This window comes from Pinus tabuliformis, chromosome J (assembly GCF_031772625.1).
Source record: "Pinus tabuliformis cultivar Carrire ecotype Pingquan chromosome J, CPIR1, whole genome shotgun sequence".
Taxonomy (NCBI): Eukaryota; Viridiplantae; Streptophyta; class Pinopsida; order Pinales; family Pinaceae; genus Pinus; species Pinus tabuliformis.
This window is the reverse complement of record NC_142295.1, coordinates 489,147,204-489,219,292: the sequence shown is the minus strand read 5'-3', so window position 1 is coordinate 489,219,292 and position 72,089 is coordinate 489,147,204. Positions and strand designations below refer to the sequence as shown.

At 35.4% G+C, this 72,089-nt stretch overlaps 1 protein-coding gene across 11 annotated transcripts; it reads right to left on the bottom strand.

Annotated features, from left to right (window-relative positions):
• Positions 1–22,802: 22,802 nt before the first annotated feature.
• LOC149227923 (uncharacterized) lies at positions 22,803–68,563 on the bottom strand. Of its 11 annotated transcripts, XR_016247827.1 has the most exons (12): positions 68,151–68,557; positions 67,584–67,655; positions 67,382–67,453; positions 67,183–67,254; positions 66,929–67,000; positions 66,631–66,702; positions 66,445–66,513; positions 65,640–65,711; positions 65,457–65,528; positions 32,186–32,272; positions 31,163–31,264; positions 30,784–31,060 (listed from the first exon to the last, which is right to left on the bottom strand). XR_016247827.1 is itself a non-coding variant. In XM_089377988.1 (10 exons), exons 1-10 carry the CDS (start codon positions 68,306–68,308, stop codon positions 22,836–22,838), a joined length of 777 nt encoding a protein of 258 aa, XP_089234114.1. In that variant the 5' UTR covers positions 68,309–68,563; the 3' UTR covers positions 22,803–22,835. The 11 variants fall into 11 exon arrangements, 5 of the variants coding, with proteins under 5 accessions (XP_089234114.1, XP_089234116.1, XP_089234115.1 ...); XR_016247828.1 differs by lacking the exon at positions 31,163–31,264 and having other exon boundaries at positions 30,786–31,060; XM_089377988.1 differs by lacking the exons at positions 30,784–31,060; positions 31,163–31,264; positions 32,186–32,272 and adding an exon at positions 22,803–22,881 and having other exon boundaries at positions 68,151–68,563.
• Positions 68,564–72,089: the final 3,526 nt, after the last annotated feature.

Sequence of the window (72,089 nt, the reverse complement as noted above, 5' to 3'; positions counted from 1 at the left end):
CAGAAAAGCAGTTATAGCAAAAATGCCACGATGGCCTATTTGGAGCAGCAAAACCCTAGAATCTAAAGCTCTCATACCAAATGTTATGGAACCAACTCACAAAAAGAAAGAAAAGATAGTTGAACGCCTTAGAATTCAGCCTCTTCGAGGGGGAAACCTCCTTTACATTACACAAATGAACAATTATTGGATGATTCAAATGACAAAACCTCCTTTCTATATATAAGAGTCTAAGGAGTCACAATATAACCCAGCCAACCTAACAATAATAATGTAAGGCCACAAAAATAACAATGGAGGGATTCTATGGGGCATAGTAATAACAATATGGGGACAATAAGGGCACAACAATATTAATAAGGGATACAACTACAATAGTAATGGGGTAATCACTAGTATTATAGGGACCTAACATTTTCAGTTTTCAATATATTAAGATCTGCACGCGGGTTTCCTTAAGTGAAGTAGCGTATACATTTTGGAAAATGAATGATGAGGGTTGGAATTAATTATGTGTGTTGATGCATCATTCTAGTTTCAATTCTATGTACTAGTTACAATGATCTGACTATTCCAGTTGATTGGTTAAGTTTTGATTATGTATCATTTGTTTGGATTTCAGTGATTGGTTGATTTTATGTGTCAGAAAATGATGATTGTATTACAGTGATGATTGAGCCTAAGTGTTGATATTGGATTGAGTGTGAAAATTTATGAAATGTGTTCCATGGATGTCTCTGAGGGTTGGAGCCTTCAGTGAGGAAGTCAAAGCTTCCTGCTAGTAGTAGCCGATGTGTTATGAAACCAGCTCACAAAAACATAGAACAGATAGATCAATGCCTTAGAAGTGAGCCTCTTCGAGGGGGCAACCTCCTTTACATTACACAAATGAATGATTCTTTGATGATTCAAATGAAAAAACCTCCTTTCTATATATAGGAGTCTAAGGAGTCACAATATAACCTAGCCGACCTAACAATAATAATATAAAGGCACAAAAATAACAATAGATGGATTCTATGGGCATAGTAGTAACAATATGGGGACAATAGGAGCACAACAATATTAATAAGGGATACAACTACAATAGTAATGGGGTAATCACTAGTATTATAGGGGCCTAACATGCCCCTCTCCTTCAAAAAATTATTGTCCTCTCAGTAGTTTTGGATGCTTCTGCATAAAATTCTCATCCTCCCATGTGGAATCTTCAGCGGATAAGTTGTTCCAATTGATGAGATACTCCAAAATTGATCGATTTTGTAGCTGTTGAGTTCTTGTTTCTGTGACTGCTTTCGGTTTCAATATAATTTTTCATTCCTCGTCATGTTCTGGCAATATTGTTTGAACTGGGATCTTGTCGCCTATAACCTTATTTAAACATGAAACATGGAAAACTAGGTGCACTCGAGAAGCTGCAGGAAGCTCCAACTTGTATGCCATAGTACCAATCTTTTGCAACACCTTGTATGTACCATAATACTTTGGTGATAATTTATTATTCTTCTTAGCTTGCTTGAGGGACATTTGTTTATATGGTTGTAGCCGTAGGAATACCCAATCACCTACATCAAAACTTCTTTCGCTGTGATGTTGATATGCCTATCATTTCATTCTATTATGTGCCAACACGAGGTTATCCTTTAAGAGTTGGAGGACTTGTTGTTGATGCTCGATGTGATGTTCCACTACTTGAACCTTAATATTTTCTCTTAAATATGATGTGATGGATGGTGGCTGATATCCATAAAGTGCCATAAATGGGGTCATTTTTGTTGCTGTATGGAAGGAAGTGTTATACCACCATTCAGCCAGAGGCAACCATTTGACCCATTCTGTTTGTTTATCAGATACAAAGTAATGAAGATATCCTTCCAAACATTTGTTTACTATCTCAGTTTGCCCATCAAATTGAGGATGATAAGATGAGATATGAGCTAAATGAATACTTAGACAAGAAAATAATTATGTCCAAAAATTTCCAGTAAAAATGGGATCCCTATCACTTACAATAATCTTTGGGTTTCCATGTAGCTTTTTAATTGTTTCCATAAATGCAATAGAAACTGTACTGGATTTAAATGGATGTGATAGTGCACAAAAGTGTGCATACTTGGTAAGTCTGTTAACTACCACCATGATGACACTCTTTCCCTTAGACTTGGGTAAACCTGTGATAAAATCCATTGAAACCTCCTCCCAATGTTGGTTTGGAATTGATAAAGGTTGTAATAGACCTGGGGTCTTAATTGTTTCAACTTTATATTTTTGGAAAACCAAACATTTTGCCACAAAATTTTGAATATCCGATTTAAGGCCATCCCAAAAAAATTCCTTCTTAACCTTGTGGTAAGTGTTTAAAAATCCTAAGTGCCCTCCTAAGGGAGAAGTGTGCAATTCCATAAGAATATTTTGCTTGAGTTCGGAATTATTACAAAGGTATAAGGGATCTTTGTACCATAACGAATCATTTTGCCAACTAAATGTATCAGATGTACTGGAATATTATTGTAACTTTCGAATAAGTGCCCACACTGTTGGAAATAATACTGAGAGGGGGGGGTGAATCAGTATTATCAGATCAATCAAACTTTTCTATTTCATACTCAGAAACATATACGCTACTTCAATTAAGTGAACCCGCGTGTACACGCTACTGTGTCTAATGAAACCCGCGTATATCAAGAGATCTTATAATTCAGTTATCTTAATCTTCAGTAAATGCATCAGATCATTATTAAGCATATTAACAGTAAACAGGTGCAGAATAACAGAACAGAACATCACACAAGAGCCACACACATGAACACCATGATATAAGGTGGAAACCCAATGTGGGTGAAAACCACCTGCTGCAATTCGTCTCTTTCTTCTTTAATAAGAAACTTCTTTTACAATGCACTGGTGCAGTCATTTACCAGCACGCAGGCTGCAACCTGCAGAGGGCTACAACCCTCATAGCTTTTGTACTAGCCGATCCATTTACTAGTACGTAGGTGCCAACCCTACAGAAGGCTACAACCTTCACTCGTTTTCCAGCTGCTCCTGGAAGGGAGCTACAACCCCCCTTGGCTCTTGTACTGGCTGATATGTTTACCAGTACGTAGGTGCCGGCCTACGATCTTCCCGGGACCATGTTTCATACATTTTCATACTAGATCCATAAGACAATCATCATTGTAGTACAACCTGCATCATCAATCACTGAAACACCCAATTCTGAATCACTGTAACCCTGTCAACAACAACCAGACAACATAACAACAACCAGATCCAACTCCATCTTCAAATATCATACTTCACATTGTATACGCTACTTGGATGAACCCAACCTGCGTGTATACGCTCTTTTACCAAAGCCAACCCGCGTACAGATCTGCAAATTCTAACTTATAGCTCTGCAGCTATATCAGACATCAAAACATACCCAGATCATAATAATAAACATGCGTCAGTAGATCTGATCTATCCACAGTCAAACCATATGAAGATAATCATTCCAAGCCTTGAGATCTCGTTCCATCATTCATCATCCTCCACATGGGTGAAACCTTGGTTCAGATCACCAACCCATAACCAGCACTTGGATCACACACTTCCTCAGATCTTCATCACTCATACACTCTCTCACTCTTGCACACTTTGGCCTAGTGATCTTTTCCTTATATAGCCTTAGGCCTTGCTCAATGCCAAGGGCCAAAACCATAGTAACACAATACCATCAACTTCAATACTAGGGATCGACACGCCCGTCGAGACACAATGGTCCGAAACCATAGGCACAACTTCCAAGGACTAACCGCCATGGACCAAAGGTACGTTTCCACATACACGCGCTTTTGCTGAAGCCAACCTGCGTGTACACGCTGATTCGCCTTGCTGAACCTGCGTATATCTCTTTCTTGTCCTGCTGTACTGAGATCTGTCCATTAGTTAAGTTGTCATCACCTGTACCAGTCTCTGAGCACCTGTACCAACCTCTGAGTGAGTTGCCATCAAGGACAACACTTGAATCATAATGCCAACAATCTCCCCCTTTGGACTTGATGGCAACCACCACACCAAGTCACTCTCCCCCTTTGACATCAAGGGCAAAGGGTGGACCAAGATATTCTCTTCCTTGGTATACCTTCTACTGTCCATACTGCTGTCCATACTCCCCCTGAGTACATGCTGAAATCTCCAAATGTGCTCCCCCTTTGTGTATGCCAAAGTGTACCAATCTATCCATCCTGCTCTTGCTGAATTGTGCTGTTCATGCTCCCCTTGACTGTAGGCAAGATCTGTAAAAGATGTTCTACAAAAAGAACAAAGACTTATACATCATAGAAGACCTTCCTATCACCAAAAGACTCAACATACATTCATCACCCAACCTAGTGGGGATATCCCAATATTGACTCATTCACCTAACCATGTGAAGATACATGATAATACATGAACATTTCATCATTCATCCCAGGCATAGTGGGGAAACCAACATAGGCCGTTACATGACCTTGACATCATAAAAGAGATACATGACATAGTGATGAAATATCTAGACCAAGACTTATGAAAGCCACCAACAGCATCATGATCAGCCTGCAATACCATTCCTAAACAGTAAGATGTATCATTTAGCTTCATAGACTTTATCAACACCTTCTAACCATAATGCCAACAATGCATTATTCGAAGAATATTCTCCCCCTGAGTGTGAGCCAACCATGTCTGAACCATTTCCTGAGTCTGTTCTGCTCCCCCTGAGCCTGAGCCAACCATGACTGAACCTGGGTCTGTTCTGCTGCCCTTTCTCCATATACGCGACTTTGCAGCCTGTAACTCGCGTATATACGCGACTTGTCTTCATGAAACTTGCGTATGAGAATCAGAACACTGAAGTTCTATACCTTCAGCTCCCCCTGAGTCTGTTATGTCTGTGCTGTGCTGAGTACCCTGTGCTGTGCCACATCTTTCTGACTGAACTTCCTTCTTCTTCCATATCTTCACGCATGTTGATGATTTCTTCTTATCATGAGCTTTGTTCCTGCAATCTCTTACTTTATGTCCAAACTTGTTACATGCATAGCATCTTACATGTTTCATATTCCTCTTGTAGCAATCAGCAGCTTTGTGGCCAAACATATTGCAAGAAAAGCAATATCCATTAAAGTATCTTGAATGTGATGATCTTTCTGCATGATGGTCTTGAAACCGTCTTCTTCTACATATGGCTGCAACATGTCCAAGATTATGACACACATAACATTCAACATTATTCAGTGGAGGAAATAATCGTCTATCACGTCCATAGTTAGGAGTAGAGAATCTTCCTTGAGGAATTTCTTTCCTTGGTTGTTCCTTTTTGGGCATTTCAGATTTCTCATTAGAGTTTCTTGCCTCACCTTGTGAACTAGATTCACCTTCAACATATTCATGAAAACCAAGACCAGTCTTGATAGCAGGAGATCTTTGACTACTAAGAATATCATCCAAGACTTTAGAGCTATCTTGAAATCGTAAAAGCTTATCCTTTTCTTCTAATTTGCTTTTCAAGATATTTACCTCAACTTGATGTTGTTCTTCTTTTTCAAGACATTGCTTCTTCAAGGTCTCTCCAACTTTCCTTTCTTCATCCAACTGATGCCTTAGTTTGAGGATCTCGTTTTCTTGCTCTTTATTCAGTGCTAGCAGCATTTCTCGAACTTTGAAGGCACATTCCAACTGTTCTTCTAATCTGATGATTTCTTCTTTGAGGGCATTCTCCCTTTTGCTAGGTAGATCTTGTTGATCTATGATTTGATCTGACGCTTCATTTGCTTGTCCATCTTCAATCTGAGGTGCTTCTGGATCTGAATACTTGCTTCCACACAACGACAGGTTGTCATTGTTCTTTTGAGCTGTCTTCTTCTTCTGACGTGCTTTCTTCCCCATTGTTCTACGAATCTCCTTCAAGCGATCAAGCTTCTCTGAAGGACCTGCTCTGATACCAATTGTTGGAAATAATACTGAGAGGGGGGGGTGAATCAGTATTATCAGATCAATCAAACTTTTCTATTTCATACTCAGAAACATATACGCTACTTCAATTAAGTGAACCCGCGTGTACACGCTACTGTGTCTAATGAAACCCGCGTATATCAAGAGATCTTATAATTCAGTTATCTTAATCTTCAGTAAATGCATCAGATCATTATTAAGCATATTAACAGTAAACAGGTGCAGAATAACAGAACAGAACATCACACAAGAGCCACACACATGAACACCATGATATAAGGTGGAAACCCAATGTGGGTGAAAACCACCTGCTGCAATTCGTCTCTTTCTTCTTTAATAAGAAACTTCTTTTACAATGCACTGGTGCAGTCATTTACCAGCACGCAGGCTGCAACCTGCAGAGGGCTACAACCCTCATAGCTTTTGTACTAGCCGATCCATTTACTAGTACGTAGGTGCCAACCCTACAGAAGGCTACAACCTTCACTCGTTTTCCAGCTGCTCCTGGAAGGGAGCTACAACCCCCCTTGGCTCTTGTACTGGCTGATATGTTTACCAGTACGTAGGTGCCGGCCTACGATCTTCCCGGGACCATGTTTCATACATTTTCATACTAGATCCATAAGACAATCATCATTGTAGTACAACCTGCATCATCAATCACTGAAACACCCAATTCTGAATCACTGTAACCCTGTCAACAACAACCAGACAACATAACAACAACCAGATCCAACTCCATCTTCAAATATCATACTTCACATTGTATACGCTACTTGGATGAACCCAACCTGCGTGTATACGCTCTTTTACCAAAGCCAACCCGCGTACAGATCTGCAAATTCTAACTTATAGCTCTGCAGCTATATCAGACATCAAAACATACCCAGATCATAATAATAAACATGCGTCAGTAGATCTGATCTATCCACAGTCAAACCATATGAAGATAATCATTCCAAGCCTTGAGATCTCGTTCCATCATTCATCATCCTCCACATGGGTGAAACCTTGGTTCAGATCACCAACCCATAACCAGCACTTGGATCACACACTTCCTCAGATCTTCATCACTCATACACTCTCTCACTCTTGCACACTTTGGCCTAGTGATCTTTTCCTTATATAGCCTTAGGCCTTGCTCAATGCCAAGAGCCAAAACCATAGTAACACAATACCATCAACTTCAATACTAGGGATCGACACGCCCGTCGAGACACAATGGTCCGAAACCATAGGCACAACTTCCAAGGACTAACCGCCATGGACCAAAGGTACGTTTCCACATACACGCGCTTTTGCTGAAGCCAACCTGCGTGTACACGCTGATTCGCCTTGCTGAACCTGCGTATATCTCTTTCTTGTCCTGCTGTACTGAGATCTGTCCATTAGTTAAGTTGTCATCACCTGTACCAGTCTCTGAGCACCTGTACCAACCTCTGAGTGAGTTGCCATCAAGGACAACACTTGAATCATAATGCCAACACACACTTCTTCATCATTCTTCCATTCCTCCCTTGCCTCGTTTATCCAATCTGGTTGGATAATAGAAATGGTGCACAAAAATGCTTCCACGTCCTCATCCTTTCTTGAGAGTGTATCTGCCACCACATTTTTCTTCCCTTTTTTGTAGATGATTTCAAAGTCATAACCCAAATCTTTGTGACCCAATTTTGTTGCTCTTCAAAGGATAATCCTTGTTCTAAAAAGTATTTAAGGCTATCATGATCCGTTTTTACCTTGAAGTGTATGTAGTATTGCCAACATTTACTTCTCATAAATAGCTTTGTGTAAAAACTTTCCCTTGATTGGATGACTTTCAAAAGCAATGGGTCTTTCATCTTGCATTAAAATAGCACCAATTCCATTTCATGAAGCATCACATTCCACAATAAAGGTTTTTGTGAAGTCTGGTGTAGCTAAGACTAGTGCTTGGCACATTGTCTCTTTAAGATGTTAAAAGGCCTTTGCTGCTTTTGGAGTCCATGAAAATGAATCCTTCTTCAGTAATGTCATTAGAGGTGTTGCTATTCTCCATAATTCTTAACAAACTTGCAATAATACCCTGTCAACCCAAGAAATCCTCGCAGATGCTATATGGATGTGGGGATTTTCCATTCCTTAATGCCTTTAATTTTACTAGGGTCTACCTTAACTCCTTCATGAGATACAATATGACCTAGATATTCCACCTCTTGTGCTCCAAAGAAACATTTGGATCTTTTTGCATATAATTGTTCCTCCTCCAATAGTTGTAGCACCCTGTCAACATGTTCAACATGATCCTTCCAATACTTGTTGTAGATTAGTATATCATCAAAAAATACTAACATAAATTTTCTAAGGGTTTGAAAATGGAATTCATCAAACCTTGAAATGTAGAGGGTGCATTGGTAAGGCCAAAAGTCATGACCAAAAATTCATAATGACCCTCATGAGTTCTAAATGTTGTTTTCAGAATGTGTTCAACCTTCATTATGATTTGATGATATCTTGAATGAAGATCCAACTTGGTGAAGTAAATTGATCCATGCAATTCATCTAGTAATTCATCAATGATAGGAATGGGAAACTTATCTTTAATAGTGAGCTTGTTGAGCTCCCTATAATCTGGACACATGCACCATGATCCATCCTTCTTGTGCACCAATACTGCTAGAGCAGGGAAAAAACTATGACTAGGTTGAATTATACCAGCCTCTAGCATTTCTGCAACCATACGTTCAATTTTATTCTTTTGGGCATAGGGATATCTGTACGGCCTGATGGAGGAACACTTCCTGGAATCAGATGAATAGTATGATCATGATCATGAATAGATGGGAGACCCTTGGGAGTCTCAAATACTTTGGAATGATTGTCCAAGACTTTTGGAGATCTAGAGAAATAGATGATTTCGATGTGGAAACATCTAGTGAACATAATTATGCAATTACACCTCTTTGTTCCTTTTTTAGAAGATTTTTCATACCATTAGAGCTGATTATCTTTCCTCGTTTCCCTGCAATACCCTTAATTCAACTTCCTTTTCTTCCGCATAAAATTTCATGACAAGTTCTTGAAAATTAAAAGCTATTGTACCCAAGGATTGTAGCCATTGGACTCCTAGTACAACATCAATGCCTCCTTTGGAATGGAAAGCATTGGGTTAGTCAATACATATTCTCCCATGGATAGCTTGATATTATGGCACTTTCTAGAGCAATTTATTGTTCCTCCATTTGCAACCATCACTTGACACTTTGGTGCTGGATATAGGAAGTAATTCAATTTTTTTGCTACCTTACAAAAAATAAAATTGTGGGTACTTCCTGAATCAATCAACACTATTACCTTTTTCTTATTGATTTGTCCTTCTATCTTGATGGTTTGAGGAGTGGTAATTCGAGCCAATGCATTACAAGATATGGTTAGATTCGTTTCTTCTTTATCTAGGATTTGTTCCTGGAGCATATCCTCTTCATTTGACCTTTCTTGCTCCTTTTCTTCTTCCTCTTCACAATCTATGTAGAATAATTTCTTCTCAAAACACTTATGACCTTTAGTGTATTTTCTATCACAACTGTAACAAAGCGCTTTTTCTCTTTTTTCTTCCAATTGTTGTGGTGTCAACCTTATAGGTTGTGTAAGACTAGGGGTAACAATACTTCCATCTTTATAGTTGTGAGTGGTATGCTTCCTGGTTGCCATAATTTTGCTTTCCATTTTTCTTGCTAACGTGAATGCCTTCTCTAATGAATCAGGTTCACAAAGGCAAACATCATGTTGGATATTATCCTTTAAAGTCCCTATGAACACATCAATCCTATGCTCCTCTGGAATATTTTTACCCTTATGTTAAATTTTTGGAACTCCTCAATGTGCTCCATTATTGAACCCTTTTGTTCGAGACTTATCAATTGGCTAAAAAAAGTGTTGCTTTTTGTATCCTCATAATGTGTTGTCATTTCTTCCGTAAAAATTTCCCAAGTGATAATTTGTTTACGAGAGCAAAGCCATTGATACCATACAAACTGATTTGGTTCCAAATATAAAGTTGCAATACGTACCTTTTGTTTGTTTTGCACATTACTGAGATCGAAAAATTGTTCCATCTGTAATTTCCATGTTGAGGGATCCTTGCCATCAAACTTCTTCATATCAATTTTTGGAATATGGTGGGTCTTCGATCCAGCATTAGAGTCTATGAAATCATGATTAACATTTCTTTTGTTCACATCATGAGTTTCCTTTACTACCCTTTCACCATTAGTAAGTATTTCTTGTAGAAAATTTGTCAAATCTGTCTTCAATTATATCTTCAAATGGTCAATCTTAACTTCCATGCCATTCGTATTAGCTTCCACCCCCTTTATCTTAGATTCCACACCATTTATCTTAGCTTCTGTTAGCTTTTGTGACAGTGAAATTTGTTGCACTTGGTCTTGTAATTTTGATATATCATGTAGCATTTCTTCCTCTTCTTCAGGAGTCATGCTAGAGCTTTCAGGTTGCTTACTAGGTGTTTGCATTTTCTTTCCTCGGGGCATCATCTACTGATAATAATTCTCTACTGTGCCCTTTGAATTCCTTCAAAATGATTTTTCAAACCAAGCTTAATAAAAAAATTTAAAAAAATTCTACACACATTTTTTCATTTTGTAGGAGTTCGATATTGCCTCTGATGATTTTCCCCAAGTCACTTGTTTGGAATGTAATTCAGGAGTCTGCAAAAATACCAACTTCCTCACATCATATCTCCGCAAATATAGCGCGAAAAGATTTGAAATTCAGATCTAAGCTTCAATGTGATCTCGCAAATGGGTTTTTTTTTAGCTTCTGAAACGCCACAGAAAAAAAGTTATAGCGAAAATGCCACGATGACCTATTTGGAGCAGCGAAGCCCTAGAATCCAAAGCTCTGATACCAAATGTTATGAAACCAGCTCATAAAAGATAGAAAAGATAGATCAACACCTTAGACTTCATCCTCTTCGAGGGGGAAACCTCCTTTAGATTACTCAAATGAATGATTCTTTAATGATTCAAATGAAAAAACCTCCTTTCTATATATAGGAGTCTAAGGAGTCACAATATAACACAGCCGACCTAACAATAATAATATTAAGGCACAAAAATAACAATAGAGGGATTATATGGGGCACAATAATAACAATATGGAGACAATAGGGGCACAACAATATTAATAAGGGATACATCTAGAATAGTAATGGGGTAATCACTAGTATTATAGGGACCTAACACGGTGATGAGATAAGGGGGTTGGAGCTCCATTCTAGTAGGAGATGGAGAACGAGTGAATTTTTTAGTCATCATCAGGTGGGTGCTTGCATACTGGTATGGTTCTGCACTAGTAAAAGAATGTAAAAAGTTTTTTATATTAATAGGTTTTGAAGACTTAAACGACAGCAGTGATGGTTTTCTCCCACATTAGGTTTCCACCTTAAATCCTAGTGTTCATGTGTATTTACTTATGTGTGATAATTTATTCTATTCTTACTGCTCCTAGTTACTACTTATCAAGTACCTCATGGATCACTTACATTTTTGTTCAAAGTTTAATAGATAAAGAATTAGTTGTTTTACAAGTTTACTGAGCATAAGCAAGTTTCTTTTACAACAGACACGTATATATTCTAGTTGGGTTCAGTCAAGTCATGTATACATTTCAAAAAAGAAAATTATTATCAAGAGCTTTTAAAATATTGATATATCATGTAGCATTTCTTCCTCTTCTTCAGGAGTCATGCTAGAGCTTTCAGGTTGCTTACTAGGTGTTTGCATTTTCTTTCCTCGGGGCATCATCTACTGATAATAATTCTCTACTGTGCCCTTTGAATTCCTTCAAAATGATTTTTCAAACCAAGCTTAATAAAAAATTTTAAAAAAATTCTACACACATTTTTTCATTTTGTAGGAGTTCGATATTGCCTCTGATGATTTTCCCCAAGTCACTTGTTTGGAATGTAATTCAGGAGTCTGCAAAAATACCAACTTCCTCACATCATATCTCCGCAAATATAGCGCGAAAAGATTTGAAATTCAGATCTAAGCTTCAATGTGATCTCGCAAATGGGTTTTTTTTTAGCTTCTGAAACGCCACAGAAAAAAAGTTATAGCGAAAATGCCACGATGACCTATTTGGAGCAGCGAAACCCTAGAATCCAAAGCTCTGATACCAAATGTTATGAAACCAGCTCATAAAAGATAGAAAAGATAGATCAACACCTTAGAATTCAGCCTCTTCGAGGGGGAAACCTCCTTTAGATTACTCAAATGAATGATTCTTTAATGATTCAAATGAAAAAACCTCCTTTCTATATATAGGAGTCTAAGGAGTCACAATATAACACAGCCGACCTAACAATAATAATATTAAGGCACAAAAATAACAATAGAGGGATTATATGGGGCACAATAATAACAATATGGAGACAATAGGGGCACAACAATATTAATAAGGGATACATCTAGAATAGTAATGGGGTAATCACTAGTATTATAGGGACCTAACACGGTGATGAGATAAGGGGGTTGGAGCTCCATTCTAGTAGGAGATGGAGAACGAGTGAATGTTTTAGTCATCATCAGGTGGGTGCTTGCATACTGGTATGGTTCTGCACTAGTAAAAGAATGTAAAAAGTTTTTTATATTAATAGGTTTTGAAGACTTAAACGACATAGTGATGGTTTTCTCCCACATTAGGTTTCCACCTTAAATCCTAGTGTTCATGTGTATTTACTTATGTGTGATAATTTATTCTATTCTTACTGCTCCTAGTTACTACTTATCAAGTACCTCATGGATCACTTACATTTTTGTTCAAAGTTTAATAAATAAAGAATTAGTTGTTTCACAAGTTTACTGAGCATAAGCAAGTTTCTTTTACAACAGACACGTATATATTCTAGTTGGGTTCAGTCAAGTCATGTATACATTTCAAAAAAGAAAATTATTATGAAGAGCTTTTAAAATATTGATATATCATGTAGCATTTCTTCCTCTTCTTCAGGAGACATGCTAGAGCTTTCAGGTTGCTTACTAGGTGTTTGCATTTTCTTTCCTCGGGGCATCATCTACTGATAATAATTCTCTACTGTGCCCTTTGAATTCCTTCAAAATGATTTTTCAAACCAAGCTTAATAAAAAATTTTAAAAAAATTCTACACACATTTTTTCATTTTGTAGGAGTTCGATATTGCCTCTGATGATTTTCCCCAAGTCACTTGTTTGGAATGTAATTCAGGAGTCTGCAAAAATACCAACTTCCTCACATCATATCTCCGCAAATATAGCGCGAAAAGATTTGAAATTCAGATCTAACCTTCAATGTGAACTCGAAAATGGGTTTTTTTTTTAGCTTCTGAAACGCCTCAGAAAAAAAGTTATAGCGAAAATGCCACGATGACCTATTTGGAGCAGCGAAACCCTAGAATCCAAAGCTCTGATACCAAATGTTATGAAACCAGCTCATAAAAGATAGAAAAGATAGATCAACACCTTAGAATTCAGCCTCTTCAAGGGGGAAACCTCCTTTAGATTACTCAAATGAATGATTCTTTAATGATTCAAATGAAAAAACCTCCTTTCTATATATAGGAGTCTAAGGAGTCACAATATAACACAACCGACCTAACAATAATAATATTAAGGCACAAAAATAACAATAGAGGGATTATATGGGGCACAATAATAACAATATGGAGACAATATGGGCACAACAATATTAATAAGGGATACATCTAGAATAGTAATGGGGTAATCACTAGTATTATAGGGACCTAACACGGTGATGAGATAAGGGTGTTGGAGCTCCATTCTAGTAGGAGATGGAGAACGAGTGAATGTTTTAGTCATCATCAGGTGGGTGCTTGCATACTGGTATGGTTCTGCACTAGTAAAAGAATGTAAAAAGTTTTTTATATTAATAGGTTTTGAAGACTTAAACGACAGCAGTGATGGTTTTCTCCCACATTAGGTTTCCACCTTAAATCCTAGTGTTCATGTGTATTTACTTATGTGTGATAATTTATTCTATTCTTACTGCTCCTAGTTACTACTTATCAAGTACCTCATTGATCACTTACATTTTTGTTCAAAGTTTAATAGATAAAGAATTAGTTGTTTTACAAGTTTACTGAGCATAAGCAAGTTTCTTTTACAACAGACACGTATATATTCTAGTTGGGTTCAGTCAAGTCATGTATACATTTCAAAAAAGAAAATTATTATCAAGAGCTTTTAAAATATTGATATATCATGTAGCATTTCTTCCTCTTCTTCAGGAGTCATGCTAGAGCTTTCAGGTTGCTTACTAGGTGTTTGCATTTTCTTTCCTCGGGGCATCATCTACTGATAATAATTCTCTACTGTTCCCTTTGAATTCCTTCAAAATGATTTTTCAAACCAAGCTCAATAAAAATTTTTAAAAAAATTCTACACACATTTTTTCATTTTGTAGGAGTTCGATATTGCCTCTGATGATTTTCCCCAAGTCACTTGTTTGGAATGTAATTCAGGAGTCTGCAAAAATACCAACTTCCTCACATCATATCTCCGCAAATGTAGCGCGAAAAGATTTGAAATTCAGATCTAAGCTTCAATGTGATCTCGCAAATGGGTTTTTTTTTAGCTTCTGAAACGCCACAGAAAAAAAGTTATAGCGAAAATGCCACGATGACCTATTTGGTGCAGCGAAACCCTAGAATCCAAAGCTCTCATACCAAATGTTATGAAACCAGCTCATAAAAGATAGAAAAGATAGATCAACACCTTAGAATTCAGCCTCTTCGAGAGGGAAACCTCCTTTAGATTACTCAAATGAATGATTCTTTAATGATTCAAATGAAAAAACCTCCTTTCTATATATAGGAGTCTAAGGAGTCACAATATAACACAGTCGACCTAACAATAATAATATTAAGGCACAAAAATAACAATAGAGGGATTATATGGGGCACAATAATAACAATATGGAGACAATATGGGCACAACAATATTAATAAGGGATACATCTAGAATAGTAATGGGGTAATCACTAGTATTATAGGGACCTAACACGGTGATGAGATAAGGGGGTTGGAGCTCCATTCTAGTAGGAGATGGAGAACGAGTGAATGTTTTAGTCATCATCAGGTGGGTGCTTGCATACTGGTATGGTTCTGCACTAGTAAAAGAATGTAAAAAGTTTTTTATATTAATAGGTTTTGAAGACTTAAATGACAGCAGTGATGGTTTTCTCCCACATTAGGTTTCCACCTTAAATCCTAGTGTTCATGTGTATTTACTTATGTGTGATAATTTATTCTATTCTTACTGCTCCTAGTTACTACTTATCAAGTACCTCATGGATCACTTACATTTTTGTTCAAAGTTTAATAGATAAAGAATTAGTTGTTTTACAAGTTTACTGAGCATAAGCAAGTTTATTTTACAACAGACACGTATATATTCTAGTTGGGTTCAATCAAGTCATGTATACATTTCAAAAAAGAAAATTATTATCAAGAGCTTTTAAAATATTGATATATGATGTAGCATTTCTTCCTCTTCTTCAGGAGTCATGCTAGAGCTTTCAGGTTGCTTACTAGGTGTTTGCATTTTCTTTCCTCGGGGCATCATCTACTGATAATAATTCTCTACTGTGCCCTTTGAATTCCTTCAAAATGATTTTTCAAACCAAGCTTAATAAAAAAATTTAAAAAAATTCTACACACATTTTTTCATTTTGTAGGAGTTCGATATTGCCTCTGATGATTTTCCCCAAGTCACTTGTTTGGAATGTAATTCAGGAGTCTGCAAAAATACCAACTTCCTCACATCATATCTCCGCAAATGTAGCGCGAAAAGATTTGAAATTCAGATCTAAGCTTCAATGTGATCTCGCAAATGGGTTTTTTTTTAGCTTCTGAAACGCCTCAGAAAAAAAGTTATAGCGAAAATGCCACGATGACCTATTTGGAGCAGCGAAACCCTAGAATCCAAAGCTCTGATACCAAATGTTATGAAACCAGCTCATAAAAGATAGAAAAGATAGATCAACACCTTAGAATTCAGCCTCTTCGAGGGGGAAACCTCCTTTAGATTACTCAAATGAATGATTCTTTAATGATTCAAATGAAAAAACCTCCTTTCTATATATAGGAGTCTAAGGAGTCACAATATAACACAACCGACCTAACAATAATAATATTAAGGCACAAAAATAACAATAGAGGGATTATATGGGGCACAATAATAACAATATGGAGACAATAGGGGCACAACAATATTAATAAGGGATACATCTAGAATAGTAATGGGGTAATCACTAGTATTATAGGGACCTAACACGGTGATGAGATAAGGGGGTTGGAGCTCCATTCTAGTAGGAGATGGAGAACGAGTGAATGTTTTAGTCATCATCAGATGGGTGCTTGCATACTAGTATGGTGCTGCACTAGTAAAAGAATGTAAAAAGTTTTTTATATTAATAGGTTTTGAAGACTTAAACGACATCAGTGATGGTTTTCTCCCACATTAGGTTTCCACCTTAAATCCTAGTGTTCATGTGTATTTACTTATGTGTGATAATTTATTCTATTCTTACTGCTCCTAGCTACTATTTATCAAGTACCTCATTGATCACTTACATTTTTGTTCAAAGTTTAATAGATAAAGAATTAGTTGTTTTACAAGTTTACTGAGCATAAGCAAGTTTCTTTTACAACAGACACGTATATATTCTAGTTGGGTTCAGTCAAGTCATGTATACATTTCAAAAAAGAAAATTATTATTGGTATGAGAGTAGGTCCTTCAAATGAAGCTTGATTGCTTGAAGGAAGATCTCCCAAGATGAGTAATCAAGATGGATCGGCATCTATCAGACCACAACTCTTCAAGGAAAATAATTTTATATATTGGAAGACAAGAATGAGATCATATCTTCAATCTCTTGAAGCATATGTTTGGGAAATTGTGGAAGGAGGTTCCCAATATCTAGTTGCAATTCCCACAAATGCAGCAGAAAATAAGACATATGAAACCAATGCCAAAGTTGGCAATGCTTTATTGGGAAGTCTGACATAATCAGAATTTGTCAAAGTTATGCGGCTAAACCCAACAAAAGAATATGGGACAGAAGCATTCAAAGCTATGAAGGAAATACCAAGGTAAAAGGTGTTAAACTTCAAACTCTCATAATTCAATATGAAACTCTGACAATGCATAATGATGAAAGTATTTCCAGTTTCTTTCTACATATAGATGAGATTCTAAATCACGTGAAAAATATGGGTGAAGAAATAAAGGACACTACTTTAGTAGAGAAAATCTTAATATCTCTAACTCCTAAATTCGAGTCAAAAGTCTCTACCATTGAAGAGAATGAGGATCTCTTACTGTTGTTCAACTTCATGGGATAGTGACTGCTTTTGAAATGAGGAAAGGAGGTCCCTCAGAAGTCATAGAAGTCATACTTAAAGCATCTACAAAAGGAAAAGAAAAGGAAGAACACAAGGAATTAGGATACATATTAGAAGAAGATGAGGTGAACTTTATAAAGAAGCTTCAATTAGGTACCCAAAGGTTCAGAGGTAACCTTCCTTTCAAATGTGTTTCTTGTAATAGAGTTGGTCATTATGCTGCTAAATGTCCTCATAAAGACAACCATGACAAAGGTAAGGATTCTAAAAAAGGTAACAAGAGACAATTTTATAGTAGAAGAAGTTATTATACTCATGAAGATAGTGATGCCTTGTCAAATAGTGAAGAAGGTGAATCTGATCAAGATCTTAAATTACTCATGGCTTTTGAGAAAAATACTAATGAGTCTAATGATAAATTTGTGTTGAGGTTGTCCATGAATGGGTTATGAAAGAACCTATAGTGTTCATCATTTAAAACCTCCTCAATGTACTGAATACCCCATTCCAACTAAATTACTTTCTTTAAAAGATTTTCTACATCATTGTCTCACCCCCTCTCCGTCTAAATATGAGTGCACAAAAAATAAACATAAGAAAAGTTTATCGTTTATAAATTTTCCAAAATGTGATTAGGTTGCAAGCAGTAACATTGTTGAATATCATTGACCCAATTTATAACTAGCAAGGAATCACTTAACACTTAGGGTTGATCACAGTCCTTATCACAAGCAAAGTCCATTAATGAGTGATGAGATAATAGCTCTTCCAAATATTTTGAACCCCTACCAAGTCTCATATTGACTTTAAAATAGTGTTTATATGATAAATAAATAACAAAGCAGCCACTACATGAGAAATTTCCCTCTTGCTCAACCCCATAAAAGAAAAGGACAATATGATCATTAGATCCATCCCACAAGTATTTAAAACAAATACTTATAGCTCTCTCTCTCTCTCTCTCTCTCTCTCTCTCTCTCTCTCTCTCTCTAAAAAATTTGTTAATCAAGGTAATATACGTCACCACATACAAAAAAACATTCATTCATTTTGATATATTTAAAGAACTTTAAGATTTTTTTTCAATTTTGTTGGTTCATTATAGCTCTCTCTCTCTCTCTCTCTCTCTCTCTCTCTCTCTCTCTCATTTTGATATATTTAAAGAACTTTTTCGTTGTTCATTATAGCTCTAGCGCTCTCTCTCTCTCTCTCTCTCTCTCTCTCTCTCTCTCTGTTGTTGAGCAAAGAGCATAGATTAAGTAATGAAGGTTAGTAGGAATGATGTGATATTACCACAAAGTTGTTTGATTATATCTTCCAAAAAAGGGTAACCTTAATCAAATTTCATTGATTTGAAAAAATTTGTTAATCAAGGTAATATACGTCACCACATACAAAAAAGCATTCATTCATTTTGATATATTTAAAGAACCTTAAGATTTTTTTCAATTTTGTTGTTGAGCAAAGAGCATAGATTAAGTTTGTGTATGAAGGTTAGTAGGCATGATGTGATATTACCATGGTCCATCACCTTGTGAGTATTTATGGTGAAGTAATGGAACCTATAATATAACTCTTTAGGAAGGAGAAATTTTCTTGGATTCAACAAGAAACCAAAGGTTTTGAAAAGTTTAAGGCTATATGCACAACTCATTTCCTCTTTAGGCCTAAGTTCACAAAAAATAAATATTATTGTTGTTTTAATGGATGATCAAAGGCCAGTTTTCTTTGAAAGCAACCATTTAAAGGAAAGAACATAGTCAAAAACATTTATGAAAGGGAAATATTTGCCATACTACATGTAGTTCAAAAATGGCACCTTTAGCTTGTAGGAAGACACTTTAAGGTAAATTTTAATCATAATCTTCTAAATTACTTGTTGAACAACTATATTTAAAAGAGACAATTAAAATGGGTTACAAAAATTCAGGTTTATGAATTTGAAATTATCTACAAGAAAGGGAAACAAAACTTAGAAGTAGATGCACTTTCAAGGAATAAGACACATAGAGTTTACTCTGTATTGTTTCCATTCTACCTTTGGTTGGGTGAAAGAATCATGGTTCAAATGAAATAATATTATAAGGCATTAAAAATCACTTAATAACTAAAAATGCCTCTTGGTTATTAGATGAATTTATGGTAAAACTATTCACTGTGGCAACAAGGACATATATAATTTTGTAAGCTATTCCAAACCCAAATATAACATTCTTTTGGAATTCAACACATTTTCTATTGGAGGAAATTTACAGTTCCTAAAAAATTACCACACCAACAAAAAAGATTTTTCTAGGAAGGTCTTCAAACTAATATTCAAAATTTTGTGGATGAATGTTTTGTTTTCATTCAAAATAAGGAAAATACAATTAAAGACCACAAGAATTCTACAATCATTATTCATACAAATTTATTGTTGGAAAGAAGCATTTATGGATTGTATTAAATGTCTAGCAAGGCCTAAATGAGGGAATGGCATCATGGTGATGGTATATCAACTCACCCCATTTTAGCAAAAGTAAAATAGCTATAGGATATTTGGAAACCATTCAAAATATGCATGGAATATCAAATATTATTGTAAATGATAGAGATGAAATCATTTCTTGTTTGGTTAATAAATTATCTCACAACTTCTATTAGTATCCTGAATCCATTGGAGAGTTAATATTGTGATAAAATGTGTATATATATATATATATATATATATATATATATTAATTTGGCAAAAGGACATAATGGGTCAGGTGGTTTCATTTCATATTTTTGGACTAAATAATGTTCTTAGTTGTTTAGCAAGTTATCTCACAAATCCTATTATGGTTCTCAATTTATTGGATAATTAATATTGTGAGAATTATATAAAACTATATATTTGTTTCTTTTCATTTGGTAAAAGGACATAATGGGTAAGTGGTTTGATTTCATATAATTGTGATATTTTTATTAATGAAAATATTATAGACAATTCATTCCTCACAAATACCTCTAATTCAACCACACATTTCCTATTGTATCCATGTATATGCTCATCCAAATCTATAATTTTTGGGAATCTATAAATTAAGAGAATAAATAGCAAGTGTGACACAATTCGGCCTCTCCCTTGATAGCTCCATCTAAAAAAATACCATCAAGGTCTCATCAGCATACCCATTTTCAAAAACCTATAATCATGATGTTATTTCAAACACTTGGCAATCATCCCTAATGACCCAGATTTGGTTATTAAGCCATGGATCCTACCACCTTGTTCTAGATATTCTTCTGAGGAATTCTATGTTGGAATACTACTATAAAAGGGAAGCATATGTGTTAAGAATTATTTTTTATCATAATGTCTAGGAAATTCAGATTTTGTTTTAGCTATCTCTCTACACAATCTAGTTGTGGTTGCACAATCTAATTGTCCTTGCACAATCTCATGATATCCTCATGGGAATTGATTGAATGATTTTGCAAATAGTTTTTGAACTGAATAAGGGATGTAACTCATCACTCATATATTGAATAGTGTGGAGATATTTAAATGTGTTTATGTGAGAAATACATAAAACATTCTCTAAAATCTTGTAAGTACAAAGAAAGTTAATACTTAGACAAATATTTTGTTAACCATGATGTCTTAAATAAATGTTCAACTAATTGTCACTTTAGAAAAGAGGTCTCAATGGTAAGGATGTATAGTAAGGATATTTGCTGTTGTAGGCTATTTCATAACTTTATCATTTAGCTAAGAAAACATACATCTATACATCATTTGACCCCATGGGTCCACACAAAAAAAATACAAAAAGGAGTAGAGTTTACAAATCATGAGAATTATAATTTAAAGTTAAAATATATTTCCTAAAATACTATAGCATCATTATCAATAAAATTAACATCAACCTATAAAATATGAAGATAAAAAACATAAATGAAAAAGAGCCTATAATTATGTGTGTTGAGGTTGTCCATGAATGGGCTATGAAAGAACCTATAGTGTTCATCATTTAAAACCTCCTCAATGTACTAAATACCCCATTCCAACTAAATTACTTTCTTTAAAAGATTTTCTACATCACTGTTTCACCCCCTCTCCCTCTAAATATGAGTGCACAAAAAATAAACATAAGAAAGGTTTATCGTTTATAAATTGTCCAAAATGTGATTAAGTTGCAAGCAGTAACATTGTTGAATATCATTGACCCAATTTATAACTAGCAAGGAATCACTTAACACTTAGGGTTGATCACAGTCCTTATCACAAGCAAAGTCCATTAATGGGTGATGAGATAATAGCTCTTCCAAATATTTTGAACCCCTCCCAAGTCTCATATTGACTTTACAATAGTGTTTATATGATAAATAAATAACAAAGCAGCCATTGCATGAGAAATTTCCCTCTTGCTCAACCCCATAAAAGAACCACATGGAAAGATTTGTTAGTTTCCTCTAGTATCTTGATCCTATTCAAGGAAGGGATAGAAGGTTGTTAAAAATGAGAAAGAATGGGAAAAACTTCAATAGCCACTCAATCTAGGGAAGAGTGCTAGTTATGAAAAATTTCCTTGTTTCTTAAATAAACACCAAAATAGAAAAGAAAAGGACAATATGATCATTAGATCCATCCCACAAGCATTTAAAACAAATACTTATAGATCTTTCTAAAACTGGCTAGGAATGCAAGCGACTAAAATCCAAAACTCAAAAATAACATCTAGGATTGATTTGACCAAGCCTAGTCTCCTTGCCCTTGACATCCAACATAGCTATTAACTAGGACCATCTTTTTTTTTTTTAAGTATTTGGATTTCACTTAGAAACCCAAATATTTTAGACCTATATCCATTTCAATAGAGGGAAACCCCCCAAATTTTAAGTTAAAATTGAATATTGTTTAGTCATTAATCAGCAAGCTAGTATTTATTCCAAACAGATTATTGATATCATATACCTAATTTAGCATAACAAGGCCATTCTGCTACTTGTAAAAAACGTAAAAGAAACACGAAGAATCCTGTTCTCATCCCTTGCTATGCATGGAAGAATGGAGAGGTAGACCCATTTATACAACACAGGATATCGTCTAAATGCACCCCTCAACAAATTCACAAAATCAATCCCGAAGTCCAAATGACTCCAGATATATATAACATCAGCTTAATCTTCATAGTCATTGCTGATATATATAGGATCATCTTGATTTTCCTAATTCTGTTCATCATCATCAGTCTGCTCATCATCAGTAGTTTCTTCTTCCTCATCACAACCACAATTACCATTCCATGGAATTCCACATTTATAGCAAAATTCATGATAACACCTGAAAATAAACAAAATTTAATATAAAAAAATGAAAAACATAAACACTTTCTTATTACATTATGATTAAATTCTCATAAACAAAAACTCCATTGCTCAGAAATCGTGTACCTGCAAACTATGTGCATGCAACCTTGGGTGCGTTCAATCATATGTTTGCAGTTGGGACACCGCTTCCACTTGTTGTTCTCTGCAAGCAAATTCAATTCTGCATTTACAGCGCACAACTGAGGGGCGTATTCTTCACAAGACATGTCTGTGTGCCAAGGAACCTTACACTCAATACAAAACAACCGGTAGCATTTCTGGCATTTTGTTGCTTTAACTGTTAGAGAAGAATGTGATGAGGAAGAAAAGGCAGAAGAAACTTGTGGGCACTTATTTAATTCCGATAAAGCCATCAAAAACGAGCAATCAGGATATGGGCAATATACTTTTTCTGAATCTGCAACCTTTTCCTCTTCAAACCTTTTCATACAAATCTCAAACCATTTAGATGACAAAAATTTCTCACAATCATATTTACTGAGTTTGGAATTACACCAGGGATGTGGGCATTTAGGCACAACGCCATAATCGACAATCTTGGACTCAACGTATCGACCCATACAACGAAGACAATATCTATGAAGGCAAAACATATTTTTGTGCATCCCATTCACATTCACATCCTCAAAGCACATATTGCATAGCTCCTTCACGTCAGCGCCTCCAATTATTGTCACCTCCACTTGATAATCAGCGCCTGAATTATCACTAACATCACCACCGGTTATGCTACTGGTTTCGGGCTGGTCACTACCCACTGCTCGGAATGTTATATCCATGTCGAAATTCTGCAATGCTGGTTCACGACTTGTGCGAAGGAAATTGAATTTACAAGTCGAAATCCAAATCAAATATATATTTATAGCAGAGCATAGGTATATCACGCCCGCCGGCCGACTTAGAAGCCGCTTACGTTCATCATATGTCCACCAACTTACGACGTTCTCCATGTTAATATGGTATTTTGGGGCCTTTCACACGCAGAGTGGCAATGATGTGTTATTTTCTCTTATTCTCATTTTTATCCGAAAATTTTATTGTTTTTCTTCCGAATTATTATTGTTTTTTTCTTCTCTCAACCGTTGTTTTTTATTAATTTTTAAACTTAACGTACTAGTTTTCAACACACGTTTCATTTTTCAAAACACGTTTCATTGATTTTCTTTTATTTATTTTTAAACTTAATGTACTAGTTTTGAACACACGTTTCATTGTTTTCTTAATGTTCAATAATATTACTTGGTTATTTATGATTATGAATTCCATCTATTTGACGACTTAATAATTTTTTCCCCAAATTTAGAATATCTTTAGTAAAATAAAGATATACATCACTAAGTCACACTCATGCTTATTGAAAATTTCTATAATATCAATAATAATATCAATATTCTCTATATACAAGCTCTTATATTTTATGATTCATTTTGCCAATACAAATGACTGGAAAAGGTTGGTGAGTGTGTGAGGGCCTAAACAATATCCCTCCCTTTTTTTTTTCCTCAATATACTAACCATGACATGGATCTTGAAGATTCCATTTCTATGGTGAGGGGATCTCTTGTACATGACTTGGTTAGGGTTATTGTTGTTTCCAATATCATGATCCAAGATGTGCTTCAGAATGTCCATCTCTTCTCTAAGGTCTCATGGATGCGGAGGAGAATAAAGTGTCCTCCCAACATTTAAACAACTCCAATTAGCTAAGATATTTGTTGCTTTGTTTCCATATCTCTTGACATGGGAAGGAATGATGTCTTCAAACTAGGGAAGAAGATCCCCTATGTTTTGCACCAAGTGAGTTATCCTCAATTGTGATTGATCTTCTCTCTAGATTCATGATTCAATTTTTTAATGATCTCAATCACTAAGTTAGAGTCACCTTCTATCACAAATTTCTTCAAACCTTCCCTTTTAGCTTTTAGTAAGCCTTTGAGAACCTTGAATTCTGCCTAATTATTGCTAGCATATCCACAATTTGCTCCATATATTAGTTTGGTGGAGTGTTGGGAATCTCTAAATAATCCCCCCAAAACCTACTTCCTGGGTTCCCTTTGGAGGCACCCTCAAAATTTAGCTCTATAAATCCATCACGTGGAGCATGATAAAAGTTAGGCTAGTGACTAGGAAAAATCATGAGTTTCCACGAAGAAGCTGAAATAATCTTTGAGATGGTTTAGGATTTGAGCTTCACCACTGGAGACTTTCTAGTCATCACTATGCCATTGATTGGCCAAAATTGTTTCTGGAATATTCTGTATAATCCCATTCCATACTCCCTCCTAGGGTATCCATTGATCTTTAAATATTTTCCAGTTTCTTTCTTTCCAGATAGCCTAGAGGAGAAAACCAATTCACAACCTCCAAGCGAGTTCCATAGCTAGGCTTGAGAAAAATCATTTTCTCCAGTTTTCAATAGATTTTGAAATGTTTATAAAACTGTCCTAGTGGTCAAAGAGGCTACCTAGCTTGCTCCATAATTGTTTAGCAAAGATACATGTATTTAGAAGGTGTTCAAGATATTCATTCTTCTAGAGACCACATAGCATTCAGTATGATGGTCCTTGGAGTCCTCCTTTCTGTAATTGATCCCAAGTGAGGATTCTTTTTTGACAAACTAGCCATAAGCAATGAGCACCCTTTGGCCATAGATTCTCTATCCATACCTTTCTTCATATAGGATTGTGGTAGTCTTATAATTCATCAGCTTGCAATTTGTATGCTTCCCTCACATTGAACATTCCTTTGGTAGGGTACCCCATCTAAGGATGTTAGGGCCTTCATGTTTTGCAATTTTCCTAGACTAGAGTTCTTTTTCTAGTGGTTTCCATTGATTGGTTATTGGTGGGTTTATCCAAAATAGTGGGCCTTTCCAAGTTCTCCACATCATTCTGGGTGGGACTCTAGAATTGGTTCACCAAGATAAGCTTTTGACTATTTGTATATAGGAAAATATCTCCAAGGTCCTATCTATTAAACAACTTCCCTCTTTGCTGCCAAACATATTTTCAAAAAATAATTGATGAATTATTAATTTAATTACAAAAGTAGTTTCCTTTACCAATTTGGATATTTTTTTTTCATATAATTAAATAGAATTAGATAAGAAGGGAATCCTCAAAATGGTGTTTGTGTTTAGAACATAGGAAAGTCATTATGAGTTTTTGGTGATGTATTTTGGCCTTACTAATGCACATTCTACATTTCAAAGCTTAACAAATTCTATTTTCAAACCCTTCTTTGAAAATTTTATGTTACTATTTTTTTTATGATATACTAACTTGCAATACATCATATGAAGAAAATGTATCACTTTGACAAGTTCTTAAGGCTTCGACAAGTGTATCTTTAGGGTTCAAGAAGTGGAAATATTGGATCATGTTGCATCTAGTAAAGGTATTAAAATGTACCATAACAAAATTAAAGTGATAATGTAATGACCAATTGCCAAAATCTTAAACAATAAAATAATAGCTAAATCAATAAAATAATATTTATGAATTTTCAAGTCACTTTTTGTGCCACAATCCATGTAGCTGTGGTTAAATTCAATTGAAAAGTTGTACCAAAATAAAATTAATAAAAAAAATGTATTGATGTGACTATAAATAAGAATGGGCTTTTCAAGAAAAAATCATTATCATTGAACAACTAATGCATTTGACCTTTGTACTTAAATAACTTAAAATAAATTATAAATATAAATTCTTAATTGTATACTATACTATTAAATAAAAGTTATATTATTTAAATAATATAGTTAAATTATATAATACCATATAATTAATATACTGTATAAAAATAAAATAATATAATGTGTAAGTGATTTCTTTTACTTCAAGCAATGCCATCTCAACCATTGGAGATGATGGCATCCCCTAAAATGTGATTGTTTCTCATAAAGTGAATTTTGGTTGTAAAATTTCCTTAGCATACTCATTTTAGATCAGAAAATTCCCCTCATGCACTCAATAACTAAAAATTGCTCTCATTATTAGATGAATTTATGGTAAAACTATTCACTCTAACAACAAGAACATCTATCATTTTGTAAGAATATTCCAAACCCAAACATAAAATCCTTTAGTAATTCAACACTTTTCCTATAGGAGGAAATTTAGGGTTCCTAAAAATTATCACAATAACAAGAAATATTTTTCTATGAGGGTCTTCAAACTAATATTCAATTTATTTGGCTAAATGTTTGGTTTTCCATAGGAAAAGACAATCAAGACCACAAGAATTCTACAATCATTATTCATACAAATTTATTGTTGGAAAGAGGCGTTGATGAATTTTATTACATGTCTACCAAAGCCTAAAGGAGGGAATCACATCATGGTGATGGTATATCAACTCACAATGTATGCCCATCTCTCTCTCTCTCTCTTTCTCTCTCTCTATTCCTTTTAAAAAAAGTGCAATAGCTATAGGATATCTAGAAACAATTCAAAACATGGAATATCAAAGATTATTGTAAGTGATAGAGATCAAATTTTCACTAGTGATTTTTGGACTAAATCATTTTCTTGTTTGGTTAATAAATTATCTCACAACTCCTATTATCAGCCTCAATCCATTGGAAAGTTAATATTGTGAGCAATTGTATAAAAAGATATATATGTTTCTTTTCATTTGGTAAGAGGACATAATGGGTCAAGTGGTTTCATTTCATATTTTTGGACTAAATCATTTTCTAATTTGGTGAATAAATTATCTCAAAAATCCTATTATTAGCCTCAATCCATTGAAAAATTAATATTGTGAGAAATTGTCTAAAACTATATATTTGTTTATTTTCATTTGGTAAAATGTCATAATGGTTCAAGTGGTTTCATTTCATATAATTATGATACAACACATTCTTCCCTACATACAAACTTGTCCCCATTTATAGTACTGTATGGTTATCATCCTTCATCCATCACACTAAACTTGATAGGAAAAGTGAAAGTTAAAGCAATAGATCACCACATAGAGAACCAAGAAGAGATTCTCCAAGTGTTAAAGGGAAATTTGGTTATGAAATGAAATGGAATGAAACAACTAGTAAATCAAAATTGTAGTGAAATAGAATTTGAAGTGAGGGTTGGATATTTTTAAGGCTATAACTATACAAATATATGTCCTTCAAGAAACAAAGCAATGATCTAAATTATGACCCACTTACTATGATCATTAAAAGGTGTTATAAAGGATTGAAAGTATGGCTTACAATTTGGAATTTTCTCCATCTTCACGTGTCCATATATTCTTCCATGTTTCTTCCTTAAGAAGGTAATACATGACAAAATCATAGTTCATAATATTTTACCTAAGATTAATGAAGAAAGAAAAGAATACTAGAAATGGAAACAATCATTAAAACATGGTTTACATAACTATAGAATCAAGAAATTGTTGACTATATCATCAAGTGGAAAAAAATACTAATAGAAGAGGTGACATAGGAAAACGATTAGTTCATGTTAAAATGTCCACATATAATCAATTATTGAGGGAAACACATGTTTGAAAGGGAGAGGTATGTTAAGCACTACCTATTGAGTTATTGAATTTTTATAGTTATATTAGATTTTTCCTTATTGGTTAACTAAGCCTTAACGATTTTCTAAACCCTTTAAATATTATTACACCATTTGTCTCCCATATATATCGAGGAAACCAAATTTTAGATGTCATCTCATATTATGCATTTAGTATATTGTGAAAAGAGATTTCTTCTCAAATAGGCTTCTCATACATTCTTCTATTTCATGCTCAATGCATAAAGTCCTTTTGTTATATCCTTTATTTACCCATGTCCACATTAAGGATAGTGCAATGCACCTAGTGGTTATAGTGATAGTGGATGGCATGGTGCATATAGTAGTTACAGTGGTAATGGATGAAATTTACACCAAAGCAAGTAGGAGGACATCCTAGTTGAAAATTACACACACAAAAATAGACATTTACATATAATTTAAATCATAAAAAAATATTAGATTTTTAACATTAAAAAATCATATTAAAAAGAAATATCATACACCAATTTGATACAATATCCCCAAGTCTGAGTGCACCAAACTTATCAAGATACCTAGACATGGTTCCTAATCCAAATAATTATTATGGTTACAACTTTCATAAAGTAAATTTAGTAATATTATTAAAATATTATAATACATTATTATCCTAAACTATAAATAAAAGGTAAAGGGAGGGGAATGAAACACATCCATCCTTCCTTTTCCTCAGAGACAATGAGGGAATGATTGTGCTCCTAGTTCTAGGGAGAACCAAACATCTCTAGCTACTACAACCCAACGACTTTAGGTATGTCATGGTTCAAGTGCTCTTCTTCTTGGGCTACCTTGGTGAAGGCTAGATCTCTAGAGGAAGAAGTGTATGGATGGGTCTCCATGTATGCTTGGAGGGTACACATTGGTGCCATTTTTGGGTAAAAGGAATTGGAGGAATTTTGAGGTAGTCTTGACTATTTTGATGGAGTTTCATGTAGGAACGTCAAAAGAATCAGAAATGTTGTAGGAGGATCAACACATAGAATTTTCATATAAGGAAAGCATGTGCAAAATTGATTGGCTTGTGAGGCATTCGAGATAAATTGGTTAAGTTTGACTTAATATTTTGGACCGGTTTTGATTGAGCCAATAATATTACTTGTAATTTACCTAAACATGGTAATGCCCATGGTAAATAGGGTCAGATTAGGTTTACATACGTGTCTATAAATATGTGGAATCCAAGAGGATTTGGGTTGGCTAATTTTTGGGTTATGATTGTAGGAGAAATGTTCTAAGCATGATTTTTGTTGTAATGTTGTAATGGTGTTTTGGATAAGCTCGCAAGCCTAGCTAGGGTAAAGGAGTAATGTTGTAATATTTCACTCAATTGAGCTAAGAAATATCATGGTATGTTCCTTGATGTGCCTCAACACAGTTGTATTGAACAATAGAAACATGATACCAATTCCCATCGCATTCAGGAGCTTCGTATACCTATTTTTCATCTCTAGCAACAAATGGTTCTTTACGAGTAACAAACAATTAAGGGGTGGAAGGGAATACATCCACTAGTACAAAATGGCTAATTAGTTACTAAAAAAATGACTAAAATTTGCATATAAATGATCATTTTTCAATCGGTGACCAATAGTAGCTAATTCACAATATCCTATAATGCGACCAAATTTTAGTTGTTCTTAGCTTTGGCATTAATTGGATCTCTCAATTTTATCATCTAGTAGTATATTTAGTCATTAATTTGGTCATTAAATGAATGACCAAATATACAACAAAATATATTACTATATGATCACCTTAGAAAACCAATCAATGACCAAAGAAATATGACTAAAATGTTGGTTGTGTTATAAAATACTGTAAATTAGCTACTAATAGTCATATATATGCAAATTTTAGTCATCGTTTGCAACCAATTAATGACCAAAGAAATATGACTAATTTTTTGTTGTGTTATAAGATATTGTAAATTAACTACTAATAGTCATATATATACAAAATTTAGTCATCACTTGAAACTAGTTAGTGACCAAAGAAATATTACTAAATTTTGGTTGTATTATAAGATACTGCAAATTAGCGACTAATAGTTGTATATATGCAAAATTTAGTCATCATTTGTAATCACAAATTTATCATTTGCATTAGTCATTTATCTTTTCTTGGTAGTTTCATATTCATTACACAAACAACTAATTTAATAGTTTATATTGATTTCATTTACTTTCATTACTAATCATTATAAACGACTAATTTAGTCGTATATTCATTTTAATTATATTTATCATTAATCAGTATAAACTAATAATTTAGTAATTTTAGATTGATTTTATGTCTTCATTATTAATCAACATAAATCAATTAATATGATTGCGACTAAATTAAAAAAATGTCATACACTCTCATACAAAGTTACATATGTTAATTACAATACTAAACAATATCAAGTGCAACTATAAATAATTCCAACCAAAAAAATTATATTATATGAAATGTCAAGTATTACAATATGAGTTTCCAACTTAATATTGGTTGGAATATAATTTACACATGAAATATTGTTTCATCACTTCAAAACATTATCATTGTATTGCCAAAGCATTGCACGTGAATTCACGAACTCTGAATAGTTGACCATCAGTATCTATGTGTGTGTCTTATGCGAGATATCGGCTCTAAGGGTATCACTAGCCCAATTCTCTTCTCTCTCTCTTTTTGCATTTGTCACTCGAGCATTGTATTTGTTCTCTTCTTTCTTCAATTCCTGCTTCTTACCATCAATTCTGAGTTCCTTTTCTAAAAACAAAATAAGATACAATATAGAGTATAAGACATGAAAGACGATGAACACTATAATGTAAAGTAAAGTAAACTATAAAAGATTTATACGACATATACCTCAACATCAGCAATGTTAAAGCCATATTTCCCCATAAAAGCAATAAAATCAAACAAGTTTTCTTCAGTTGGGTGATAATGGTCACTATGTGACCAGATGACCTATATAAACATAACAAATAAAACGTCATCATAGAAAAGGACACCCTAGTAACTTAGTATTCAACCTTCAGGGAAATTTTGGGCACAATCATGTCAACTAAGTTACATGCTAAAAGATCAAGTTGTAGACACCTTGTGAAAACAAATAGTCTGAGGTGTGATGTCTAATCCTTGTCATTTTATTCGCAACAACATTTCATTATTTAACACATGAACTTGGTCAAGTATATAAACAAATGTGCTCAAATAACAACATGAATTAAACTTTTCTAATAGTCATGAAAATATTTTAACACTAAACAACTAAAATGATTTCAATCAATTAAGTGTAATACTAATTTCATATTCAAGCTTTGGTTGTTGTTTAAATGGACATGATACCAAATATTTTCAATTTCCTAGTTAAAAGGAAACAAAAGCAAAAGAAACATTCAAAATTTAATCAAACAATAAAGAGAGGATATCATGGAATGGACATTAATTATAAAAAAAATTATTTGCCTATTCACCAATGTCTTGTCTCGCATTCCTAAAATATTTTCTTGCCCAAAATAACCATGAGGTGAAATAATCACAACATTAAAAACCATAGGAAACCCCACTAGAAACTCGAACAAGTTTTTTTTAGTTGGGAAATAATGGCCACCATGTGGCTAGATGACCTGTATAAAGAAATAAAATAAAATGTCACCATAGAAAAGAACACCTTAGGAATTTAGTATTCAACCTTCAAAAGAAAGCTTAGGTATAATTATGAAAACTAAGTTACATGTTCTAAGGGCCAAGTGGTGAATTAGCATACTATATTTCTAACTCTCCATTTTTTATTGCACCAAACCGACTAATATCTAATCCAAAAAGCTAATAATTTTCATTATTGTGGATCAAGAAAGTTTCTACAAGAAACTTCTTAAAAATAACCTTCTCCATTCTCCACTCAAGATGAAAATTCAATGCCCGATAAAGATGAAGATCCCTTTTCTCGCTACTCTCACGAATCATGTATATCTGCATATACAAAACAACAGCGTAAGAGGAAATTGTGCAGAAAAAATATCTATAAAATTGAAATAGATGACAATGATGACATAATGAGAAAAGTGAATGAAAATTAAGAAAATTGATTTATTTGCATAAGGAAAATGTTAGGCAGAAATCAAAACAAATCTCAAGGTTTACAGAAGAAAAATGCCACCCTTCTTACCATTTTGTTAATACTAGTGCTCCTAAGCATCATCAAGTTGTTGTTACTAAAAGGTGTTGCTATTTTAAAGTGTACCCCGAAGAGGATGATAAAGGGAGAAATGCACATGATTTCAAACTAACAAATTTAAAACAAGCAAACAAATAATGTTGATCTTTCCAAGTTCCTGAAACATTGTTTCAATATTAACAACATTTTTTTACGAAGTAAAGATGCATTAACCAAAATCCCAAGGAATGCATTTGTTCTTTCACTGCATCACAATTTTTTGCTATAAAAGCTTATCAATTAATCCTAATGTTGCTCAAAAATTTCATAAAATCATTTAGTAAACAAATTGTCTCATTTATATTTGACAACATGAAGTTTGAAAAGTGCAAATTGATTTTGAGTTAGAGTTGGTAAGATTCAAAGCATGAACATAATTCGGTTTTGTTACACACTCGTGTTCTCATCATGGATTATGAGTTTCAAACCAACCACTTTGAGCACTCTATATTGCAATCACCATGACCTAGGACTTTTCCATGATCACAATGGGGAGGGTGAATGGTAAAACCCCATTAGCTGACCTATACATACCCTAAGGAGAGTACATGTCCCACCCATTTAGGTATTGGCTCATTGAGCGTGTAAATATCAATAAAATCGAAGAGAAAATGTAGACAAAGGTTGTAAGAAATGCATGTATTAATAATAATCTTATACTTAAAGTGAGATCATAATTGTATAGAAGTTACCTAGATTTGAAGAAGTCAACTTTTAGTTCTAATTAAAAAAGAACCCCAATGAAACATCCTTCACTTCCAAACATATGTTTATGAAATCACATTAATAATATATATATTTCCTCACCTACCTATCATAATGAAAATCATAAGGATAAGAAAGATGAAACTCTTCATCTAAAGTAATGCCTAAATGTTGCTAGGTGGCTCTTGATTAATGTTGTTTTCCACACCAATGTCCCCTCACATTGTGATAGTATTCTTTGTCTCAATGAAGAGGTACATAACATCTCCCATTACATCAACACCATATGAATCATTTTTATGTTGAATAAGCTAACTACCATCTTAAGTAATTCAATTGAAAAATTTAAATCCTAAGCTAACTATCTAGAAACCATATAACAACTTGTAGTTTTAGTATTCTACCAAAACTGGCCAAACAGACAAATAGAAAAGCATCCAAACATGGTCCACCATTATGACCCAATCCATTAAGCTTCAAGAAATATAAAGAATAAATAGTTGGAAAATTTTCACAAAGCATCAAAGTTTGATCCTACATACTATATTAGGACGTGCTTCCATTTATTGAAGGTCTTATGTGAAAATGGAAAACTCAAAAAATAAGATGGCAGTTATAATAGCACCTAAGATACAATTTTCATATCCTTTATAAGTTTGGAAAAATGAATGCATGGGAACAACGAGACAAATGTCAAACAACTTAAATGGAAAAGCATAGAAACATGGTCTACCACTGTCCCGATCCGTCAAACTCCAAGAAATATAAAGAATAAATAATCGGTTCATTTTCACAAAACCTCAAATTTTGATCCTACATATTGTATTGAGGTGTGCTTCCATTTACTGGAGGTCTTAAATGAATATGGAAAACTCAGAAAATAAGATGGCAGGTTTAGTAGAACCCAAGATACAATTTCATATCCCTTTTACTATAGTTTATAACTTTGAAAAAATGAATGAATGGAAAATAAAGGGGTAAGGAAGATGTGAGGTAAATTAGTAACTAAAGCAATTTTCATGGTGAACCCAAGGAGAAAATCAAGGGAGGAAAGTAAAATGATGTCAACTTTCAAATGATAACAGGGAAAAAGGGGCAAATCTCTAAATTTTGAATAAATTAATACAATGCATACAAAATCCTACAACTTGTGAACAACTTGGGCTATTTTGTATGGTGTTTCAAGGATAGGGGTGACAGGGTTGGCTAGAAGTTAACCCCAAATTTCAATGGGACAGCCAAAAATAATTTTAAAAAATAAAATTTTAAAGTAATATAAATTTTAAGAACAAAGATTCTAGAACATAGTGATGTAATATAAGTCAATAAAAGTAACCGCCATATATAATAGATCTAATGTAACTCAATAAAAGTAACAAGTCTTGGATAATATATCTTAAATATCTTATCCACATAGATATTATAAATCTCCCAAAAGAAAGAGTTGATATAGGATACACAAACCTACCAAACATGGAGTGAAAATTGTGAAGGAAATTAGCCCTCATTACGAAAACATACTACATAGTATTTATGAATGCAATGCTTAGATAACCTTTGTCCATGTTTGAATGCAGAACAACTTGGTGAATACTTTTATTTGAAAATTGGAACCAAATGGGCACTAGTTTCGATAGTGGCTATTCAAATGTCCTCAAAACCATCCCAACGGATCTCCCAAAACTCCATGTTTTTGGAAAGAACCATCTAGAGGATCTCGGATAAGTCCCAAAAACCATCATAAGTCGTATCCCAAACATCCCATTTTCTAGAAAGAAACATTTAGAGAGGATCACACATCCTAAGAGATGTCTTGTTCAAAATAGGGACTTTCCCCTTGCAATCCCCAAGGAGGAGAAAATCCAGAGGATGCATCTCAGAAGTAGAAACAAGTCCCCCCCATGCAACATCATCCTCAATGCATAATCCAAATGATACACTATAAAGTGATCTAAGAGAGTGACACACTAGCATATGAACTCATGACCAAGTGTAGAAATTGAACTATATATCCATAAGCAGAATGTATGTAAGGAAATTAAGAAATCATTACCCGCATGCATGGAAGATAACGTTTATCATATCTAATTAAATTTTAATACTATCATCCCTACAATTGGAGGGCTTAAATTAAGGAAACAATGGAAAATAAAACTTATAATTAGATATGTCTATTATACTTACAACAAAATGCATGTAGATTGTGGATTACAAATTTATAATCATGATTACATAAGAACTACTTACAAGTTTTAGGGGACCCATACTCATGGGCTTCGACGCAGTAATGAAATGTTTTGAAATGCCCACTAATGGCTTTGAGAGCATCCAAAACATTCAAGTTGCTCCATTCTTAGATCCACACCACTCTTTTGGGTGCTTCTTACACAGAACCAACATTAGGGATAGTTTGGACACTACTTACTTGCATATCCCTACATGTGACACCACTATTGGGCACTTAAATGCTTCCTACAATTGTTGTCACTGAACCCTGCAAGTAAATTTATTAATTTCCTGCTGATAATCACAAAAGTAGGCCAATGGGATTAAAGAAGAGTGCAATCAATATGACTACAAAGTAGGAGTGCAAGTGCATATCCTAGAAAAAATGCTAAAAGTAACATATAGAGGAAGAAATTAGTGGTAATTTAGTTGCAACACGTATATAAGAGACCGTGGTATAATACAATATACTCAATGGCTTGATAAAAAGGAATGAGTGAGCGATATGGTAAGGTCTTGCAATGGAGCTAGATATGTGAGGGGCTCCTGATTCTAATGACTAATGGCAAGGAAGGTGAATTGAGTACAGGGGCACTGCCAATGTCCCCTGGGGCCAACAGTGGATCTAATCGTATGATCCGGGGGGGTGTATGAGCAAGTGATACTCCTAGCATATGTGGTCAAAAGGAAGAAACTGTGAATAGGTATTTGGCCACTCCTATGGGATTGGGATGTAGCTAGACATGTTAGGAACACCTTGCTCTGGAACTATATGGAGTTGGTCCCTCTAGTACTCTAAGAACCTACGAAATTGATGCATGGTTCAACATCATTAAACTAGTCTCAATGGTATTTGTTGATCTCCCCAAAGAGAAGGCTGAGAAGAGACCCAATATCTCACCCTTTTAAGTATCTCCCTTTTCTGCAAAGGACCACCATCTTTGTCTAAGGACGCTGCAAGTAGTACAATAGTTTTAGAACTTGACTATGAAAAAAAATTACCTTTTAAATTATCCAAAATCAAGAATACTTTCAAAGATAAATGTTCAACATAGGAGATGAGTATTCTAGTGTGCATGTGTCTACTTATGGTCGGGTAGCTATAACAATTGGCAAAAAAGTACAAAAATGCCATATTTGTATCCCTCATATTATAAATATAGGGACCCATTTCCAATATGTTGTGGGGATTGTGGTGATTTCTTGGATAGTTTGGCCTGTTTATGCAACTAATGATTATATAAGTTAGATGCCATTTCAAAACTACATACTGCAATTTCTTCCTACTATTGAGTGGATTATGAATGGAGATTTCAATATGGTGGAATGGGATAAAGATAAAATTGGCACACAACCAAACACTAAGGTCCTTCAATATTTATTAGCTTAATATCATGGAATGCGAGGGATTCTTCTAGAGAAGGAAGGCAATATTTGATATGGGGTGCCACCCATTCTATTATGCTAGAAATTCTTCTACTATGCAGGAGTTCAAGACAATTGAGTTAGACCTCTCCCTAGATCAAAAGTTAAGATGGATGTATAGTCCCTAATGAAGCAACACATATTCAAGGTCAAATTGTAGGTTTATCCCTAGATCAAAAGTTATGATGGATGTACACTCCCTAATGGCGCAACACACATTCAATGTCAAATTAGGGAAATCCTCATGTTTATAGAGCTAAATTATTAATCTGCCCTTTATTGGATCTACACTTGGGCCAAAACTTACACAGGATTTAGTTTAAAGAACAATGCAGTGCCTTGACAATTTTGCTCTAGCAACAAGTATTGTTGTGGGTTATGATATTCACTAAAAAGGCGACATAACTGTCCCTATATCTCGTAGTATATAAGACAACAAAAACAAAATGTTTCATCTCAATATCTTTATATGAAAATTACAAAATCATATTCTCTTGAGGAATCTATTGTTTAGCCTCCATCAAAGCCTATGTAACCCCACTCAAAACTAGCCCAAATATATCTTAGACTACATGCATCTAGTGTCAAAACAAGGGGATCAAACAAAGAGGACATGTGTCTAAGAAATGCATAGAAGGTCATCTTAGGCTTCAATCCTCCTAGTGGTTCAAACCAAGAGACCTAGATATATTACTTATATATGTTATCTATGATGAACGTGTTCATAACATGTTTATTCAACAAAATATGTCCAAAAATATCCAAAGTATACTTGAAAGCAGGGAAGCAATCCATCAGCAAAATGACCATAGCAAGACATGAGAACTTTGAAAACAAAAAACTATGATGCTGCCCAATAGGTGTAGTCAAGGTCATAGCTGCAAAGGAGGTCATAAGAAATATGAAAGTTCCTCTCAATTATCAAGTCTAGAACTCTATATATTAGGATCTATAGATGGTGATAAGGATGTGCTCTTTTTCACCTTATAACATGTGATATTGATCTAACAGACATATATGTAGTCTATATCACCCACTAACATTAGTGGCACATCAGAACTCACAATATTCTAAAACCTTCCAATCTCAGTTCTCAACTATCCATACTCCCTTACTTGTACATATTGGTACGAAAAAAAAACTGTCCCTAACCATGCAGAATACATCCAAATCACATTCAACCTTGCCTATGGTTTTTCCTTTACATTCATTTCCACATTCTTATGATTGCTCCAATTTGATGTGTTAAATCTTAATCTACTACACTTGGAAAGGACTCGAGGCATTAATTTCTTTTTGAAACATAGAAGCTTCCATGATCTTCAATGGAAACATAATGCTTAGTAGTACAATTAATTTTCACTATTCAAACATATTTTCTTTAAACTAAAAAGAAAAAACATATAAAACATAGTAGAAATCCTTAAGCACCAAGCATATTATTAATTATTTCTACCTAGATATGGGCAGGTTGAATATTTGAATCATCACTCATTCACAATTCCAACTTTCCCTGTGCATAGTTCTACCCATTCCCAGGGACCAAGGGACAATCATTAGGATTTTGTGTGGTGCATGATGTTTGCCAGCAATGATGCGAAGTCCTAAAAATCAGAGTTGCTTTGCATTTTAATTTATGGCATCCATTAGCTCATCAACATTGTTGGGGATCTCCTCCTTACACCATCATTATGGGATGTGTGAAGAACTGTATGTGAGACTAGGATTACATGGTGATTCTATAATTGTTCTATTCAAAGCAAGGTTCAAGCCTTCAAACCAAGGGGGGTGGTTCCTGCAACCCTGTGCATATAGGAGTCCAAAATAGACTAGCAACAGTCCCAAAACAATGCATGATAATAACATATCCTTAGGCCATGACCATGCCATGAAAGTCGTGAACGCACATGATTTACTACTGGAATACCTTATGGGGACACACAATAAATAGAGGATGTAATAGACTACATTGCACAACAGGCATGGGAAGACCCCAAGATAGGCACAAACCAAAACATTATGTGTCGAAATTGAAAAATTATGGCCACAGGAATGAAGAAATTATGAGTATGAAAATCAAGGTAGTGACCTATAGTCTGTAAGACAAAATTTGGAGTTTAGAGATAAAGATCCCATAAATTTTTATTTTTTGGTATGGAATAAAATTAAAATTCTTTGGAATTTTCCAGCATAAAAAATTTTAGGTGATAGAACTGTTTGGAGGTCGATGTATTTATATCTCCATTTGAAGTATATTTTTACTATATCGGAGCCTGGTATTTATTTCTTTCATGGAAAAAATGACAACGCTCTTGAAGTTTATGTTGAAGCCCGATCAAAAATTTAATGGGCATAATTTCACCAAATGGAAACAACGGGTGATCCTTGTTTTCCCATTCATGTGTCCACTGAGAAAGGCGACATAGAAGATGGTATGGGAACAAGACGCTATTGATCAATTTCAAATACAATCAAACCAAGTAGCCATTGAACAAGATGGATATGACTACAATAACAAATATAGTGATACTGATAAAAATATCAGTGATAGACAATAATTCCACAATAGTAGGATGGGGAATTTGCATGAATAATATTAAGGTGTCGACGGGAAATGCATGGATTTCCAGATAAAGGTAGATAAAGTAAGATGATTTTACTAATGTCCAACAAAGACCACAAAAGTAGGTCAATGGGACTAGAATGGTAAATCCAATATAAGTGCAAATCCAGAGTGTGAAAGAAACTCCTAGAATGCTATTGAAAGTAGGAAAATATAAATAAACAAGTGTCTAGATAGAAGTTAAATGTCTGCCTGAGAAAAGATATAAAATAAGGTGCGAGTGCAAGAGAGACACTAGAAACTAGTAAGTCTCGGTTTTGAACAGAAAAGTTGATGCCCAGGCCTGCTAGAGCTAAAACTCATTGTCAATGACGAATGAGGGGGTAAAAGCCCCTAATAGAGGATCCTAATTAGAGACATTCACCAATGCACTTGCTAATTATATGCTTTGGGGAGAGTCTAGGTGATTCGAATTGGATCCTTAAACACTCTTAAAGTTTCTTGAACTCTGTAAAAATCATACCAAAGTTTCAAAGTGCTATGGATGTCGAGCTTATCAGAAATAACCTCTGAACAATGGAAACTTTTGGTCAGCATGGAGGAACGAGGACCCTCGGTCAAAGCGCGCAGACCGTTGGTCCATGGTAACCACGTGCTGGCGCAAATTGGCAAACAGGAAGTCAGATCTAAAAACACAGACAGTTTTTGAATTGCATATCACAGGGTGTCCCCCTCAATGAAGGAATGCCTCGAGCGCTTGGTCATGAGGAAAAGCATAAAACCGTACGGAAATCGTTGATTCCGTCAGAAGGTGGGCCTTGCACTAAAACTGGTAAGATATCGGAAGGACCTCAAGCGGTAAGCAAGTTTGACCGAGTCCAGCCCGATGCCATACAATAGTTGACTCACGTTTGATGAATGAGAGAGAAAACCACTCACATCGCATGGGTAAAGAGCATGCTACTTACTCGCCCGATATGGACAGAGACCATAGGATCTGGAGGCCCCAGATCAACAGCGGAGAAGCAATCCGATGGATGACCAGATTCAATAGGGAAATAGGCTGAGGTGGATAAGATTTGAGATCCGGAAGGACCAATGAGTTGGCAGAGGAAACAGTTTCACGGGAAATCTTGGAGCAACGGAAATAACGACTGTTCAAAGAGAACTGACAATCAGTTCGTGAGGAAACAGGTGTCCACCTCTTTGTGAAGCGTTACAGTGGTGATGACGTAGAGCAGGGGAATTCTAGCGGACAGAGGCAGGAGATCCAGACAGCCGGGAATCAGAAACAAATAGTCAGGGAGCAAATTGGCCTTAAGGCACGAACAAGCAGAGAGAGAAAAGAAGGAGGAGAAGCAGGAAAAGAGAGCAAAGAAAGAAAGAAAAGAAAAATTGCAGAGAACAGATAAGCCGAGCTGAACTGTAGAGCAAAGGCAGCATCGAGCAAACAGAGACAGAGAGAGTTTGAGAGTCTGTGAACTCCAGAGAAGGCTTGAGAGGTTCAAGCAACTCTTTTATGTATACCTGTCACGTATTGAGTACCAATTGGACTCATACCATTGAGACCAATTGAGGTCGAGATTCGGTAAGGGGAGTGTGTGTACTCTAGAGACTTGGGGGATCTAAGTATAGTCCTACTGATCATTATCTGTTGAAGGAGGCTCAAATTGAGCTCACTATTGTAAAACTATGATTTATAAGACACAATAGAAAGGCCACCACTGAAGGCTGGACCAGGAGACGTAACCTAGGAGGATTGGGTGAACTCCCTATTAAGCTTGTTGTGTTTTATGTGTTTGCTTACTGTGTTCTCTTACTATTTCAGTGTTTGTGTATTTTTCAATCTTATCGATCTGTTGCATAAAATAACATAGGCACACCCCACCACATAAGTCTGTAATACCTTCATTAATTAATTGAGATCATTCACGAGTGATTTTAGATCACTAGGAATGAGACCCCTTAGCTATATCATCCTAGGGGAGAACAATAGCAAGGAAGCATAATGCTCCTAACATCTAGGGTAGTGGGGAAGAGGCTCTAAATGAAGCTTGGCTGCCTAAACGACACTGAGAAATAAAGATGGTTTTTTCCTTAAAATCATGTCTTTTTCAATGCAAATGAAGGAAGGAGAGTTAATTTCACAACATTTCATGAAATTGAAATACGTTAGGAATCAAATTTTGGATGTAAGAAGATAAGTACATGAAGAAGGAAAGCTTGTAATTTATATGGTCTCCCTCCATCATTTGCAAAATTTGTGAAAACTCTAAACATAACTTTCAAATCCACTAATGCAATTTTTGAGAAGCTGTCAAGCCAGTTTCTAGTATTAGCTACTAGGGTTTCTTGTAGCATTGATGATCAGTCATGGAAACAATGAAACAACTGTTCAAGGACTCCATATCGATGTATTTCGTCTTGCATCCAATGTACATTCATACAGTGCTCCTGATCACTCTTCTTGATTGATTAACATTAGTAGCAGTTTTTGGCCCTTGTCCAGCTTTCAGGAGGGATGTATCTCATTATGTATTCCTTCTCTCCAAAGCTTCTTCTTACTGCTCTAACCCTAACCCAAGGTGTTACAATCCCAATTCACAAGATATATAAGACTACAAGTGATTTTTATGAGACTTATGGCAACCTTACTTGGCTAATATAAAATATGAAACTTGGTTTGAATATTAAGTTCTGGCAGCATAATAATTCTAGGCAGTCATGCATCTATATGGTCAACATTAAGAAACATTGACTAAACTACAAGTAGACCATGTCTTAACTTCACATCACATGGAAAATTCTCCAACTCAGCACAAAATACTAAGCATGCCCAAAATTCATCCATGTATCTTGACAACTTATTCCTCCAAATTTTTCACTTAACTAAATTTTCCTATGTGATTCATGAACTTACAGTTCAAATAATAAGAGTGAATTACAGTCCAATTCTACTCGTAGAAAATGACACCAATCTAAATAGATTGAACACATCAATTAAGAAACTTTTCATTCATTGGATAGGAAGAGAACATTCTGACCTTTTATCTAAGTCTAAACTAATTTTCAGTGGCTAGAGATGCAATAATCAACTACCACATGTACCTATAGTTATGCTAGGATGTTGACCCTTGATTCCCTTCCAATTTTTATCAGTCCAACACCAATACCTATCCAACACAATGACTAACTCAGCTTTGTGTGCACTCAGGGACTGATTTTAATGTGTTTTTGTGTGTTGTTACCTCGGTGAACTTGTTCTTGTCATTCAGCTTCGTAGAAAATAATAGCAACAACCCTAACCATTGACTGAGAGGATGGAAGTATGGGTACAACTAGCAAGTGCACCTTCTATGTTGGGCAAAGAAACCCTATAATGTGTTTTCACCTATGTAAAACTTCAGAAATTAAGCACTCGTAGATTATATGGATTGGGGAGAGTCTAGGGATGAGACAACTTAGCTATATCATCTTATAGGGAGCACAATAGCAAGGAATCCCAATGATCCTAACATCGAGGGTAGCGCCGAAGAGGCTCTAAATCAAGCTTGGCTTCCTGAATGACATTGAGAAATAGAGATGATTTTTTCCTTAAAAGCATGTCTTTTTCAATGTGAATGAAGGAAGGAGATTCAATTTCATAACATTTCATGAAGTTGAAAGACATTAAGGATCAAATATTGGTTGTAAGAAGACGAGTACATGGAGAAGGAAAGGTTGTAATTTAGATGGTCTCCCTCCATCATTTGAAAACTTTTTAAAAACTCTGAACATAACTTTCAAATCCACTAATTCAATTTTTGAGAAGTTGTCAAGTCAGTTGCTAGTATCAACTACTAGGGTGTCTGGTGGCATTGATGATCGGTCATGGAAACAATTGAGCATTTCTTCAAGGACTCCATATCAATGTATTTAGTCTAATGTACATTCATATAGTGCTCCTAATCACTCTTCTTAATTGATTGACATTAATAGAAGTTTTTGGCTCTTTTCTAGCTTTGAGGAGGGATGTATCTCATTATGTATTCCTTATCTCCAAAGCCTCTTCTTATTGCTCTAACCCTAAACCAAGGTGTTATAGTCCCAATTCACAACATATATAAGACTATAAGTGAGTTTTATAAGACTTATGGCAAGCATACTTGGCTGATATAAAATATGGTATAAGATATGAAACCTGGTTTGAATATTAAGTTCTCGCAGCATAATAATTCTAGGCAGTCATGCATCTATATGGTCAACATTAAGCAACATTGACTAAACTACAATTAGACCATGTCTTAACTTCACATCACATGGCAAAAGCTCCAGCTCACCTTCAATGACATAGTTTGCAAGGGTGGCCTTGATCTATGAATACTAAGCATGCCTAGAGTTAACCGCGTGCTAGTGCAAATTGGCAAACAGGAAGTGAGATCCAAAAAGCGGAGGCAGTTTCTGATACGTGATTAGAGCTAAGTGCTAATCACGTATTGCAGGGCATCCCCCTTGGTGAAGGAAAGCCTTGAGCACTTGGTCATGAGGAAAAGCATAAAACCGTACGGAAATCGTTGACTCTGTCAGAAGGCGGCCCTGCACTAAAACTCGCAGGATATCGGAAGGACCTCAAACGATAAGTGGGTTCAACCGAATCCCACCTGATGCCATACAATGGGTGACATGCATCCAACGAATGATAGAGAAAACCGCTCACATCGTGCGGGTAAAGAGCATGCTACTTACTCTCCCGATATGGACCGAGACCATAGGATCTAGAGGCCCCATATCAACGACGGAGATGCAATCTGATGGATGATCAGATTCAACAGGGAAATAGGCTGAGGTGGATAAGATTTGAGATCTGGCATGACCAATGAGTTGGCAGAGGAAACATTTTCGCACGCAATCTTGGAGCAACGGAAATAACGATCGTTCAAAGAGAACTGACACTCAATTCATGAGGAAACAGGTGGCCACCTCTCTGTGAAGCGTTACAATGATGATGACGCAGAGCAAGAGAATTCCATTGGACAGAGGCAAGAGATCTAGAGAGCTAGGAAGTAGAAATTAATAGTTACGGAGCAGATTGGCTTTAAGCCACGAACAGGAAGAGAGAGAAAAGGAGGAGAAGAAGGAAAAGAGAACAAAGAAAGGAAGAAAAGCAAAATTGTAGAGAACAGAGAAGCCAAGCTGAGCTGCAGAGCTCATAACATTGAGACCAATTGAGGTCAAGATTCAGTAAGGGGATTCTGTGTACTCTAGAGACTTGGGGGATCTAAGTACAGTTCTACTCATCATTATGTGTTGAGTGAGTCTCAAATTGAGCTCAATGCTATAAAACTTTGCTTTATAAGACACAATAGAAAGGCCACCACTGAAGGTTGGACTAGGAGACGTAACACAGGAGGATTGGGTGAACTCCTTATTAAGCTTGTTGTGTTTTATGTGTTTGCTTACTGTGTTCTCTTACTGTTTCAGTGTCTGTGTATTTCACAATCTTATCGATCCGTTGCATAAAATAACATAGGCACACCCGAGCACATAAGTTTGTAATACCTTCATTAATTAACTGAGATCATTCAAGAGTGATTTCAGATCCCTAGGAATGAGACCCCTTGGCTATATCATCCTAGGAGGAGAACAATAGCAAGGAAGCCCAATGGTCCTAACATCTAGGGTAGTGGGGAAGAGGCTCTAAATGAAGCTTGGCTTCCTGAACGACACTCAGAAATAAAGATGGTTTTTTCCTTAAAATCATGTCTTTTTCAATGCAAATGAAGGAAGGAGAGTCAATTTCATAAAATTTCATGAAGTTGAAATGCAGTAGGGATCAAATTTTGGATGTAAGAAGATAATTACATGAATAAGGAAAGGTTGTAATTTAGATGGTCTCCCTCCATCATTTGCAAACTTTGTGAAAATTCTGAACATAACTTTCAAACCACTAATGCAATTTTTGTGAAGCTGTGAAGTGAGTTGCTAGTATCACTAGTAGGGTGTCTTGTTGCATTGATGATTGGTCATGAAAACAATTGAGCATCTGTTCAAGGACTCCATATCAATGTATTTCGTCCAATGTACATTCATACATCACTCTTCTTAATTGATTTACATTAATAACAGTTTTTGGCTCTTGTCCAGCTTTGAGGAGGGATGTATCTCATTATGTATTCCTTCTCTCCAAAGCCTCTTCTTATTGCTCTAACCGTAACCCAAGGTGTTTAGTCCCAATTCGCAACATATATAAGAGTATAAGTGACTTTTCTAAGACTTATGACAACCATACTTGGCTTATATAAAATATGGTATAAAATATGAAACCTGGTCTGAATATTAAGTTGTGATAGCATAATAATTCTAGGGAGTCATGCATCTATATGGTGAGCATTAAGCAACATTGACTAAACTAAAATTAGACCATGTCTTAACTTCACATCACATGGAAAATGCTCCAACTCACCTTCAATGACATAGTTTGCAAGGGTGGCCTTGATCTATGAATACTAAGCATACCTAGAATTCAAATAATATGAATGAATTATAGTCTAAGGCTACTAGTAGGAAATGGCACCAATATAAATAGATTGAACACATGAAATAAGAAAATTTTCATTCATTGGATAGCAAGAGAGCATTCTGACCTCCTATCTGAGTGTGAACTAATTTTCGGTTGTTGAAGATGCAATAATCAACTTCCACATGTACCTAGAGTTATGCTAGAATGTTGACCCTTGATTCCCTTCCAATTTTTATCAATCCAACACCAATACCTATCGAGCACAATGACTAACTTAGTTCTGTGTGCATTCAAGCGCTAGTTTTAATGTGTTTTTATGTGTCGCAGTGAACTTGTCCTTCTCATTCCACTTCATAGAAAATATTAGAAACAACCCCAACCATTGACTTAGAGGATGGAAGTATGGGTATAGCTAGCAAGTGCACCTTCTATACTGGGCAAAACAACCCTATAATGTTCTTTCACCTATGTAAAACTTCAACAAGTAAGCACTAGTAGATTATATGCTTTGGGGAGAGTCTAGGGATGAGACCCCTAATGCTCCTAACATCCAGGGTAGTGGGGAAGAGGCTGTAAATGAAGCTTGGTTGCCTGAACGACATTGAGAAATAGAGATGATTTTTTCCTTAAAAGGATGTCTTTTTCAATGCAAATGCAGGAAGGAGAGTCAATTTCATAACATTTCATGAAGTTTAAAGACATTAGGGATCAAATATTGGTTGTACGAAGACAAGTACATGAAGAAGGAAAGGTTGTAATTTAAATGGTCTCCCTCCATAATTTGCAAAGTTTTTAAAGACTTTGAACATAACTTTCAAATCCACTAATGCAATTTGTCAGATGTTGTCAAGTCAGTTGCTAGTATCAGCTACTAGGTTTTCTTGTGGCACTGATGAGTCATGGAAACAATTGAACATCTGTTCAAGGACTTCATATCAATGTATTTCATCCAATTTACATTCATACAGTGCTCTTGATCACTCTTTTTGATTGATTGACATTAATAGCAGTTTTTGGCTCTTGTCTAGCTTTCAGGAGGGATGTATCTCATTATGTATTCCTTCTCTCCAAAGCCTCTTCTTACTTCTCTAACCCTAACCCAAGGTGTTACAGTCCCAATTCACAATATATATAAGACTATAAGTGACTTTTCTAAGACGTATGACAACCATACTTGGTTGATATAAAATATGGCATAAAATATGAAACCTCGTCTGAATATTAAGTTCTGGTAGCATAATAATTCTAGGGAGTCATGCATCTATATGGTTAATATTAAGCAACATTGACTCAACTACAAGCAAACCATGTCTTAACTTTACATCCCACAGCAAATTCTCTAGCTCACCTTCAATGACATAGTTTGCAAGGGTGGCCTTGATCTACGAATACTAGCATGCCTAGTAGTCATCCATGTATATTGACAAATTATTCCTCCAAATTTGTCACTTAACTAAATTTGTCTATGTGAGTCATGAACTTACAGTTCAAATAATAAGATTGAATTACAGTCTAATGCTACTGGCAGTAAATGACACCAATCTAAATAGATTGAACACATCAAATAAGAAAATTTTCATTCATTGGATAACAAGAGAGAATTATGACCTTTTATCTAAGTTTGAACTAATTTTCAGTGGCTAAAAATGCAATAATAAACGTCCACACGTACCTAGAGTTATGCTAGGATGTTGAACCTTGATTCCCTTCCAATTTATCAGTCCAACACCAATACCCATTCAACACAATGACTAACTCAACTCTATGTGTACTCAAGGACTGATTTTAATGTGTTTTTGTGTGTCGTGACCTGAGTGAACTTGTCCTTGTCATTCAACTTCGTAGAAAATAATAGCAACAACCCCAAACATTGATTGAGAGGATGGAAGTATGGGTACATCTAGCTAGTGCACCTTCTATACTGGGCAAAAAATCCCTATAATTTAGTTTCACCTATGTAAAACTTCAGCAAGTAAGAGAAGTGAGTTGCTCTCCACAATATCCTCTAACCTATTCATAGAAATACTTTGTACACAAATAATCAGCCTCAACACGGGTGTTAAGTGGATAACTTGGGTGTGTAAATGTATGCAGAAGTCACCACTAGCTAACCAGTAAGGGCTCTTCAGTTACACCTCGCAGCAAATGCGTCATGTTTGTGCCATGGGTTTTCTATGTGACAGCCTAATATAATATGTAATTTATGTGTAATCTATTTTATACCATTAGCCTTTAAGCACCGAGATTATATGTTTTCATGAGGGTCAGTGCCTAACTTATCGTATCTAAGTTGACAAGACACTCCTAATGGTCATCCACTAGTCCACCTCTTTAATTAACTCCAATGCCAAGACACAAGTATTGTGAGTTTGTACCCTTACATAGATGGGTATATTGCAATCAATAAAATACCCAACAATCAATACATAGTAGAACCCTTGCAGAGAGAGGTATTCCATAATCAATATAACAATCAACAATGTGTAATATAGATTGGGCATTGGGTACCCTCTCATGATGCAAAAATTAGAAGTTGAAATGCCCTATAGTTAAACCAATGTATGAAAGAGGGCACATAGCTTTCCTTTGTTAATAGGGATGTGTCCAAGTACTATTCTCACCTTGAGGCTCTTGAATTTTAGGTCAACATTAAGGGAGTAGTATGTAGTCATTCTTGAGTTCACTTCTTTAACCCTAGCTAAAAACATGGCAATGTAATCCTATAGCCTTTTTTAGATGTATAGGGAAAACCAAGACTTTAAGATACTTAATATTGTATGACTTGGGGTGGACAATGGGACCAAGCTCACTACTCTCCTCCCAATCATTGACAAACTGCTATTAATGTCGTTGTCACCCCCTAGCATGTGGAGCCCATCCCATTGACTAGACCTCGAGATGTACTTGGGATTCCATAGGTTCCTTCCATACCTCCACCCTTCTACATTAAGGATGTTGAGTTTACATGCATATTATGGGATTCCAAAGGAGGTCTTACTCCACCAAGGAGTCATGAGGGCTCTATAGGAGATCTTCCTCCACCCAGCTGTCTTGAGGGATTCCAGAGGAGGTCTTCCTCCAACAAGCAATCATGAAGGATACCACAGGAGATCTTACTCCACCCAGCTGTCATGAGGGATTCCAAAGGAGGTCTTCCTCTATCTAGCAATCATGAGGGATTCTAGAGGAGATCTTCCTCCACCCAGTTGTGACACAATTGAGCCTCTCGCTTGATAGCTTCATCTAAATAAATACCATCAAGGTTTCATCATCATTCCCATTTTCGAAAACATACAATCATGATATTCCATAAAATTCCATCTCTCTGAGATCATCCCTAATGCCCCACATCTCGTTATTGAGCCATGGCTTCTACCACCTTGTTCTAGATATTCTTCTAAGAAATTCTATGTTGGAACACTACTACAAAAAGGAAGCATATGTGTTAGAGTGGATTTTGATCATAATGTCTAGGAAATTAAAGTTTTGTTTTAGTTATCTCTATGCACAATCTAGTTTTTTTAGTTATCACTTAACTCAAGGGCAGATGTGAGATATATTTATCAAAATATAAATTTGAATATTAATACAAATGTGTTTAAAATTTTATTTTAAGAAAAATTTTCAAATTTTGGGATGGGAATTCATGCAATACATTCTTTTGCAAAAAATGTTTAGAACCAAATGTCATATGTCTTTCTTTCTTTTTTTAAGAGGAAAAAAGCATAACTTATTTATATAAATAAATAAAATTTCATTTTGTAAATACACAAACAAAGTGTGTATTCATGCAATATCTACCCATATCCATGTATTGGACACAAAAAGAAACCAGCTCTCCCATAAAAAAACATACATCTATACATCATTTGACCCAAGGGGTCCACACAAAAAAAATACAAAACTGAGTAGAGTTTACAGATTATGAGAATTATAATTTAAAATCAAAATATATTTCTGAAATTACTATAGCATCATTATCAACAAATCAACATCAACCTATAGAATATGAAGATAAAAAACACAGATGAAAAAGAGCCTATAATTATGCTTGTTTAGGTTGTCCATGAAAGGACTATGAAATAACCTATAGTGTTCATCATTTAAGACCTCCTCAATGTACCAAAGGCCCCATTCCAACTAAATTACTTTCTTTAAAAGATTTTCTACATCACCTTTTCACTCCCTCTTCCTCTAAATATGAGTGCACAAAAAATAAACATAAAAAACCTTTATCCTTTATAAATTATGAAATTTTTGATTAAGTTGCAAGCAGTAACATTGTTGAATATCATTGACCCAATTTATAACTAGCAAGGAATCACTTAACACTTAAAGTTTATGGCAATCCTTATCACAAGCAAAATCCATTAATGAGTGATGAGATAATAGTTCTTCCAAATATTTTGAACCCCTTCCAAGTCTCATATTGACTTTAAAATAGTGTTTATATGATAAATATATAATAGAGCAACCACTACATGAGAAATTTCCCTCTTGCTCAACCCTATAAAAGAACCCCATGGAAAAGATTTGTTAGTTTCCTATAGAATCTTGATCCTATTCTAGGAAGAGATAGAAGGTTGTTGAAAATGAGAAAGAATGGGAAAACTTCAATAGCCACTCAATCTAGGGAGTGCTAGTTATGAAAAATTTCCCCTTGATAGATAAACAGGCCAATAGATAAGAAAAGGACAAAATGATGGTTAGATCCATCCCACAAGCATTTAAAACAGATACTTATAGATCTTTCTAAAACTCCCTTAGGAATGCAAGTGACTAAAATCCAAAACACAAGAATAGCATCTAGGAATGATTTCATCAAAACTAGTCTCTTTGCCCTTGACTACCACCTTAGCCTCCAACTAGTTAGTCTTTTTTCCCAAAGTTCAAATGACTCAAGATATATATATAACATCATCTTAATCTTCAAAATTATGTTCATAGTCATTGCTGATATATATAGCATCATCTTGATCTTCATAATTATGTTCATCATCAGTAGTTTCTTCTTCCTCATCACAATCATGATTATCATCATCCCATGGAATTCCGCATTCATATCAAAATTCATGACCGCACCTAAAAATAAACAAAATTTAATATTAGAACCTAAAAACCTATATAAAAAATAAAAATACATAAGCACTTTCTTATTACATTATGATTAAATTCTTATAAAAAAAAATCTCAAATCATAAAATTTCTCACAATCATATTTACTGAGTTTGGAATTACACCAGGGATGTGGGCATTTAGGCACAACGCCATAATCGACCATCTTGGACTCAACGTATCGACCCATACAACGAAGACAATATCTATGATGGCAAAACATATTTTTGTGCATCCCATTCACATTCACATCCTCAAAGCACATATTGCATTTCTCCTTCATGTCAGTGCCTCCAATTATTGTCACCTCCACTTATTAATCAGCAGGTCTCAAATTTATCTCAGCGCCTGAATTATCACTAACATCACCACCGGTTATTCTACTGGTTTCGGGCTGGTCACTACCCACTGCTCGGAATGTTATATCCATGTCGAGATTCTGCAATGCTGGTTGACGACCTCTGTGAAGGAAATTGAATTTACAAGTCGAAATCGAAATCAAATATATATTTATAGCAGAGCATAGGTATATCACGCCCGCCGGCTGACTTAGAAGCTGCTTACGTTCATCATATGTCCACCAACTTACCACGTTCTCCATGTTAATATGGTATTTTGGGGCCTTTCACACGCAGAGTGGCAATGATGTTGTTATTTTCTCTTATCCTCATTTTTATCCGGAAATTTTATTGTTTTTCTTCCGAATTATTATTGTTTTTTTCTTCTCTCAACCGTTGTTTTTTATTTATTTTTAAACTTAACTTACTAGTTTTCAACACACATTTCATTGATTTTCTTTTATTTATTCTTAAACTTAATGTACTGGTTTTGAACACAGGTTTCATTGATTTTCTTCAAGTTCGATAATATTACTTGGTTATTTATGATTATAAATTCCATCTACTTGACGAATTAATAAATTTTCCATAAATTTAGAATATTTTTAACCATATATATATATATATATATATATATATATCACTCAAGTCACACTTATGCTTATTGAAAATTTCTATAAAGACTTGAGCATTCCACATTGATCATTGCATAATTTTAAGGCACATCATTAAAAAAGTTTGGGAGAAGAAGGAAGAAGTCTTTTGTTGCTTTGTTGATTTCAGAAAAGGTTCCTAGGGATAAACTTTGGCAAAAAATGGAGCACTAGGCATTTCTGAAAGTTTTAGAAGGATATCGGGGTCAAGCAAGGTTGCCCATTGTCTCCTACCCTTTTTGGTTTATATATCGACAAGCTTGAGTGGTTAAATTCGCAAGGGAGTGATGGTATCTATTTGTGCAAGTTTGTTATAAGGCTTCTTTTGTGTGCATATGACTTTATTTTGATTGCTAAATCAGCTCTTGGTTTGCAAGAGCACTTACTATCCCTTGAGGATTTGTAGAAGTGTGGGGATGCAAGTCAAGATCAGCGAAACGAAAGTAGTGGCCTTATGTAAGAAAAGAAAAGATAAACAACATAAGTTCTACTTTGAAGGCAACATTGTGGAAGAAGTTGCGGATTACAAATACCTCCGAATTGACTTCAACAAAAATCTAAGCTCGAATGGTTGTAGAAAGAAAAGAACTTTGTGGGGTTGGAAAACATTTTATGCTTTTCAAAATAAGTGTAGAGAGGGAGAGTTATGGGACTGGAAGACCAGTCAAACTCTTTTTGGGCTTCTAGTGATTCTGGTGATTCTCTATGGTTGTGAACTGTGGGCTAGCATTACCTCCGACATGCACTGGAGACAAATTGAGAAAATTCAGAAGTGTTTGATTAGAAACAAATTTAAGATTAAAATTGTAGTTCTTTATGATATATTTTTAAGTGAGACAAGGAATGCTCCTATTGAAGCAATTACTACGGTGTGAGTCATAAGGTATTTAAAAAAAATTGAGCAAATGGAAGAGGGTAGATGACCTAAGGTTGTCTTGAATGATAGATTGTGCAAGAGAAAAAAAACTTGGATGCAACAAAATAACAAAATGGTTTAGTAAATGGAGTATTTGCTTGAACGCGTGTCCCATAAACATCAAAGAGATAAAATCTTTTGTTATGGAAAAGTTCCACAAATGTGCTTGGGATAAGGAGCCAGGAAGAAAGAAAAATTACTATATTGAAGTGTTTAATCCCTCTCATAATCATCAACCAAAAGCATAGATAGAGGCTAGTATCTCTTGGAGAGCCAAAATTCTTATTGCTGAGTTAATGAATAATTCACATCAACTTCGTTGTGAAACAAGGCACTGGAAAAGGCAAAGGATGTGTGGGAGGAAAGGGTATGCATTTTTTGTTCTTCTGGAAAAGTGGAAAGAGAAAAACATTTCATTTTAGAATGTGAGGCCTTCAAAGACAACATGAAAAGTTATGCAGATACAGTGGCAACTAGCTCTTGGGATAATCTATTTAACGATGGGTTTGTCGAGAAGCTGGGAGCATATATTGTGAAGCTTCACAGAAAAAGGGCCGAATACATCAAGTAGATGAAGAAGCAATCTGTCCCATAGGCTATCTTTAGCCTCGTGGACATTAAAATAATTTATTTCTTCTTTCAATATTCTATATAAACAAGCTCTTATATTTTATGGTGCATCTTACCAATACAAATGACTTGAAAAGGTTGGTGAGTGTGTGAGGGCCTAAACAATATCTCTCGCGTCTTTTTTCCTCAATATGCTAACCATGATATGGATCCCCACTATTCCATTTCTACACGGTGAGGGGATCTCTTGTACATTACTTGGTTAAGGTCATTTTTGTTTTCAATATCATGATCCAAAATGTGCTTAAGGTCTCACGGATGCTAAAGAGAATTGAGTGTCCTCCAAACATTTAAAAAACCCCAATTAGCTAAAAGAATTGCTGCTTTGTTTCCATATTTTCTCACATGGGAAAGAATGATATCTTCAAATGAGGGAAGATGTTAGGAAACCAACTCGCAAAAAAATAGAAAAGATGGATCAATGCCTTAGAAATAAGCCTCTTTGAAGGGGCAACCTCCTTTACATTACACAAATCAACAATTCTTGGATGATACAAATGACAAGACATCCTTTCTATATATAGGAGTCTAAGGGTTCATAATGTAATCAGAGCTGATATAACAATAATAATGTAAGGCCACAACAATAACAATAGTGGGTTTCTATGGGGCATAATAATAAAAATATGGGGACTACATGGGCACAACAATATATTAAGGGGGTTGTACTAATAACAATAAGGGGTTACACTAGTAGTATAGGGACCATGCCCCTCTCCTTCAAAAAATGTTGTCCTCAATGCTTGAGTAATTCTGGATGATTTTGTATAAAATTATCATCCTCCCATGTGGAATCTTCAGTAGGTAATTTCTTTCACTTGATGAGATACTCTGAAATTGATCGATTTTGTCGCTGTCGATTTCTTGTTTCTGTGGTTGCTTCAGGTCCTAATATGATTTTTCTTTCCTCATCAAATTCTGACAATATTATTTGAAGTGGGATCTTCTGCAACTTTTGAATGAGTAGCCACACTTCTTCATCATTCTTCCATTCATCCCTTACTTCATTTATCCAATCTGGTTGTATAATATAAATAACACAAAACAATGCTTCCACATCCTCATCCTTTCTTGAGAGTGCATCTACAACAACATTTTTCTTCCATTTTTTGTAGATGATTTCAAAGTCATAACCCAAAATCTTTGTGACCCATTTTTGTTGCTCTTCAGAGGATAATATTTTCTCTAAAAAGAATTTAAGACTATCATGATCCGTTTTTACCTTGAAGTGTCTTCCCATTAGGTAGGGTCGCCATTTCTTAAGTGGATGTAGTATTGCCAACATTTCCTTCTCATAAATAGATTTGTGTAAATACTTTCATTTGATTGGACGACTTTTGAAAGCAATGGGTCTTTCATCTTGAATTAAAAGAGCACCAATTCCATTTCCTAAAGCATCAAATTCCACAATAAAGGTTCATGTGAATTCTGGTGTAGCTAAGACCGGTGCTTGGCACCTTTCTTCCTTGAGATGTTTGAAGGCCTTTGTTGCTTATGGAGTCCATGAAAATGCATCTTTTTCCAATAATGTTGTTAGAGGTGTTGTTATTCCCCCATAATCCTTAACAAACTTGCGATAACACCCTGTCAAACTGAGAAATCCTCGTTGATGCTTTATGGATGTGGGGATTTTCCATTCCTTAATGGCTTTAATTTTGTTAGGGTCTACCTTAACACCTTCATGAGATACAATATGACCCAAATATTCCACCTCTTGTACTCCAAAGTAACATTTGGAGCTTTTTGCATATAATTGTTTCTCCTCCAATAGTTTCAACACCCTGTCAACATGTTGAACATGATCCTTCAAAGACTTGCTATAGATTATTATATCATCAAAAAATACTAACACAAATCTTCCAAGGAAGGGTTTGAAAACAGAATTCATCAAACCTTGAAATGTATAAGGTGAATTGGTAAGGCCAAAAGGCATGACCAAAAATGAATAATGACCCTCATGAGTTCTAAATGTTTTTTCAGAATGTTTTCAGTCTTCATTCTCATTTGATGATATCCTCAACGAAGGTCCAACTTGGTGAAGTAAATTGATCCATGCAATTCATCCAATAATTCATCAATGTTAAGAATGGGAAATTTATCTTTAATAGTGAGCTTGTTGAGCTCCCTATAATGTGGAAACATGCACCATGATCCATCCTTCTTGTGCACCAATACTACTAGAGCAGAGAAAGAGCTTTGACTAGGTTGAATTATACCAGCCTCTAGCATTTCTGCAACCATACGTTCAATTTCACTCTTTTGTGCATAGGGATATCTGTACGACTTGATGTTTGGAGGAACACTTCCCGGAATCAAATGAATAGCATGATCACGGTAACTGTTGGAGGCCTTTGGGAGTTTCAAATACCTTTGAATGATTGTCCAAGACTTTTTGGATATCTAGAGAAATAGATGATTTCGATGTGGGAACCTCTAACGAACATGATTTTTTAATTACGCCTCGCTATTCCTCCTTTAGAAGCTTTGTCATACTGTTAGAGCTTATTATCTTTCCCAGTTTCCCTGCAATACCCCTTAATTCAACTTCCTTTCCTTCCACACAAAATTTCATGAAAAGTTCTTGAAAATTAAAAGCTATTGTACCCAAAGATTGTAGCCATTGGACTCCTAGTACAACATCAGCACCACCCATTAGAATGGAAAGCATTGGGCTATTTAATACATATTCCCCCATGGATAACTTGATGTTATGGCACTTTCCAGAGAAATTTATGGTTCCTCCACTTGCAACCATCACTTGACACTTTGGTGCTGGGTATAGGAAGCTGTTAAATTCCTTGGCTATCTTACAATTAATAAAATTATGGGTACTCCCTGAATCAATCAACACTATTACCTTTTTCTTCTTGATATGTCCTTCTATCTTGATAGTTTGAGGACTGGTGATCCTAGACAATGCATTACAAGATATGGTTGGATTCATTTCTTATTTCTTGATGTGATCTTTCACTTCTTGAACCTTTTTCTTCTTGATATGTCCTTCTATCTGGAGAGTTTGAGAAGTGGTAATTCTTGCAAATGCTTTACAAGATATGGTCGGATTCATTTCTTCTTTCTCTAGGGTTGGTTCTTGGTGTATATCCTCTTCTTTTGATGTTTCTTGATCCTTTTATTCCTCCTCTTCACAATCTATGTAAAATAATTTCTTCTTGGCACACTTATGACTTTTAGTCTATATGCTATCACAAATGTAACAAAGCCCTCTTTCTCTTTTTTCTTCAAATTGTTGTGGTGTAAAACTTGTAGGTTGTGGGAGGCTAGGAGCAAAAACACTTCCATATTTATAGTTGTGAGTGGTGGGCTTCCTTGTTTCCATAATTTTTCTTTTAATTTTTCTAGCCAACTTGAATGCCTTCTCCAATGAATCAGGTTCCCAAAGATGAACCTCATGTTGAAGGTTATCCTTTAAAGTCCCTATGAAGACATCAATCCTTTGTTTTTCTGAAATATCATTTACCCTTATATTCAATTTTTGAAAGTCATCAATGTGCTCTGCCATTGAACCCTTTTTTTTTAGAATTATCAACTAGCTAAAGAAGGTGTTTCTCTTTGTGTCCTCACAATGTCCTATCATTTCCTCCATGAAAATTGACCATGTAATAAGTGGTTTACGTGAAAAAATCCCTTTATACCATAAATAGATTTGTGTAAATACTTTCCTTTGATTAGACGACTTTTGAAAGCAATGGGTCTTTCATCTTGAATTAAAACAACAACAATTGTATTTCCTAAAGCATCACATTCCACAATAAAGGTTTTTGTGAAGTCTCGTGTAGCTAAGACCACTGTTTGGAACCTTGCTTCCTTAAGATGTTCAAAGGCCTTTGTTGCTTATGGAGTCCATGAAAATTCATCATTCTCCAATAATGTTGTTAGAGGTGTTGTTATTCTCCCATAATTCTTAACAAACTTGCGATAATACCCTGTCAACTTAAGAAATCCTCGTTGATGCTTTATGGATGTGGGGATTTTCCATTCCTTAATGGCTTTAATTTTGTTAGGGTCTACCTTAACACCTTCATTAGATACAATATGTCCCAAATATTCCACCTCTTGTACTCCAAAGAAAAATTTGGAGCTTTTTGCATATAATTGTTTCTCCTCTACTATTTTGAGCACCCAGTCAACATGTTGAACATGATCCTTCCAAGACTTGCTGTAATTCAACACTTTTCCTATAGGAGGAGAAGGCATTGGTGGGTTTAATTCTTACTCCTTGAAGCCTTGGTTCGAAAAATTCTCTAGAATCCCGGTAAAATATGTGGGTTGAGTTACTAGTCCTCGAAGCCTTGGTTGGACAAATTGTCTAGAAGCCCTTGAAGGCTTCGATAGAGAACATCTTGATGATGGTTTTGTGATGTCTGACTGTAAGGTGGAATCACTATTTGATGGGTTGATTTGGATGGCCTCTAGAAGCCCTTGATGGTTTTTTATTGATGTGTCCTATGATATCCCATGTTCATGCTTGGAATATGGCATGGGGGTGAATGACTGAAGATAGATTTAGCTCAGCTATTCTATGGTCGGGTGGAATGTGGAAGTCCCATCCCATGTTTGGATTTCGAATCATCAATATGAGGTTATTTCAACTTTTATTTCTATGAGTATTATACTGGATTATATGTGGTTTATATGGTTTTGTTTTGATTGGTATTTCTATTGCTATTATGCTAGTTATATATGTGTTTTATGAAAGTAGCTATGCACAACTCTCATCATGTTTTTACATGTAAATGAATAATCAATGTATCTATGACCTAACGGATGAAATGCCAGTTAATATGTTGAGGTATCACTGTCTCTTAGTGATTCTTAGCGAAGTATGAGACCCCTAAGCTCATATCCATTATTGACACCTATAGATTACATATTCATGATATATTTGACGAAATGCTTGTTTTGGCTAGTAGGGGTCCAGTTAAGGTCATGTTCAAGTGATTGAATTTATATTGCCATTTCCTTGTTATTTTACTATTATGAAGATGTGACTCAATTTTGGGCAGTGACTTGGGCTCTAGGCATGAAAAAGTGGTTTAAATCCCTGGGACACTGACACAAAACTGAAAAAAAGAATTTGTGGATGCTAGCTTGTAGGCCCGTGAGAGCATCTAGAGGTTCCTGGACACTTTCATGCAAGGAAAAGTGGAAGCCTCGCACATTTATTTACGAAAATAAAGGAAATTAGGAGAAAAGGAATTTGGTGGGTTGAGTTACTAGTCCTGGAATCCCTAGTTGGAGAAATGATATGGAAGCCCGGTAAAAGATGTGGGTTGAGTTACTACTCCTGGAAGCCTTGGTTGGAAAAACACTCTAGAAGGCTTTGATAGAGACCAATCTATTGATGGTTTTGTGATGTCTGACCGTGAGGTGGAATCAATGTTTCATGGGTTGAGGTGGATAACATTTGGAAGCCCTCGATAGTTTTTGATTGATGTGTTCTATAAGATCCCACATTCATGCTTAGAATATGGCACGGGGGTTAAAGGCTGAAGAGATATTTGGCTCAACCATTCTATAGTCAGGTGGAACGTGGAAGTACCATCTTGGGTTTGGATTTTGCATCATCAATATGAGGTTATTTCTCCTTGTATTTCTATGAGTATTACGCTAGATTATATGTGGTTTATATAGATGTGATTTCATTGGTAACTCTGTTTCTATAATGCTAGTCTTATATGTGATTTATGACAGTAGCTATGCATGACTCCCATCATGTTTTTACTTGTAAATAAATAATCAATGTACCTATGACCTTGTGGATGAAACATAAGTTAATATGTTGATGAATCAATGTCTCTTAGCAATTCTCATCTAAGTATGAGACCCCTATGCTCATATATGTTATTTACACCTATAGATTACATATTCGTGATATGTTTGACGAAATGTCTGTCATGGCTAGTAAGGGTCTAGTCAAGGTCTCATTCAAGTGATTGCATTTATACTGTCATTTCCTTGTTATTTCACTGCTCTGAATATGTGAATCAATTATGGGCAGTGACCTGGGCTATGGGCCTTTAAAAGTGACTCAAATCCTGGGGACGCTGGAACAACATTGGTAAAAAGAGTCCTTGGATGCTGGCTTGTAGGCCTGTGAGAGCGTCCATATGTACGTGGAAATTAGCATACCCATAGCATGAGAGCGTCCACAGGTCAAGTAGTCAAAGATGTTAGTGGGACCGAGGGGCTAGTTGACAGAAAGGTTGGGTTGGTTCCTAAGGGTTCTAATAATGATGTTGGATGTATTTATGGTGTGTTTCCATCGGTTCCACTTCCTTAACATGATTGAGGAGGTCGAATCATATCATAGTGGCTTCTCATCACATGTTTACCCCAGCTGGATGGTTTCTTGGGTAGATGTGGGAGGAGGGTGTTACAAAGTGATATCATAACATTGTTCACCCCTTAGACTAGATCGGTAGTGTGTTGGTCATGCATTCATGTCAATTGCATGTGTGTCTCTTACACTACCATTCCATGTGCTTGTTGCATTTACATAATTTTGATCATGGTTTTAGTGATGTCATCATGAGGAACTTGATGTTATTATTGTGGAGTGCATCGTCATGAGTGTATAAATGGTTACATGTTTTTATATGTCTCTTGGTTACATTCTTGTATGTTTGGTTACATGTATCATTATTGTAGGTTTGGTTTCAAGTATCATTTGTATTTTCTTGATTACATGTGTTTATGCATGTGTGTGGTTGTTTACGAATTACTTATGCATGTTAATTTTTGCATGTGGTCAATTGTACAATGATGTAGTGGTTGTTTTCATGCATGAGGTTGTGGTATGTGTTGTTGATAAGGTCATGCATTGGTTATTGGACCCTAGCTAGAATGATCGGTGCATGGTTATATACTTATGCGTTATGTTTCTATATGCTGCCATAATTATGTGATACATGTATCACACTGATCTTGCAGACATGGTATCCTCCCCGAGATATACTAAGGTATGTTGGCTTATTGTGATTTGGTTTAGTGGACATAATATACCTTGCAAGAAGAAATGTCAAATGGCTAGCAAGATGGTAGACTACAAAGACTCTCCCTATGAATCAGAAAAGTAGTATGGTGTTGGGAACTCTTTTGATTTGGAAAATACACTAAGAAGATTAAAGGAAGAAATAAGGAGTTGTAAGGTAGATAATGACCAAATTATACAGGCATGAGAGAAGCTAGTAGATGTAAATGCAGTGATACTTCAGCGTTTTTAATATTTGTAGCGAGAGGGACCACTTAGGATCAACCATGAGCAGGAGGACAAAACTAATGGGGCATATGGTAGTAGGTCACATGGTGGTCATAAGTCAGATGGTGGTGACACAGTCAGATATGGCAGATTTTTGAACACTCAAGATAGGATAGGGGATAAATGCATGTACCATTCTAGTTATGGTTATGAAAATCACGATGATCGATATCATTATCATCCTTATAGGAGGAGCGATAAGGGGTATTTTCCGGGTGAGTTTAAGAAAGAAAAGCCACCTACATTTGATGGAGATGTGAATAAATCACATGATGCAGAGGCATGGTTGCTTGGTATGAAGAAGTTATTCAGGTTGCATGATTATTCAAAGAACATGAAAGACAAAGTAGCTACATTTCATCTCAAAGGTAAAGCATACATTTGGTGGGAAGATGTGAAGAATGTCAGAGGTATACATGAGGAAGAATTGACTTGGAGTGAGTTTGAATGGCTATTCAAGAAGAAGTATTTGTCAGGGATATACTTTGATGATAGGGAAAAATAATTCTATGAGCTAAAGATGGGATCTATGACAGATGATGCATACACTAGCAAGTTCTTGGAGCTACTAAGGTATGTGCCTTACCTCAAGGAGGAGAAGGCCAAGATTCAGAGTTTTACTAGTGGGTTACCAATGGCATTCAAAGATAGGATTGAGTTTGATGAGCATAGATCATTGGAGGAAGAAATTCGAAAACTAAAACATTGCTATGAAAAATCGAAGCGCAAGTCCAAGACTAAACCAGAATGGAAAGGTAATTCCCAAAACAAAGTAAAATGGGACAAGAAGAGAGTAAGACCACATGATTTAGGTGATAAAGAGAATGTTGCACCACTTAAGAGGTTCGATGCATCAAATAGAGGACATGGACATCAATCTAAGGAGAAGAATAAGGATGTAGGATGGAATCCTGTAGAGTGTTGTACTTGTGCAAAAGATCATCATAGGAGAGATTGTCCACAAAATCAGGGTAGTAGGCCTTAGATATATGGTGTGCAGGATGCACAAACTTTTGGGGATGTTCTTTAGAGAGTTCCTCGTATTTATGCAACATTGGATAACAAACAAGCAGACCATGATGCATTCATCATTAATATGGACAATATGATTTATGATCAAGTTAATTCTATTTTGATTGACCTTGGATCTAATATATCTATGTTAGTCAGGACTTGGTCGATAAGTGTGGTTTGATTAAGGAATTGCATGAAAAATCTTGGTTAGTGTAGTTGGATACATGTACAAAGAAGAAAGTGCATCATTGGATAATAGTTTGTGCATTTGACTTGAATGGTATGCCTATCGCAACACATTTGAATGTATTACGATTGGGATCATACAATATGTTGTTGGGAATTCATTGGTTGTACCTTCATAGAACCAAGGTAGATTGTTATGGGAAAGGTATTGAGTTCTTTGATGACAATGAGGAACCAAGAGTCTTACAGGGTAAGAAGAAAGCCACATCAGCTAGGATGGTAACAACTATGAAAAAAAGAGCAGTCGTAGGAAAGAGTGTGTGTTATTTTCAGTGCACATTTCTAGTGACAAAGGTAAGGAAGTTGAGGATACAGATGTGTTCACTAGGTACCCAGTTTTACAATAGTTCAAGGATGTGTTTTCTGAGCATATTATAGAGTTTCCACCTCACATGGAGGTAGACTTTTCTATTGAGTTGGTGCTAGGGGCAACTTCAACACCAAAAGCACCTTACAGGATTAGCACACCTCAGTTGGTGGAATTGAAGCTAGAGTTGAAGGAAATGTTGGACAAAGGATACATTAGGCCAAGTGTATCACTATGAGGTGCACCGGTACTCGTTGTGAAGAAGAAAGATGGTACTCTTATATTATGCATTGACTACAAGCAGCTGAACAAAGTGACCATCAAGAACAAGTATCCATTGCTGAGGATTGATGACTTGTTCGACCAGTTGAAGGGAGAAACAATGTTCTCAAAGATTGATCAAATATCTGGATATCATCAGGTACACACACTACTACATGTAGGGGGGTTTTAAGACAATATTTGAGTCAATTGTCTTGAATTTAGGACAAAAATAAACTTGTGTATTGTCTTAAATATTGTCTCTAAGTGGGTGTCTCAAAATATAATGTCTCAAAAATTTGTCTCTATTAAGACAATATAGAACACATATTATTATTGTCTCTATAAAGACAAGAATTATTGTCTATTAAGAGACAATTTGATTTGTCTCTCTAGAGACAATTTCATTTGTCTCTCTAGAGACAACTTCATTTGTGTCTCTTTAGAGACAATTACATTTTTGTCTTTTTAGAGACAATAGCTGAGATTAAAAACATATTGTCTCTATAGAGACAATATGTCCATAATTCAAACTATTCTCTCTCTAGAGACAATATAAAAAATTATTAAAAAAAAAATAAATGTCCATAATTGTCTCTCTAGAGACAATATAAAAAATTATTTTAAAAAAATAAATGTCCATAATTCAAACTATTGTCTCTCTAGATACAATATAAAAAGTTATTTTAAAAAATTATATGTCCATAATTGTCTCTCTAGAGACAATATAAAAAATCATTTAAAAAAAAACAAATGTCCATAATTCAAACTATTGTCTCTCTAGAGACAATATAAAAAATTATTTTAAAATAAATAAATAAAATCATTTTGAATATTCTTTCAAAGTAGTTTCACATTCAAAGTTCACAAATAGTACTCGTGTATGAGAGAAACCACCACAGAAATTGCAGTCTTATAGAAACTAGCGCATATGGGTTATTACTAGCAATTGTCCCAAAAGGTACAAAGAGAGGCCGATAGGATTATTAAATTGGAATTGTTGAATTTTTCTAGAAGAGTTAATTGGTTTGTGGAAAACCATTTTTTTTGGATTGGATCATTGTGCAATTACCCTTCTAAACGCTCTTTGTCGTTTGATAAAATAATCAGAATATTGTTTTCAAATTTCCATAGATTTCCTCTTGCAGTAAATTTCAAATACAAAATCAAATTACAAAGTATTGTTTTGTATGGGACACAACTCTTCTACATTTTGGTCACTCATGGCGGATATTTCAGACAATAGAAGATAAGCTATGAACAAATTAATGAAGAGAATATTATTCATGAGGAAAATTTGTGTTTGCTTATCCATGGAAAAGAACAAAAATACCTAGAGCTTCATTGTTGAGGATCAGACTGTTGTTACAAGATTTCACTCCACAGAGAAAGTTGAAATGTAATATAGGGGCAATTAAAAAGAGGAATTTCCCTCAAATGATCACGATCAGCTCTAGAACCATATTAAATAATGCATCCTTCTCATGCCCTGAATATAAATAAATAAGAAAATCATTTCTTGAAACTCGTGGCATGCTTTTAGGGCTACGCTAATCCCAAGAACTCCACCAATCCCAAGAACTGCACCAGTTCATTAGTTAATCCAATCCTGTAATAATTTACTTCATTAACCTAATTAAATTAGATTAGTGACTACCCACATTGAATCTTTAATTTTTACAATTCACTATTATGCTACTGCATTTCAATGAATTTGAGTTCATGGTCTAAAAATTCTTGCAATATTAGAGATATGACATCTCTTGTTCGAGTCACATACTTCCATCATAAATAGATGTGCCCAATGGTCTCAATAAATTTTTCATTTCACAGAATTTTGCTTGGGAATTTCCATCAACAGGTTCTTTGAAATTCATACCCCCTTGATGATGATGCGACAAATATTCCATTGGCTGAGCCATCCGCGATTGATCACCATCTCTATTAGGATGTTCAACTGGTTCCAACAAGCTCAACATTTGTTGGCATCTTCTGGCCAGCTTACAGGTTACTCGTCAATGAAAATCGGCTCCAGATCTACAAATACAGTAGGGGGAACATGCTTTCGACTCTAGTTTTGTTGAAGAAAGTTTTAAAGGCATCATCTCCATGACCAACGGTCTTCTCACTAGGCATCTAGCCATCAAGATGAATGTACCAAGACACTAGAATAACTAAAACTCACAATCTGTCTAAATTTATAATATGCCCCAGCTCTACAGGAATTGTTCTCGTGATATTGTTGAAGGACAAATTTCTATAAATGCATTAACGTTATCCATTAGTCACATTGAATATGCTTAATGCAATTCAACAGCTCATTATGTTATAGGTCAATTTAAAATATGGCCCAGGATTACTTACAGATAAGTTAGCCTGTTATGTTTTTGAAATTCCAAATGAATAGTTCCATTCAAATAGTTGCCATGCATATTGCTACAGGATAAAGGAGAATGAAGGCACAACGTTAATATTGTTAGCTAGTGGGAAATTATGCTCCACAAATTCATCACTTGGCTTGAAGATTATATCACTTACAAGAAAATGAGAGCAACACATGAACTAATATTCTTTAGGATCGGACCTTCAAGTTGATTTCTGGCAAGATTTTCGTCTCAAAAAAAATACAACCTTGGAATGTTAAATACTTACAGCAAGAATCCAAAAGATATCATAGATTAATGCTTAGTGTATGGGAGGTTTCAATATATTTCTATCATTTTTATCTCCACTTTCTAGAAAAGGGTTTGGACAAAAACTTACAATTCGAACAGCTGTTCCAAATTCCCCAGCTCAGATGGAATTTTCCCAGTCATCTGATTGTCATTTAGCTGCCTGCATATGCATACAACCGTTGACTATCAAAGAGCTATTTATTATCATGCACGTCTAGTTTCCATTTCTTACATATCAATCATCACAAAATATGTGATTGGAATCTCTTACAGGTATCCCAACTTTGTCATGTTCCCTAATTCTGGCAGAATAGATACCGTGAGATTATTACTGTGTAAATATCTGAGTAGTGCAAAAGAAAGAACAAGAGAGTCAGCTTCTTGAAAATTGAACATAAAGGAAATCTATAGTAAAAAAGTAATGGACTTTCACAAACCCAGATGGGAACAATTCGAGCATTAACTACCAAGCAACTCACAATTTATCAGTGTAAGTCAAGTTTCCTAGAATAGGAGGAACTGTTCCAGTAAGGATGATTATCACTCAAATCCCTATAATAAATATTAATTGTATCAGTACACTAAAGCTTACACCATAATTACATAATCAAGATTTTTCCAAAGGTCACAAAACATTTATTAATGAATGAAGGAATATTGATTGATTCTGCATAAGAAATGTATTGACAATATCCAAAATCATTATGGATTCTTATTGATCTAGGCTTCCATGCAATTAAATGTAAGAGATTATACTTTAATCCGATCACAGGAAAATTTTGGACAAGTTGAGATCTAGAAAACACTGTACTTATAGAATAGTAAGAGCCTGCATGAGACCAATTACTTCAGGTATCCTTTCGGTCAGCTTGTTTCCTTGTAACGACCTAGGATAACCACTTTAAAATTAGGGTAGGACAACTAAAGCAACCAAATTAATGATGTCGGTTGAATAGTGCATACCATCCAATGAATTGCATTACTTAGACAACCTGCATAATTTCATATCCCTGCCTATTCAACACAAAATTCCTGATACTAGAACACAGTTCAGTCTTGGAAATATCTCCACTTACAGAGTAGCCACTTGTAGAAACCCAATATTGAAGGGGATCTCTCCGGTAAGTTGATTGTATGATAAGTCCTTGATAAGAATACCAGCCCCAATTCAGTAAGTAATTGAGATCACGAGTCTTGCATCAAACCATACATTTACACCCGTTTTTTCATTTAAAATCCAGTTAGGAAATCAGAAAACATACAAAACTGCATAGCTTGTACAATTGCCAATATTCTCAGGAATGGTCCCCGACAAGTTGTTGCCTCGCACATCACTGCATAACAGAGATCAACTACTTAGAAACATTTAAGCTACCACGAAGAATCCTTCAGGTAAAATTCGTTAATGCACTGAAAACGCTTCATCAAGATACGTAAATTTAATGATAAATGCTCTGTGACCGCGAGTTTTGATGGGTTTCATATGCAGAATTAATTTGAAGAAAGAAAGCTTTAAAAAATTCTGCATCTACTCCACAAGGCAGAAGTATTATGACTTACAAGAACCACAATCCTGTCAATTGACACATGTCAGGGGAAAGAGTCCCAACTAAGAAGTTGTTGTGCAGCCCCCTAGAAATGATAACAATATTCCCATTTCGAAAAGAATGGGTGCCAAATTTAGTTTGCAAACCTAAGAATAGTACTATTAACACAAATTCTTCTTCCAAACCTTAACAGGAAAATAAAAGCAATTTTTGCTTAGTGAGAGAACGATAAGTCCAGGAAAACTCATAAAGAACCCAGACTCTTACAAATATTGCAAAACTTCATTCCAATAGATAAGCCTGGGGATCTCCCCACTTAATTGATTGTCTGCAAAATCCCTAAAAAATGCAAAAGCATTGTTAAATGATACTCCTCCAGAATCCAGAGTTTACACATCCTATGCAATTCTTTGACAAGTAAAGGGCAGCAAACAGAGTAGAATCCAAAATAATATTCCCAACCTACATTTTCTTCAAGTTTGGAATCTGAGACAACGTTGAAGGTATAGGCCCCATTAATTGGTTATTCTTCACAATCCTGTAAATTTGATCAATGTGTCAGAAGCAGCTTTCACTCCCTTCTAAGACAAGGCAAAATACAAAAACATCTACAAATTAAGCTAAATTCTTTACAATAGCGAGCAAGTGCAGAATGTTAGGATACTTACAGTTCTTCTAGTTGTTTCAACTTCGATATTGAAAAGGGAATGTCTCCATATAAATAATTTAAAGAGACATCTCTGCAGCAACATTGAAGATCAAATCAAGTCAGCGGTTTCTATAAAATATAAACCATGAGAATGATGACTTGTAGATTTGACTAGAGGGACGTTTAGACACACATAGCAGCTTGGTTTGGCATAAGATATCTTCTCAAAAGATAGTTGTTTTTAGCATAATACTTAACAATTATCTATTGTAAAGTAATATATGCATCTTGAACCAGACTACAAGTGTTGCATATGGTGAGATCTGCTTTAACCAACTTGTAGTTGAACAATCATTTTTGTTTGGATAGATAAATTCTTGAAAAGCGACTTTCCTAGATAGGTGGGGTGAACATTACTTTAAAGGGATTTTCAAGGTTTTTTCATGAGCCATTCTGTAACACTCCTAACCGATATAACTACATAGTAATTTTTTTTTTAAAGAACTGAGACTGAGAACAGGAAAAGTTCGAGCTGTACAATACAAAAGAAAAGTATGAATGACCGTCAACAGAAAAGAAACATCACCTAGTGTAGAACAGAGCCATCCAGGTGCCTAGGAAGGATTTAAACTGCAACAAAACCCCACTGGTTGTCATTCGGCCACATGAAGCGCTTACTATGTATAAGAGAAACCAGAGATCTGAATCCAATGTAAAAGGCAAGGGAGAATGATGCATATCCATGCTAAGGCGGTGGAATAGCCTTCGGGTAGGAGCCAAGCCGTTGGATTATCATCCTTTCTCCTTCGCCGTCGATGGGGTGGGGAACCCAAGGTCACAGACTCCCAAGTCTCATCTGCCATGCCACGTCAGTCCGAATAGCGTAATAGTTAAATGCAACGCGAGAACTGTAATGCCAAATGAATTCACATTGTAATACTTACGGAGTGGTAGGACAGAGTAGTAACATACAGTATGTTTGCTGGCAGTTTACAATTATTTGACATAAATGCACCTGGAACACTAATCACAAGGGTGAATCAGAAACTGAACCCAAAACAATGCCAAGGGGGTGGGCACGTCAGTCAATGCAAACACACATGTAAATAGTCATAGTGAATGGTTGAACCATGTGTGGCCCTGATGGGTTATAGATAGTGTGAGAATTTTACTTAATTTTTTTTTTACTATGTAGTTATATCGGTTAGGAGTGTTACACGTTCGGTATGAAGATGACCTGATTTAACCACTATAGTCTTGCAAGATTAGAGAGAGTAACTCACAAGATTTTCAATGCAGAGAAATCTCCAATCTCGTCGGGAATTTGGCCAGAGACACCATTTACTTTAAGGTCACTGCATGCAGAACACCGAATCAACTATGAACAACATATATATTATAAAGATCTGCTAAATATAGTCTGCATTAAGACTATCAGTTTAATTGCAATGAACCCAAAGTGCTTAAAAGTAATATATAGTGAACCTATATAGTGAACTTTTGAATTCACATACATTGACTCTGAGCTTTTTAGATTTCCAATCACTGGGGAAATTTCTCCTCCGAGGTTCAAATGAGAGAGATTCCTGCACAACACAAACCAGAACAAATACAAACATATGAGCTTAAAGTAAGCATATAATCAAAACTCAAATAACGACAGACTACCCAACAAACATTCTTAATGATTCCCAATATAACATATTCAGAGTATATGCTCTATCTTACATCAATTCCAGTGGAAAAGTGATATATAAACTTACAATGCAACCTATAAACTTAGTGTGATGGAGAGAATTGGTCGCTGAGCATTTATCTACCACGCACGCTACTTTTCCCTGTACAAATCTATTAGTAAAACCCATAGATATTGAAAACCAAAGCATACCTACTTCTATCCATAAAAAATTTCGAGAATTTCATTCCAATGGATCAAGAATTTCATCTCTATCAATTCTTCTTCTCAACATAACATCAAAAAAATAGAATCGCTGAGATATACTATGAAAACACTCTTTTGAAAAAAACATAAATTTTATTCAAAACAGAGAAAACACAACGAAAATAAAACACTATAAAATCCAAAATGCATGGCCATGCAACAAAGAAAATAAACTTGAACAAGAAACAAGCCAAGCCAATGCAATGCAGAGTATTGAAGAAAATGATGAGATGAAAGTGAGAACGCCAAAAGCCAGGGAAGAAGAACAATGCTTGCCAAAAGGTAGGGAAGAAGAACAGCAACAACAACTAGCAGGGAAAAAGCAGTGAAAATATCTTCAAGAGTGACATAAAAGAATGAGAAAAAGCAGTAAGGCAACTCAACCAATATTTGGAAAAAGCAGTCACACTTCAAATCAATGAAAGTGTCTCACCTGATCCAACGGAGCAGTATAAAAGTGTTGATGATTGTTGATGCATAGGAAGGCCTATTAGTGTAGATAGTACCTTTGTTTAGCAAGAGGGGATTCAATTCATTACTAAATTTACGATGAAGTTTTACTTTGTGTTCCAACAAATCCTAGCACCCCGGTAAATCTATAGGTTTAATCTTCCAATTAAATAATAACAAGCTGTGTGTGGAGCGCTCAGTCCAGCATTCACATTTCCACGCCAGTAATTACCAACATCACAATGTAGCCTTCCATTCTTGACGTGGTTTTCTTCCAACAGACATGAAGACAAGCAACACTTCAGAAAATATTGCTCGAGCATTAAACATGTCAAACCAATAGCAGAAAAAATGTGATGCTCAAGCAATAAAATGACATAGAACTATTTCCTTCAAAGCCAAAGTTACCCAGCATTGGTGTAATGCCCCAGGAAAATGACGTAAATATTTGAATTACTGTGGTAGAAACAAACTGAACTTGTTATTAGTATTTGATTAAAAGTTAAATATAATTTGGTGAATTGTGAAAATGTAAAAGTGTTTCTTGAAAGAAAGTAAATCCTCAAGGAGGAAGTTGTCCTCTTGAGGTGGGAAAAAAATCGGTTGCTGAGGAAGAAACCCTAAGTACCTTCCCTAACTGGAGGGTTTCTAAGGAAAAGGGGAGAAGGGAGGAAAAATTATGTGTTGTAGTGACAGGCAGAAGAAGAGACTCCAGGAAAAAAAGAAGTGGCTAAGTCTGGTGATGACCAGATAGCCCTGCTCGCTGTATGAGAAACTTGCGCAAGACTGAGGTCTGGCAAGAAGCAAGGGAGGAGATTTTGGTCTTGAAGGGTGAACCTCGTGGTTGGGCGGCTTGACAGAAGACAAACCCAGTTTTGGGCGATTGTTAGAAGATGAAATTCTATCCAAGGAACTCTAGACCCCGTGTTTTGTTTCGGGAGTCAACTAGAAACGACATTTCAACCAGAATAATTTCAGGTACGAAGTAATCCCTAGAATTGATACTAACTTGGTAATTCTATAAGGTTATTCTTAGTTTTCCTCTTTCCTGTTATATTATGAAAGGAGGGTGAGAGAATTCCTACAGGGAATTGGACTGTGCGAGGGTATAACAGGGAGGGCAAGATTTTATTTCTGTCTTTCATTTTTCTTTTCTCTTAAAAAAAAATACATATGGTTCGGGAAGTTATGTGTGAGCGAGGGCTATTGGGAAAATCCTTTCAAAGATTACGGAAAATAGAAAACAGTTAATGCAGAGACTCATTATAATTACAGAATTCTTGGAACTAAAATGTCATTGCAATGAAAATGATTATATTGCACGAAACAATGAGGACCCTCGGTCAAAGCGCGTTAACTGTTGGCCCATGGAGACTGCGCAATGGAACAAATTAGCAATTGGGGAGTCCAGATCAGAAAACAAAGGCCATTTGTGATGGCGCAATTAGCGCAAAGCGCTAATCACGCATCGCAGGATAAAAACCTCAGAGAAGGAAAACCCCGATACCTGGTCATGTGAAAAATAGGGAAAATTGTGCGGAAATACCCAAATCAATAGGCAGGTCCCGCACTCAAAACTGGCAGAATATCCGAGGCATTTCGTGCGATAAGTGGGTTTGGCTGAAGACCCACCGATTCCACACACCAAGTGATGTGTGTCCGACAGGGAGAAAGAAAAACTACTCACATCATGGGCTAACGGTCGAGCAACTCAACCGTGTGATGTAAGCGAAAACTGTAGGATTTGGGGGCTCCAGATCAAATGGCGGAGGTTCAAACCGATGGATGACTAGACCCGAGGGAGAAATAAGCTACGGTGCATAAAGATTTGAAGTCCGACATGACTCCTGAGCTGGTGGATGAGTCATTTCGCGGAATAACCGAAATAACGAACCGTTCGAGAAAGAGTTACCACCCAGTTTGTAAGGAGACAAGTGGCCACCTCTCTGCGAAACATTACACAGTGGCGATGACACAGAAAAAGGGAATTCCAGCAGACAGAGGCAGGCAATCCGAAGAGACGGAAGAGGAAGCAAACAGTCAAGGGACAGATTGGCTTTAAGCAATGGACAAAAAAAGAGCAGAAGGGAGACAAAAGAGAGAGTGAAGCAAGAAGAAGAGAACAGAGAAGTC

Excerpts from the sequence above, each read along its gene's own strand:
- LOC149227923 (XM_089377988.1), bottom strand. The coding sequence starts at position 68,308 with ATGGATATGCATCATTCTCCCTTGCCTTTTACATTGGATTCAGATCTC. Across the intron at positions 66,703-66,928 it reads TTGACAGGATTGTGGTTCTT|TGATGTGCGAGGCAACAACT; the intron begins GTAAGTCATAAT and ends TCTGTTATGCAG. Across the intron at positions 65,712-66,444 it reads TTTCTACAAGTGGCTACTCT|ATATTTACACAGTAATAATC; the intron begins GTAAGTGGAGAT and ends TGCACTACTCAG.